Genomic DNA, 72089 nt, shown 5'->3' with positions numbered 1-72089 from the left:
ACCGTGCATATATGCATGGTCAATTGTGCATATATGCACAATTTTACACCCATTGATGTGAGTGTTTTTTTAGTCAAAATGTGTAAAATGGATACCTTTTTCTATTTTAGAAGACTTTACGCATATTGATGTAGTTGCTCTAATATCTCAAATAATTTTTTTTTTTAAAAATGACACTTGTACGATTTGAAAGGGACATCCTACGTTCCACAAACAATGATGTACAGAAAGAACCAAAATTTACAATAAATCAATCACCTCTACCTTCATAAGGTATTGGTGATTGATTTATTAAGTTACTTAGTGTGCACCATCATCAGTTTGCTGCCAAATTGCCAGCAAGAAGCCGAAGCGAGGATGCAACTTGAGGTCTGTGGTTTCTTTCATTTAAAAAGACATTATGCAAGCACTGGTTTTCTGAGAAACCATTCTTTGTCCCTCCTCTTACGGTGACTGGGACTCAAAGAAACTGCCAGAGACAGAACCAACATGGTCACCTAGGATAGAAAGAAATTTCGGAGATAGTAGCAATTGAAGTAGAATATCCAGCTCTAAGAGGGTCACATGGGTCTTCACACATGTCAGTCAGTTCCATCGTTCTTTCATCTATAAAAGGAGGATTTGTAGGTGCAGGGAGTTCATAATCCTTATTTGTTAACATTTTTAGTGCCTTTGACATTGTTGGTCGCAATGACCGAATCTCTTGGGTGCACAGAAGTCCGATATGCAGCACTCTTAAAATCTCATTCTTAACATTTACGTTGTAATGATTATGCAACATTAGATTTGGATCATATAATTGTTCAACTGTCCCTGATCGAAAATGCTTCCATGTCTGTTTTGTCCAAAAAAAGAAAACATAGTACAGGTGAGAAAAGGATAGAAGAACTCAGTTAATTAATCTTTCTTGTCAGGAAAATTGGAGTATAAGAAAACTATTTTTGGAAGATGAAGTTTTCAAGCTTACAATTGTGATTAGGCTGTCAGTGTATTCTGAGGTTTTGCTCCTGTTGTTCATTCTTCCCGTAACAATCTCTAACAAAAGCACTCCAAAGCTGTAGACATCGGCCTTTTCTGTTAACTGACCATGGGCTAGGTATTCTGGAGCCATATATCCTCTATATAGACATAAATAAATTAGTATTGTTCTGAACACATGGGAAAATAAACTTCTAAAATTATTATCTCTTATCACTAATATTTGTTCTTATACAACAACAACCAAATCTTAGTCACAAATTTTTTAGTGTTGGCTATGGATCCTCCATAGAGTGGTCATGCTCAATCACATGTTCTTATATTGGGCTTTAATGTTAGTTACAAAATTTTCAGATATGGATTTGCAGAAATTTGATATTTACAACCTATCAATGATTCAAATAATCAATAAAGAAATGTGATACTTACAGTGTTCCTGCAATGGCAGTGCTGATGTGACTCTGATCTTCTTCGAAAGATCTAGCTAACCCAAAATCAGCAATTTTAGCACGAAGTCTTGAGTCCAACAAGATGTTACTAGCTTTTATATCTCTATGAATGATTCTGTTCTTGGAGTTCTCATGAAGGTACACCAAACCTTCTGCTGTCCCCACAATAATCTCATATCTTTTCGCCCAGTTCAGTGCTTTACCTCTGTTTGCATCTGTCATTTTTTTTTCAAAACAATATAGAGTAAATAAATTGTTAGTATGTGTAATCATCTTTTATCTGAATAGTAACTTAATGAGACATGACTATAAGTAGTAGGCAATAGCTATGGATCTTTTGCTTTTTATGGTGCCTAATTGCTAAAACCCATCTTCTTCTTCTTTTTCATAAGTATTCGCCATTAATCCAAGGACAAGTGTGCATGCTAATGTCGACTCCAAACCAACAGACCACGCATTCCCAACCAATTTTTCTAGAATCTTAGCTAATCATTTTTCACACATGAATGTAAAACTTCAATAATTACCAAAGATGAATCGGTCAAGGCTTTTGTTAGGCAGGAATTCATAGACAAGTAGGCTTTCAGGTCCAGAACAACTGCATCCTAATAACCTGACCAAATTTTTGTGTTCCACGCTGCTTATAATGTTAACTTCATTGTAGAAATCCCCTGCTCTATGTCTATTGTTAAAGAACAGCCTCTTGACAGCAATCTCCCTTCCATCAGGCAAAACCCCCTGTGACAGAGAAAACTGTTAAATCTCTGACAAAATTTGATAAAGTGGATTTGGTAAGGGAAATTTATGGGGGCATGAGAAAGAAGAGAAACTACCTTATAAACTGTTCCAAATCCTCCTTGCCCAAGTTTGTTGGCATTGTGAAACGATCCTGTAGCCTTCTCAAGTGTGGAATACTTGAAGTTTGAGCTACTGTCATTAAGTGTTTTCACCAGCTTTTCTGTATCATTTGAACCTTGGGAGCCAGAATTGAATAGTAATGAGGTGTTGGAAATAAAACAAAATACTGATGGGCCTTTTCTCACTTACTCTCACAAATATCCACACGCTACTTAGTGTGTAGAAGAGACTCACACTCACAAATTAAATAAAGGGAGAGAGAGTGGAGAGGGAAGAGTTAGAACTCTTTAAGGTTTTGTATTTCTCTTCAACTCTTGCTTAGAACTTGACGGATGAATGGGTTTATATAGTACACCATCCAACCTTTAACTCTCACTATATTTATTTTCTAACTCTTATATTCATAAATCCCACACATAACTTCAATAAACTTCCCACTACATTAACTTATGAAACTCACTTATTTATGAAAGATTAATTAAAACAGGTTTAACTTCTAACATGAGGAACTAGGGTAGCAATTTGTAATCAAAGGAAGCAATTTGTAATCAAAGGAGGCAATCAATCATGCATTATATAGCAGATTGAGCTGCCTAAATTTTTTCCTTCTTTTTAAAAGTATATTTAACACATTTGGAGGCTTTGTGAAGTACAAGCATCTAGATTCCTACAACTTTGATATAATATTTTACCTCTTCGTTTCTTTTGTATATATCTGTGCTTCCAGATATAAATTCCAATTGCTACTCCAACTACCAGCAGAACCACCGAACTGGCAACTGAAACTGCTATCACTATGGTTGTACCTGCAAAAATCATCAATCGAAACTCATAATCAGGTCAAATTTACTATCATAAAAAGGTCCCTAAACCTACAAGTTGGGTCACCAAACATAATGATACGCGTTTGACCAACTCCTAGTTCATTTACCTTTTGAATTTCCATTTCCCAGTTTCTTGTTGAGGAAATCTTTGTCTGAGTACCTCATGAAGCAGCCAGTGTTCAATGCTCGCCCCTCTGACCAAGGCAAGCATTCCAATATTGAAGCAGATGCATTCTCTAAACATGCTTTGCAGGAGTTTGCATTTAAAGTCCTCCAACAATCAGCCAGCACATAAACTGCCTCATTCACTGCCCCAGGTACAGTCTTTGGTGCTGTTGCAGAGCCATTTTGGTTTGGTGCCGCCAGAACTGCACTGCTCACAGCCTGTCTAACTGATTCTTCATACGTTGAGTTCTTCCTAGTTGTATTCCCACATATGGCCCTGTCACCATGTCCAGTATACTCCTGAAAGAAGCTATAATTGTCTGACCTCATGAAGCAACCATCTAGGTAAATACGACCTGAAGTGAAACTAATGCACTGGGAAAGAACCATGCGAGCCTGAGCATAGCATAATACACAATCAGTTAAAGAGAGATCCCCATAGCACTGGGCAAGGCCATAGCTAGTATTAGGGTCTGAACCTGAAACTGCTAATCCAAAACCTGAAACTTCCATTTGGTTGCCGATGTTGTTCATTGTAGCAACAGAATTTGGAACAAAAGAAGGGGCATTGTACTCCGGTTGGTTGCTACATGTTATATTTACTGTTTGAGATCTTGGATCTCCCATTGCTGTTTCTAGGATTAATAAAGTCTTGATAACAAGGAAGATAAGATATAGGGAAGGGACAAACGGGAATTCTTTCTTCATTTTTGGTATGAATTAGTATTTTTATTACTGTATCTGATATTAATTTTAAGGCTGTTGAACAATGAGTTCAGTACTATCTGTGGCAAGAAGAAATACAAAGTTGTTGGGTACCTATAAAGAGAAGAGAACAGGTAAGAAAATTTGTTGAGAATAAAGAATGGCAATTACAGTTGACAATTCAAATAAGAAAGCGTTTATAATCCTCATTATAATGTATTTAAATGCTTGTTCCTTCATTTTTTTTTTTTTTTTTTCTCTTTTCTTTTCAAACTAGGACATACTGATGTCAAACTCATGCTTGCAGCCATCATTAGCAGTTAGCAAAAGTCCTCTCACCGTAATTGTGGGATCCAACGGCCTTCATTCTTGACATATCAGCATCTTTTTAAAGTTAAATATGGAGCAAATTTCAAGCTATATATGCTTAGAATTTCAGGAAGATGGCAGTGGAACCTGTAATATTGTTGCTTGCTATTGTTCTAATGCTTAGTGTTTTTTTTTTTTTTTTTTTAATAAAAATATATATAAAAAAGTAAAAAAATTATTCATCCCAACCCATATGAGTTGGGTTGGACTCATGTGACGGGTTAAGTTGGGTTGAGTGTTGTTGTTGTTGTTGTTGTTGTTTTTTTTTTTTTTTTTTTTTTTTTTTTTTTTCTCGATTGTGGTGAGTTGGATTGAAATAACCTCAACCCCACCTATGCACACCCCCTAGTATTTCTACTTCCTGAAACTATAATCTCATAGTAGATAAGATCCACACATGTAAGATTCACACATACTTTGAGAAAAATATCTCAATCTCATGAGATTGTTAATATACTTTTTTGGGGAAAATTGTACTTATCTCCCTTGAGATTTTTCATTATTACAATCACCTCTCACCTCCCATCTAGTTTGAAATAAAGACACTCACCTCCACTAAAATGCAAATTATTTACATTAACCTTTCTTAGATGACTAAAAAAAGTTTCTAAAAATCTTTAGTGTCCTATTTTTACCCTTTACTTAAATTGTCATCCTCATACCCTCTAATTGGAATTTTGGTATTTTTTTTTTAGTTTTTTTTTTCCGGGATTTTCAAAACCTTTTTTCAACTATTCAAGGGAGGTGAAAATATATAGTTTACTTGTTAGGAAAGGTGAGTGTCCATTTTAAATTAGAGAGAAGCTAAATATAATAACAAAAAGTTTTTGCTACTATCTTGTGCAGGTAAGACTCTTTTAAAGAATCCTTAACGAGGGCATAAGATCACACTTTAATAAACATTAAAAAAATGGTGTTTGATAAGTCTCACTGAATCCTACAAAACTCTTTTTGTAGTTTTTTAGTGGGGAAAAAAAAAGAAATTAGGAGATTTTAGAATCTGTAGGTGTGACGACCATGATACTAACCACTATTTCCAAAATCTTAAGGTGTTAGAGCATCCACATCAGCTCGTTTAAATTTTTTGTCTATTTTACACTAAAATACCTACTTTTAAGGTTTTACACATTTACTTATACAAAACACCCACATCAGTCTATCTATCCTACCACCTCTATTAATTAAATAATCAATTTCCTCACTTTTTTTATTAATTCTCTCAACTACCTATACGCGCCTCTTCATTTCTTCTCTTCTTCATTTCTGATTAATTTCTCTCTCTCTCTCTCTCTCTCTCTCTCTCTCTCTCTCTCTCTCTCTCTCTTCATTTCTTCTCTTCATTTCTCTCTCTCTCTCACTCTCTCTCTACCCAGATCAACGCTCCGAGCACGATCCGAGCTCCGATCCAGTGCTCCGAGCACCGATCCAGTCGCTTCGAGCACGATCCGAGCTCCGATCTAGTGCTCTGAGCACGATTCGAGCTCCGATCCAGTGCTCCGAGCACGATCCGAGCTCCGATCCAGTCGCTCCAAGCAAGATCCGAGCTCCGATCCAGTGCTCCGAGCACGATCCAAGCTCCGATCCAGTCGCTCCGAGCACAATCTGATCTCCAATCCACTCTGATCTAGTCGCTCCGAGCACCGATCCACTCCGATACGCTCCGATCCAGTCGCTCTGAGCACCGATCCGAGTTCCGATCCACTCCGATCCAAGCTCCGACCGCTCCGATCAAGCGTCGATCTGTATTTGTGTATCTATGTTTTTTTTTTTTTTTTTGAGCAAGTGTCTGTGTTGAGTTTTAGTTGGGTTGGTTGAGAACGGAAAGGAGAGAGAAAAAAAAGGAGCGAACGAAAATGATAAAATAATGGTATAAATGAGCTATAGTAACCGTGTTAACTTACACAGTTACTGTAGCTCGGGGATGGGTTTACAAAATTTTAGACATTTTTAAACCCACTGATGTGGGTGTTTTTTTGCTCAAAATGTGTAAAATTGGTAGTTATGTTTATTTTCGAAACTTTTACATCCACTGATGTGGATGCTCTTAGGAAGAAGCACATCAAAGTCTTTATCTAATGATTGCGCCTATACATGCCGTGGGTGAGCATGAGGGGCTTTGCAGTGCATTGGTAGACTTGCACAGGTTGACTAGGCTAACAATTATCGATGTCACAAGACCCCATAAGGCCACCTGACAACAAATCATTAGGCTGATTGCTGAACCTGAACATTCCAACAGTAGGGAAAAAAACAACTCTTTAATTCATTGTTCATCTTGTTAAATCCACTCTTCTCAAACCAAAAATATAAATCTTGTTAATTCCATTACTTTAGAGCAACCACATCAGCTCTTTTAAAAATTTCCTCTATTTTACACAAAAAATCTACCTTTTCTATTTTACACTATCACTTTTACAAAATACCTACATCAGTTCATCTATTCTAACCTATCTTTTAATTAAATAATCAACTTTATCAAATTTTTTATTATTTCTCTTTTAACTACCACTATACATACGCTCCTCATTCTCTCTCTACCCATTCTGAAATTGCTCTCTCTCTCTCTCTCTCTCTCTCTCTCTCTCTCTCTCTGTACCCATTTTCCAGATCACCTCTCCGATTCGAGCTCTGACCAACAATCCACCACAGCTCCGACGAGCTCCGATCCGACGATCCACCACAGCTCCGACGAGCTTCGATCCGACGATCCACCACAGCTCCGAGCCACGAGCTCCGATCCGACGATCCACCACAGATCCGAGCCACGAGCTTCGATCTGAGCTCCAATCCACCATCCACAGCTCCAATCCGAGCTCCGACCCACGATCCACACTCCGATCCACGATCCACAGCTCCGATCCGAGCTCCGACCCACGATCCACACTCCGATCCACCATCAACACTCCGACCCGAGCTCCGATCCACCATCCACGATCCACGAGCTTCGTGTTTGTGTATCTCTGTCTTTTTTTCTTTTTTTTTTTAGCAAGTGTATTTGTGTGGATGTGTTTGTGCGTGGGGATGAGCAGTTAACTGGGAGAAGAGAGAGAAAAAAACGAGCGAACTGGAAATTATTAAAAAATTGGATAAACGAGCTACAGTACCCGTGTAAATTTACACGGTACTGTAGCAATTTGAAGGAGCATGTAAAATATAGACAGTTATGCACGAGCTGAAGTGGGCTGTTTTTGATAAAAAATGTGTAAATTTGAGCATTTCTTTTATTATACACACTTATACACCAACTGATGCAATTGCTCTTAGAATGCTATTCATTGTAATTGGCCAAATACTAAATAGGTTTTCAAAACTTTACTACTAAAATTCTACCGTTACAACTCTACTGCTTATTGCGATGCCAAAGTGTTATTGAAATTCTAATTTGTTTGAGCATATGTTCAAATTCCAACGTTACCGTTTTTAAACTTGGATCCTTATTATTATACTGATGATGAGTGATGCTTACCTCTTAATATTTTTATAATTCTTAATTTTTATAGAAATCCTTATTAGGTAATTGGTTTTTCAAGTCTCATCGTTAGATAAAAATGGTTTTAAGGATGCTTATTATTTGTCTTTAATTGATATGGAATGAAACCACATCTATTATTATATTTTTGATAGGTATAAAAGTATTTTGGAAAATTCTTAGGTATCTTGTAATAAAAAGAAATTATGCTCTCTCCACTCACATTAATGGTAGACCTCATCAAGAATTTAATAAGTAGACTCTACTATAAATGTGAGAGAATGTAGCACAATTTTCCATATTCTAGGAATACTTAAGAATTACTTAAAGTATTTCTATTTCATATTTTATGTATATAACATAGTAAAGAGTACTACGTAATGATTTTTTTTATAGAAAGTTTCAAATTATGACGCCAGTTTCAGATGATAGCTTTTTATCATCAGACCAAGATACCAATCAGATTTTGGTATAAGCGAGGATTAACCCTCAGATCTCTTATTCAACAATCAGAGACTTTACCGATTGAACTAACTAGAACCCATAGTAACACGTAATGATTCAATGGAATAGAAAGAGATATCATAATATTTTGTTCTAATGGAAAAAGAAAAATGATGATTTGAATACCCTCACATTTTTTTTCTTTATTAATCATTAAATTTAATAAATCCTATGTCTCCTAGTGAAAACATATTTTACATTTTCTTCGCTTGGCCCACACAATACTCAAATTAATTAAAGGGTAATACTTCATCTAATTGTGCAATGCTCTAAATCAAATAAAGAATTCAATACATGGCTCATAGCAGTAATACCCTTAATCATAATGGATTATAACTAGTATGCTCTTCACATGAGTACTTTATGAGCCATTTATTTCTTAACAGAGTACCCAATAATCATTCGGGTCTTCCTTAATATATCTAAATGGATAAAACTAATGTTATATATACTTTGTCCATAAAAATAAATATCATGTATTTTATTCTATAAGAATAATAAGATATACATGTCCATAATATAAAACTACTACAGAGATATTAAACACTAAAACATTAATGAGTGACATGTTTAAATGACTTCTATGTTGGGTGGTTTGATTCAACACCCCCCTCCCCCCTCTCTCTCTCTCTCATTAAATACGGGTTTGGTTTGATTTGGTCCTTGATTATAGGGTGTATAAAAAATAAAAAAAGATTTCATTAATCACATAAAACAAAAACATAGACTGGGGGGATTAAATTGTTACATTTAAAATTTTTTGAGGTACTAAAATCAAACAAACGCCATATTTGAGGACAATAAATGCAATTTACTCTACATATTTTGTACAAATAAATTACAATTTTCTCCAAAACCCTAATTTGTTTTAGTATAAATGTTAGGGTGTCAGCGATAACAATTAAAAAGTTTGTGAATTAAAATCAGTCAATGTGCATTAGACAAAATTATGTATCACCCTTCAATAAATAAATAACAATATAACATAGACTAGGTCATTTATTTACTCAAAAAAAAAGACTAGGTCTCATTTCAAATATTATATAAAAAACTATTATTAGTTACTTAGAAAATAGAAGGATTGTTAATTTGTTATGGTTACATCACATGGAGGCAGGATCGTCACATTTAAATCCCCTTGTCCAGGTGGCGGGGGCAGCATCTCCCTTTCCATAAATTTTTTTTTCCCTTTAAATAAATTAAGATGACTTTGAATTCCAAATTTCACATGTTAGCTTACAATTGTCTTTCCAATTTTTAGTAGCTAATTACGACAATTGTGGCTATAATCATGCCACACTTATGTCATTATATACTCATAATTACAGCAAGTTGGTGCCTCAATCTTTTTTTTTTTTCTTTTTTTTGGAGATTGCTGCGACTCACATTGCATGTTAGTATTATTCTAAACCTTCAACCTTGTAGCAATAATAAACAATCTTAAAAGTTGCTTCAACCAACCGATATTAACTTCAACGGTTCTGAATTCTGATGGTCTTAAATAGCATTGCAATTGTCAATTGAGTTTAACAGTAAATACAAATCCTCCATCTCACTTTTTGTATTTTAATTTATGTTCTATCAATGTCATGGTTGAATAAGAGATATGAGGTTAAATCACTGTCTACACCAAAAGCCGATTGATGTCTTAGTCTGATGATACAAAAGTACAAACCACAAAAACTGAGGTTGAATAAGAAATATGAGGTTCAATTATTGCCTACATCAAAAACTGATTGGTGTCTTGGTCTGATGGTGTAATAATAAAAGAGCAAAAATCATGGAAACAGACGTCATAAGTTGAAACGCTATATATATATATAAAATGTTTGTGACGTGTTTGACTTTTGATTTCTTTCATTTTAAACTTTGGTCAATTTACAAAGAAAGTCAAATAAATACATAACAAGTTGTGATTGATATAACACAAAAAATGGGATGACTGTTTTAGCATAATAACAGTCAGGGGCGGAGGAGGGTGGGTGGGGCTAAGGGGGCCATTGATTTTTCAAAAATGTCTCCCCCCTCTTATATTTTAGGTTTAAAAAAAAATTGAACTTTAGATATAAATTTAAATAATGATCCCTAGATTTTTACTAAAAACATGTAACCATTTATTTAGACGACTAATGCATCATTTTTTGTTTCCTCTAATTAATCTTATACCATAAATAACTCATTGATTCAAAGTGTATTTAATGTATTTCATACAAATAGAAACATTTATATATTATTAATGCACTGCTTCTTTCCTCTAATTAATCTTATACCATAATAGCATATCATAGAAATATATAAGTAAAATAACATTTGTGAAATAATGTTACAAACATATTTTATGCGTGTAGGTTATTTTTCAAAGGGTTTGGCTTACCTCTAGTACTTTTTTAATTGGACATGTCCTTTTATTTTAAATATACAATAACAAGTGGTAGTGAGTTTTAATCTCCACTTTTTATTTAGTTAGTGGTGACGTGACAATCTCTCATTAAAACAAAAGGAGATTCTAGTTAAAAAAGTACTGAAACTAATGACAGCTGTGCAAGGGTAATTGCTAATCACAACTGTGCATACTCCATCAAAAAGTCTTATAATTTAATTAGCATCTCATGGTGTTTGCTAGCCCCAGTTAGGCGGAGATCAAGGGATGCGCGGAGCTCAATCCTTTTTGTTAAGGTTCGGGAATCATATATCTCTTATATGTAAGTTGAAAAAGATTTCCATCGTTGGCGAACTTGAAGCAAAAAGCTAAATTCAAAGAGAGGGAAGCATCCGCCCAAGGGCGGCTCTACAGCCACCCCAAGGGGTTCAAATGAACCACCTGACTTGGGCAAAAAAAAAAAATTATATATAAAATTTTTATATTTTTTGTTTTGACCCCCTAAAATAAAATTTTGAACATCTTGAGTATAAATTTTGTTTAAATCTAGTTGAAATAAGCTTGAATATACTCAACTTAGTGCTACTTTCAGAATATTTTCATAATAATTTTAAAATAAAGGTTAAGTGGCAATCTTAGATACTCAACTGATTTTATCTAGACCCACAATTAACATCACTTTTTTACAATCTTTTAACAACTTGTCACTTAGATTTTGTTGTGAATGTATTGTGTAGTAACACTACTCTTAAAATTGCTCATTCATTTTAAAATAAATAAACCTTATCTAACTCTGGCTTACTTTACTATTGATAGTGGAATGAAACTATTTTTCCTTGCACTTTTCTTCTTCATCAGCAAAAAATTACACCACTTTTAGCAATAAAAAAAAAATTACACAACCTCTCAACAAACCTATTTATATCTACATCTGTGATTTTTTCCTCATTTTCTCTATCTTTCTTTCTCCCTTCTATGTTTTCTTCCTGTCTAATCAAGTAGGTTGATAAGTACTTTATAGATTTCCAAGTCCAAGAAGTCTTTCAGCGTTTTCTCCAATTCCAGGAGAATGACCATGTGTATGGTTAAAAAGTCATACACTTCAAATGCAAAAACTTATATCAATTACTATTTTTTTCTTAGTTCCACATTTACTCCCAAACCAAATCTTATGTGTGTTACTATTCTTATTTATCATTTTTTAATTGTTAGTACCTATAAATATAATAAAATTATTTTTAATTTTACAAAAATTTTTAATTAGTTATTTAATTATATTTATTTATGCATTCAATGATTTTTGTTTTATCAATCTTTAAACTATTTTAGATTATTGTATAATACAGTTTGTATACTAAATTGTATTTAGAATACTATTTTAGATTATTTTATATAATATGAAAGTTGTATATACAAAATAATAATAATCATTTTACTTTTTACTCCTCCCATAACAAATTTCTAGCTTCGATACTATTGACCCCCCCTAAAAAAATCCTGGAGCCGCCACTGCATACGCCACTTTCTTCAACATAGTGACTAAATTGATATAGATATATATACTTCACCAACCAAGACAGAAAATTCAACTCCATGTGATTTGCAAAGCAAAAACACAAGGGAGCTAAAGCCTATATTCATCAATGCAAATTGGGTCTGTAGGGAATAGGGATCCAATTTTCTAAAGCAGTTTATATAAACAAAAAAAAGTATCAGAGGACGATATAGCAGAATAAACAAATCAAATGGATCTCAGTGGATGTAGGATTTCTTAGCCAAATCACTTTCAAATTCTTGTCTTTATATTATTTTTTTTCATGCTCAATTGAGTTTTACTATTGTGGGGGGTAAAAGTGTTTGAACAAACGTTTGGACTTTGGACCTGATTGGTTGATACAAGTCTGTTTGATCAGGGTCTCTAGGCCCACAGGTCAGTCTGCACTATAGTGGTCCGAGGAGTTGTCCAATGAGGAGTATTTCCTCGGATAGGCCCAGCAAAAGCCCTGGGACTTGCTAAATGGGTTAGAGGCAGAATTCTGGAAGAACTGGTGGGTAAAAGTGTGATCCAAGCACCCTTTAGAAGCAGGAATGTGTGAGAAATATCTGAGGAAAAAGCTGCTACCACCACATTAAAGGCCCTGCATCTACCTCCCTGGCAGCATTAATGAAGAAATGACCTCTGAACAGTAGAATTCAGCCTTCCTGCTATTATTTGAAGACTTCAAGAAGGTGGTGGATGGGACAAGTATCTAATAGGAAGATTTGTGCGACACGTGGATGAAACAGAGAAGAAGAAGAAGTATATAAGAAGACGAGAGAGGAGAGAAAAGGGGGACCTTCTTCTTAGCTAAAAAACTAAGAATTGTAATCTTTTGCTTAGAAAAGGAAATACTATATAAATTGTCCTCGGCTTACGTCCGAGGAGCTTCTTTTTTGTTATGTCCATCTACTACTTGCATAGACAGCGGCATTCTAGCCTGCCGATCAACTTTCCAATATCCCAAACCTAGGTTTCAAACCCATACTCTACAAATTTCATTGTATAAGGCTCTTTGAGCCTGAGCCCATCACTTGTTTTTGGGTCTAGGTACAAATTGTGCACTTACAACTATGTTTTCAATAGATTATGTTAGGTTTTTAAATATTTAGGAATAAGTGTTTTAAGTTCTAATTTTATGTAGGTTGGCAAGCTGAGAATTTAAACATGTCTAATTTAAGATTTTTAAGTCTTAGAACAATGTTAGACATTGCTCATGTTGGTTCAAGTCAAGATTCAAGAATAGTTAAGCTGCAGAAAGAAGAATTCAAAATCTGCAAGGTTTGACCGATCGAGAATCCTATTCTGCAGAATTTAAATCAGGCCCAAAGCCTACAAAAACGTTTAGAGTTTGTGTCCAACACTACCATGTATAAAAGAGAAACCCTAAATACATTTAAGAAGTTCTTGGAAGACTTGTAAGTTATTCCTGTGAGAATTGTGAGGTTTTGTAACCTTCTAACTCAACAAGCCTCTACTGAGAAAAAGATCCATATTCAAGAACTAGTGGAGATAACAACTGTTGATGATCTAAAACTTTGAGTGGGATCTCAATGTCACAAACGTGAGTGTTTGTGTGCGACACATACAAATAGAAGAGTTTGTGGATTCAGAGTTGCGTGTGGTCATGTGATAAAGGTAATGGGGCAAGGATGAAGTGAGATTTTAACCCCGTACTACAGGGAGGGGTAGAGATGGGTTTAAGACTTTTTAGACTCATTTCCTCACTCTGCCTCGCATTGATAAATGTTATAATTGTAAAATTTTCATATCCTAAAACCCTGCTTATTAAACAAACATATCAATATTAGCTTATTTTATTCTTTACGTAGCTTTCTGTCTCTATTTTGTTATTTTTAATATTATGAGATTTTTGTTTTTGCTATGATATTGTCTTGTTAAACACTTGGATAATATTATTCAGTTTTGCTAAAAAATATTTTTATTTGATGTGATAAATTTAGCTTTAAATTTCAAGTATATTTTTAATAATGAAATAGGTTTTATTAAAAAAAATTGTAATAGTTGTAGAGTAAATTAACAAAAAGTAGAGTTTTACGTGGTGAGGCAAGGCTTCGCAGGGCCCCAAGGGGTAGGGATGGGACAAAAACAATTTTCCTATCATGCGGGATGGGGCAGGGATGAAGTCAAACAAAACCATGTGGGGCGGGGGTGAAGACCCTTTCCTTCGGCCCAAACTTGCCCCATTGTCATCCCTATATGAGATTAGTTTAGGGTTTCTTTTTAATTAGTAGTAGTTGATTTAGTTTGATAATTAGTGTAGTTGATTAAAAGAGTACGCAGGGTTGACTCTACTACATAAGCGAATGAGGCAGTCGCCTAAGGCCCCCATGTAGAAAAAGGCTCTTAAATTTTAACCAATAGAGACATTTTAGCCAATAAATAAAATAATATATTTCATCAATTGAAAAACAAGAAAAAAGAGGGAGAAAAATGTTACATCCACAACATTTTTCACAACAAATTCTAAGTGATAAGTTGTTATTAGCTGTTATTGGGGAGAGGGGGGGGAAGTAATTTTAGTGGTAGGTTCAAATTAGAACCAATTACAACTTAATACTTAAGATTTGTTATGAAAATACTGTGAATGTAGCACTTAATTTTCACAAAACAAAGAGCAATACACAAAGAATGTCATAATATTTTCCACAACAGTTGAGTTGACAAACTTTTACTAGTTTTCATCTACATCCACCATTAACATCACATTTTCACTTATCACCATCAATCTACCACATTAACAACTGTGAAAAGTTTTGTCAATTTTTTTATCAATAGATTTTTTGAAGAAAAAAAAATTCTACATGGTTAATTAGTAATTTTGCATTTAATACTAGATAATAGAATTTAAGTAATATTAAAATTTATTTTTCAAAAAATAGTCATATTTAAATATATAAAAGTCTTAAATTAGCTTTCGCCTAAGGCCCCCATATGCATTAAGCCACCTCCAAGAGTACACATCAATGGTATAAAATCTCCAAGAACTTCCATTTATTTTTTAAAAAAATATTTATATTTTTATCCATTTAAATATTTTTTTTAAACAACTTCTGGTCCACATGGCAAATTGGCATTTTTTGGTGATAAACTACCAAATGTCTAGCAGATATGACAAAATTGCACTTTATCACCCTAAACTATACACTAGATTACATTTTACATAATAAACTATTCTTATGCACATAGTTTTGTCAATTTTTTTTATCAATAGATTTTTTGAAGAAATTTTTTTTTACATGGTTAATTAGTAATTTTGTATCTAAAATAAGATAATAGAATTTAAGTAATATTAAAAAAAAAATTTCTCAAAAAAAGCCATATTTAAATATATAAAAAGTCTCAAATTAGCTTTCGCCTAAGGCCCCCATTTGCATCAAGCCACCTCTAAGAGTACACATCAATGGTTTAAAATCTCCAAGAACTTCCATTTATTCTTTTTAAAAATATTTATATTTTTTTATCTATTTAAATCTTTTTTTTTTAACAACTTCTGGTCCGTATGGAAAATTGGCATTTTTTGGTGATAAACTGCCAAATTTCCAACAGATATGGAAAATTACACTTTATCACCCTAAACTATACACTAGGTTACATTTTACATAATAAACTATTCTTATGCACACATTGCACCCTAAACTATCACACTTATAACACGTTGAACCCCAATGTTTGTTTCATTGTTAAGTTAGAAGGAAATTAATAGCACAATACTTGCATATAATTTTATACTAGAAAATGTAGATAACATTTTTTTTTTTGGTCAAAACAAATTGAGCATCATGGTTTTGAAACCCGGATCGAACTGTATGGTCTGACCAGGAAAACCTCAAACCGGCCATTTTTGCGGTCTGTTTAACATGAAGAACCATTCCATGCAAAAAAAGCAGTGACCCGTACGGACTACGGTCCGACTGCTTGGTTCTGTGAACCGTGACCGGTTTAGGCAGTTCACACGGGTCTAGTTTTTCAAGCCTTAAACAACACTGTTTTGGACTTCTTCTTTTTTTCCTATACGGCTACAACGTCATTTTGGCAAGGATCACTCTCTCAAACAAAACACAAACCTCGCCTCACTCTCTCACGCTCTGAGCTCTCTGCCTTTCTTTCACTTTCATCATATCTCTCATCTCTGCCTTTCTCCCTCATTGCCATCGGCCACCACATCCTCAGCCTAGATCGCCCTCGCCTCACTCTCTCAATCACTCTCATTACATCTCTGCCTCTCTCCCTCGTCGTCGTCGGGCCACCGCGGACCTCAGCCTCAGATCTTTAAGCACCTCCATCAACAAAGGGTTCTAGTAAGCTTCTGTGTGTGTGTGTGTGTGTGTGTGTGTGTGTGTGTGTGTGTGTGTATATATATTGTCTTTTGATAGTGAAGATTCGCTTTAATGCTCTGTTTGGTTGAGTAGAAAATTAATGAGAATTTTTTAAAAAATGTAATTTATTTTTCAGTCTGTGTTTCTATCAATGTTGTGTGCTTATTATGTAAACTTCATTTCATTGAAAACAAAATAATTTTGTTTATGAAACATGCCTAAACTTTATAAAAGAAAAGGGTTTTCTTTGGTTTTGGTTTTTGGTGGAGAATTGTTGAATTTTAGTGAGGAATTGTTGGATTGAGCAAGGTTTTATAGACTTATTTCGTGAGGAGTTTCTGGTTTTATAGACTGATTTCAATTCTAGGAGCTGTTTTTTCTCTAACACATTTTGTGAATGATTCATAGCATAGTTCATGTGTAAATTTAGGGGTTTGAAGCTCTGTTGTGTTCCTTTTTGTTTGGTTGCTGTGAAAATGTAATAGCAAAAAAAAGATTCTTAGGAGCTGTTTGATTTTGCATTTTTGATTTATGGCATACATTTGTGGATTTTATTGGTTAATGTGAGAAAAATACCGAAGGTAAGTTTATAACCTGAAGGTTAATTTTTCTATTTTTATTAATTTAATATTTTTACATATATTTAAAATAATTATTAAATTAATTATGACGTCATCATGGTTTGACCTCAAAAACCTTAAACCTCTCCCTATCACGGTTCAATGAACGGTCTGGGTTTCAAAACCATGTTGAGCATACCAAAATAACAATAATAAAGCAAGGCTAACTAAATTTTAGAGAAAAAATAATTTGACTCTAGTCACATTTACGCTATAAAGTATAAACAACAAGGACTAATTTGGTCACAATTGATGCTCTTCCTTGTAATATATATATATATATACACACACACACACACACACACACATAAAAGCTAAAGCGTTATATTTATTGTTATTAAACTCTTGTTGCGCCACTTCATTCGCCACATTATTGGTCACATAATCATTATTTTTAAAATACAAGAGCTTGTTCAGACCCCAATTAAAAATTATTGCTAGATTGCTTTTACTCTAACTTAGACTAAGTGCGGAACAAGAGTAAATAAGCGCAATGAACCGATAACACTACCCTAAGCCATATTCATCTATCATTAACAATAAAATGAACGCTTAAAGAGTAGGGAATAGAGATGCAAACACAAGATAACACCGAGACGTGTTATTGAAGAGGAAATTGAAGAACTTGGTGAAAAACCTCTCCTCGACCCTCTAAGTCGAAATTGATCTACTAGAGAATAAAGTTGGAGTACATGAATAACAAATGATCATCCAAGCCTAGTCTACCGCATGTACTTGAGCCCTCCAAGCTCCTGCTACCAACTGACTTCTTGGAGTCTTATCTTCTCTATCTTTCCAGATCCCGCAATTCAGCCCGATTGCATCCGCCAATGAATGGCTCCTTCTAATACTTCCTAGCAACACTAAAATCTCACTTTACACTCAAAATGGGTGTGGTAAGTGTTTGGGCTAGCAACCTCTCAAAGATCTAGAGATGGAGAGGTAGGAGTTAAGGAAAACCACATGGAAATGTGTAGATGATTGTGGGTATAACAATCTCTGACTCTCAAGTGTATTTTCTAGGGTTTTCTCTCTGAAAAGCAATCTTTATAATTTGTGGGTAATGAGGGTATATATAGTGTGGGTAAAAACTTGGTAAAATAAACACAAATTTTTTCCAAACAGAGACTTTCGCTAGTTTTTCGCTAGTTGGCCCTTCTCACGAGGCAGCCGCGAAAATGACATTCTAGCACGACTCTTCGTCTTCTAGTCATGTGCTCCACATGTGGCCTTTTTGCGAGTTGCTTTTCACGAGTTACTCGCGAATCAGTCGCGAAAACCATAGACTCAACTCTTGAAGCTTGATTCTTCACCGATCTCTCACACTCATCCCTTACATATAAACCCACATACATAAAGGGAAAAATGATTAAAGAAATTACACTTAAATTTGGCACGGAATTAAAGCGAACACAATATAGTTGGAAATCGCAAAATTACACATTTATCGTGGGCGGTTTTAACTTTACACATAACCCTACCTTTACATATTCATCTACTTTAGTTTAGATGTTTATAAGTAAATAATGAAATCAATGTAGAACCAAAAACCCAAAAAAAAATATATCTATACATATCTATACTATATATAATAATGGAAGTTTTGCAATAAATTTTACAAAACTCTTTTTGCACCACATCTTTAGCATCCTATCTTATTTTATTGTTTTTTTGTAATTTTTTATTTGTTCAACTTTTCATCTTCTTACTTTTCATCTTCTTCAATCATTGTCTTTTTAATTCAATCTCTCATCTCCTCCAATCATTGTCTTTTTAAAAATTTCATTTGACTCCCTTAATAGAGTTTTAAACATTTTCTTTAGCATCCTTTCTTATTCTATTTTGTTTTCTTCTTTTTTGTAATTTCTTATTCGTTCAACTTTTCATCTTCTTCAATCATCGTATTTTTAGTTCAATCTTTCATCTCCTCTAATTATTGTCTTTTTAAAAATTTCATTTGATTCCCTTAATAGATTTTTAAACCTTTTCCTTTATACCTTTTTAAATTCTACAAATTCACTTTGTGCAACCTGTCATCTAGCTCAACCATTCCTCTTCCATTCTAATTTTCATATAAATTTTTTCTTACTTCATTTCCACCTCTCCCTTATTCCTTCCAAGTTGTCCACGACAAAAAAAAGCTCAATACACTCTCTCTCTCTCTCTTTCTCTCTCTCCAATTTAGCTTCTCTTTTGGTGGATTTTTAAATTTTTTTTCAACCACTTTTTTATATATTTTTTCAACTAATGATTCTTCTTGTTATTGTCCATTTAATTGTCAAATTCTATTTGTTTATTTTTTTGGTATATTTATATCGATTTTTATGAATATTTAGATATTTTAGTATTCCAATTCCCGATCATAAATTCTTTTTCTTTATCCCATTAGTTTGATTTGATTTGGGTTAATAATTAGTTGTTTTGCAAGTTAAAATTTAATTTTTTCAGTGATCCATTAGTTGTTTTGCAAGTTAATAATTAGTTGTTTATTTTTTAATCCTTTTAGGTGGAAAAAAAACAAAGGTTAGTATGAGTGACATATTTAAGCTGTTGCAATTATTATTATTATTATTATTATTATTATTATTATTATTATTATTATTATTATTATTATTATTATATAACAATGCATATATAGAAACTTAATTCAAAGATTTTGCTAATAATTTTTTATTTGATATTCTTTTTGGTGTCGAAATCGAAATTTCTGTAAATAAAATAACCTCAATAGATTATCAATAACAAATTTATTTCGTAATTGGTCCAATTGTATTGTTAAGTTTTATTAATTTTTTAGTTGCGTTTGTTGGTGTTTTGGATTTTAGAGTAGAACAAAATAGGTTTGAGAAAGTTTCTTTAAAACTAAAAGAATATTTTCCAAATTTTATATACTTTTAAATGATACTCAAAATGTTATAAATAAATTTTATTAAAAGATGAACATTTTTGCTTACTTGCCTTTTGAATTTGTGAGAAAAATTGTACTGTTTTAATTTTGGTACTACATAAATAATATACATATATATATATATATATTACATTTTTTTACTGTTCCTATAATACATGAAAATACGATTATGAAATACATTACTTTTTATTAAATTAATCCAAATTGCAAAAAATAAATTTAACGAGACGACCCTAAAAAATTGTCACGCGCAACATGCAGTTTCAGGACTTGTTATTTATAAATTTCAGTGGAAATTACACTTTATAACTATAAACTATACCCTATATTACACTTTGCACAATAAGCTTTTTGAATGCATGTATTGCACCATAAACTATGACCATTGTTACACTTTACATCCTGACATTAAGTTTGCTGTTAACTTGGACGAAAATTCAAAGTTTTGGGTGCAAAGTGTAATCAAGATTATAGTTTAAAGTGAAAAAATGTAATTTATCTTTTGTCTTTAAATAATTAAGAAGATGAAAAATTAGGTCTTTTCACATGGTGCCATATTTTTCCATCCAGGTTAACAGGAAACTTGATGTCTGGGTGCAAAGTGTAATAACGATTATAGTTTATGGTGCAAAACATGCATTTGAAAAGTTTAGGATGCAAAATGTAATCAGGGTATAAAATGTAATTTCTCCTGAATTTCATATCAACTAGATATATGTCAAATTTGGGACTAAATACACACCCACAAAACATATAGTCAACTAATTCAATGTCAATTTGGGGCATCATAATTACACTATGTAATGGTGGAATTGAGAAACGGTGGATGTGTTGGCTGAGGAATTTCATGATTATCAGATAACATTTTCACTACCGTTGACATTAATGGTCGCAGCTCTGCAGAGGCTTGTACACATAGTAGCCCAATTTGAAGTAATCAAGATGCCTTCGCTTCTTGGAACTGACCCTCTAAGGCTGGATCAATAGCTTCACATACCCTACCTATTCCATAAAGGTTCCAGACCTTTAAAAAATATAAAAAGTAAGAAGGTTTTGTTAGGTTTCCTGGCATGAAATTAGTGCAGGATTACTTGTCATTGAAGCCTAAATTAGCAGAAATGCCAAAGGAAAAAGATTTACCATTTGTAGGATGGTATATGAATATTGAGAGAAGGTATTGTTCCTCTTTCTAGATACAACTTCAATTACAAGAACCCCAAAACTGTAAACAACTGCTTTCTCAGTCAATTTGCCGCGAAGAACATACTCTGGAGCCAGGTAACCTCTACAAATGCAAATATGGTTAATGCCAGATAAGAGATGTATATGTAAGCAGAGATATTACACTATATACTGTAAAGCTGTAAGCGTGGAATGTCAATGTGTGAATAGAACAAAAGGAAAAGGAATTGATACTTTACTAGTATTGTCTTTTTCCCTGTGGTGATAATTTCCAATTAACAAAAAGAACTTGAAAATAATACTAAAATTTATCCTAGAAATACTAATGTTTCTTAGTATGTACCTAACATATAATTAAATAACACAATCAACAATTACATGTTTATCATGAGAATATCAACTTTGGATCAATTTTCCCCTGGTTCAATACATTATATGAAACACTTCGTAACAATGGCACCAAGAGAGTAGTTAGCTAACACAGATTGGAGGTGTTCATCTAAACATCCTTTAAAATGCACTGAGACATAGTGTAATGATGAAATATCTGTTAATGTTACATAAAAGAAATAACTAGGATAAACCTTGAACTTGAAGTACCAAGACACAAGAATTTTTCCCACATGAAGAGGACATTAATCACAGGAATGATAAAGGATATTATGGACCAAGAAAGATAACCAAAGATTGTCTTGCACTTACAGTGTGCCAGCAATGCCAGTGCTGAGGTGTGTCTTATCTTCTGGAAATAATCTAGCAAGTCCAAAATTTGCAATCTTTGCTGTGAAGTCCTCTTCAAGCAGTATATTGCTTAATTTAACGTCTCTATGAGTGATTCTCGTTTCTAGTTCCTCGTGGAGATAGGCCAAGCCCTCAGCCATACCCAATATGATCTTATACCTCACCTCCCACCTTAGTATCTGAAACTTTCTTTTAGCTGAACCAAATGAAGAGACATATAAATTAAATGAGAGTTATCTTCTTACATAAATAGTAATTCAAGATTAAATTACAACCAGAAAAGTAATCATGGAGGCTTCGATTTGGCACATATTCATAAACAAGAAGGCTTTCAGGGCCTGCAATACTGCATCCCAACAACTTTACAAGATTTTTGTGATGGATGTCGCTGATCAAATTGACTTCATTGAAGAAATGATCCACCCATTGTGTGGTATTGAAGAAAAGCCTCTTAATGGCAACAACCTGCCCATCTGGCAAAACTCCCTACTTTGACCCAAAGAAATGTACCTAGTTAATTTCATTTGCAAAAATTAAAAATGTCAAAAAAGTAGACTTGAAATAACCTTATAAACAGAACCAGATCCTCCTTGTCCCAGCTTATTGGAATTGTGAAAGTAATTTGTGGCCTTTTCTAGAACTTCATACTTATAATTGAGTTTGGACTTGTTCACAGTGGCCAACATAGCGCCTAGTTGCTTTCTCTCTGAAAGAAATATCAAGTCAAGCTATATATTAGGTCCAGAGTCTAGACAAAGTCTTTCAAAATCTAAGATATCAAAATAGGTACCTCTCCTCCTCCTTAGGACATTCTTCCTCACAATGAAGACAACCATTGCAATAACCAGCAAAAGAGTCAAAGCAGACGATGTTGCAGTCAAAGCTATAGCTAACTTACTTCCTAACATTGATTAACATGTTACTCCGTGACCATCTTTAATCAAAATAGAAGTCAAGCAATTAGTACACCAAATTATCTAATTAAGTAATCATTAATGTTGCTGAGATTTTTAGTACTGTGGAGATTTTTTACACAAAAAACAAAGCATTAGTACAATTTATCCTTTGATGGCATAAAATTAGCCAACATGGGCAAATTCAAATCCCACTTTTTAGTCACTTTGTGCTGCATTGGAAATGGAATAGAATCTTAATTGAAATTTATAAACAACTAAAAAGGACAGTAATTGGATTCGATTCGATGGAGGAAAGACAGAACAAAAAAAATGAAAAAATTCATTGGAGCCAAACTCACCTTGATTACTGTTTCTAACAGGCTGAGTCGAATTGGAATAGAACTTTTTTGTTGAATACCTCAAATAACAACCAGCGTTCAAGACCCTTCCTTCTTCTTTTGGAGTACATGAACTAATTTTAGAAACCGCATTGGCCAAGCAGTCCTCACAAGCAGTACCATTCACAAATTCCCAACACTGAGCCAATCCATAAACCGTGACATTTTCATTGGTCACAAACCCCACTGAAAACCCATCAGACTTAGGTGCTTCTACGCTTAGATTCATCACTAACTGATTAACATTAGCGCTAAAAACAGAACCATTCCCAATAAACTTTTGGGCTCCACACACGGTCTTGTCTTCCACACTCAAAGTCTCATTGAAGAAATAGTAATCATCGTACCTTAGATAACACCCATCATTGAAAAGCCTGGCACCACGAGTGGCTTTCGGAAGTGGTAAACACTTGAAGATCTGACTCTGGCACTGAGCAAAGCAAAGATCACAGTCTATATTAGTTAGATCTTTCATGCACTCACCAAAAGCATAAACTGTGGTATTACCAGTCCCGTTCACAACAGCTGCGTATCTTTTTGTGGCAATCAAAGGGGTTATTGTTTCATGGCCGCGAAAAAGTTGCTTTTGAAGGTATCGCGCTGTGGTAAGGAAGTTTTGTTAGAGCATATGAGAGCAGCCTCTGTGGCTCTTGGGTCGGAAAGACAAGGATTTACAAACAAACATAAGGCTAGGAGGAGGAGTAGATAAGACATTGAAGATGGATACAAAGATGAACTACAGACTTGAATGAAAGCTCTAAAAATATTAATTGGTAGTTGTGATGCAAGACACAATGTAATTGAGTTCTTCATATCAGAATTTTAAAACTATAGCACTATGAGGCTAACGCTGATGGTGTTGCTGTTGTGTTCATTGAGTTCTTCTAGGTGATAACAGAATTTTAAAATATTTTCCCAAAATTCACCATAACTTAAAATAAGAATTCTATAAAAATGGTTAAATCTTGTTATATACTCGTCAATGCACATGTAAAATTCGTGCACACAATTCTTTAAAAATACAAATTCAAGAAGTGCATGTGTGCAAATTGTGAACAACAAGTCATGTGTGATAATCATTAATTAAAGAGAAATGTTACGTTTATAATATGATTTTCACAACAAATCATAAGTAGTTATTTGCTATTTGGTTATAATTTGAATCAACCACTATATGAACTTTTTGCCCTACTAATAACAACCCATAGCAATCTAACACTTAAGATTGTTTTGAAAATATTATAGACAAAACATTTCTTTTACCAAAATTGTGAAATCATGTAATTAATTGAAATTGTATTTTCAATACACAATTTCAAAGGAATGTATGTTGATTGTGTTAATATACCATTTTAAGAAATATTTTATACTACTTTTATGAAAAGTAGAAAAAATTATCAAAAAATCAATTTTTTTGTTCTTTTCCTATAAAAAATTTCTTAAAATGATTCTCTTATAAATTTCTAGGCAAGATATTTCAAACTTAGGATCTCTCATGAAACCTCAGAATCCACTTAACTATCCTTTGGGAAGTCGAAAGGTTTTTTTTTTTTACGCTTTGCTTGTTTCAATCGAAACTTAGTGTACAGATGGTTTTTGATATTTTTCAATGTTTAGTAACATCATAAAAAATTAGTCAGAGGAAAACTATCTTTAGTTAAATGAAAAAAAAGTACGACTTATTTTTAGAAATTATTTTTCACTAAATTTTTTTGGAAAATAATTATATCTTACCGTGAGTTAAATAAGAAAAGTTACTGGACTATTTTTCAATTCATTTAAGGTTACTATCAAATATAGGAAAATGTGATTATTTTATAAATAAATACGTTTCGAAAAATGACACATTTTCAAAAAATTTTAAATATTAGTGCTGAAATTAAGAGAGCATTAACATTGAAAAGAGTGGGTGTACTTTTTTTGAAGTCAAATGGAATGCAAAAGATAGGTCCCTATTGTAAGGAACAAGAAGGCCACCATTAGTCATGACGTAAATTATTGTTGGCGGGCAGGGTTGGCCCTAGACATTTTGGGGCCTAAGGCGGGAACTAAAAATTGGGCCTTTTTTATACCTATATATTAATTAAATTAATGTTTATTTAATATTTTTATATTATAATATATATATATTTTTTTTTTTTTTGAGAATCAATATTTTTCATTTAAAATCTATTTTTCTTGCCTTTTGAGATGCAAATTGACTAATTAAATTTTTGTATTCAAATTTTTGTGTTATAATATATGTCATTATTATTTTCATTTTCTTCTATTTGAACATCATCATGGTGAACTTGTTCATTTGTGACATTTTCATGATTATTTTCATTTTCTTCTAAATTATTTTGAAGTCCATTATCAAGATTTGTTGTATTGCAAAATTGAACATCATTGTTATCTTGCAATTGTATCATTTCATTATCTTCTAACTATTTTGGTGAATTTCTTGCTCATCATTTGTGATATTTTCATCTAAATTTTGTGTTATATTTTGTTTATTACTAATAACAAATTTATCCATTGATCCTTTTTCAGACTCAATTAATTTTTCTTCTTTTTTTCTTTTTTTAAGTTTTTCATATCCAGATGCATATTTTTTAGTAGACATTTCTAATCAAACAATATATTTATAAAAACTCAAATAAAAAAATAACTTTCAAGTGTAGAGCAAATAAGAAATGGAACCTGATTTATATAGAAAGTATTGTTGTAGTTTCACCGAGCAATAATAAGTTTTTAGCAATCTCAACTTGCATAAATAAAGATTTATTTAATATATTACTACTAACTTTTATATATATATATATATATATATATATATATATATATATATATAAACACAAGATTAATTTTTTTTTTTTTAAAAGCACAAACATAACAAAAATTTAAGCACAACTATAATATTAGGCTTATTAAGTTATAATACCCACCCACAAAAAAACACAAAACAAATCCTATCTATAACCAAAAAAAAAAAGAGGCTGAATCAGAGTCATTACAAATAGTCAAATACGGCAGAATCATTAGATAAAAAGGGCTGAATCATTATAAAAAAACAAAAACTTGAAGGCCCAAAAATTGAAGGCCCAAACCGGACCCCAAATCCAAATATTTATACTTAATAATTTATACCTGAAGGCTGAAGATCAGAAGATGAAGTGAATGAGAACGGCTGTACTGATGAGGGAGGCGGAGAGTAGAGCAGCTTTAGAGAGGCGCCAAGGCGGACTATACTGATGAGGGAGGCACCGTCGCACCGAGGCGGAGGCGGTCTAGTCTTGCAACCTTGCTTCAGTTGCTTAAGCTGTTGCCTATTGAGTTTGAGCAGATGAGAAGTGATTTAAGTAAAGTAGTGAACAGTGGAGTGAAGAATCAGAGAGAATGAGAGATAGAGTACAGAGGCGGAGAGCAGAGAGAAACTGAGAAAGGTAAAATTTGTAGGGTTTGAATTGTTTTATTTGTTTTGATTTGTGATTGTTTGATGGTTAATCTCTTAGATTGAATTTGTAGTTTATCTGGATGATTTTTGGTTTGTCCAGAGGATAACAATGTTTAGCCAGATTTTGTAATTAATCTGATACTATTTTTTTTTTTTTTTGGGTTTAAATCTGATACTATTTTATTTTAATTTTTTGGGGTTTAAATCTGATACTATTTTTTTATTTTTTTGTTTAAATCTGATACTACTACCCCATATTTTTTTAAAATTTGGGGGCCTCCCTTCCCTTGGGGGCCTTAGGCGATTGCCTAACTCGCCTAAGGGAAGGGCCGGCCCTGTTTGAGGGCTATCATTAAAGAGCGTTGAACAATTTAATTTAATATTAGGGTCATTAGTCATGACTTACTTTCTTGTTGGGGACTACCTTAAATCGTTGAATAATTTTATTTTATTTTATTGCTTTTGTTAATGTAAATGAGACAAAAGATAATATTTCCAATTTAGTTTTCTCTTTTTTAATGTAATCAATTTTTTAGCTTTGAAAAAGATTGCTGTGTTTTGTTTTTAATATAAATATTTTACTATTTTAGTATGGATCGAGGTGCGTTCCATGCAATTTGGAGATGCGTTAACTAAAATCCTCGTATTTAAAAAATGAAGTCAAAACTTGGGAGATCAGTATTTTGTAGAGACAGCATAGAATCCCTCAAAATGAAACCTTAAAACTCGTGCTTTTCTTAAATAAAATATATAAATAAATAAAACCTCATACTTCGTCCAAATTTTGTATACTTTTAATGATACTCAAAATGTTATAAATAAATTTTATTAAAAGATGAACATTTTTGCTAATTTGCCTTTTGAATTCGTGAGAAAAATTGTATTGTTTTCATTTTGGTACTACATAAGTAATATATATATATATATATATATATATATAACATTTTTTATTTTTCTTATAATATATGAAAATACGATTATAAAATACATTAATTTTTATTAAATTAATCCAAATTGCAAAAAATAGATTTAATGAGATGACCTTAAAAAAATTATCACGCGCAACGAGCGGTTTCAGGGCTTATTATTTATAAATTTCTACGGAAATTGCACTTTATAACTTTAAACTATACCTTATATTACATTCTGCACCATTAACTTTTTGAATGCACGTATTGCACTCTAAACTATGACCATTGTAACACTTTGCACCTTGACACTAAGTTTGCTGTTAACTTGAATGGAAATTCAAAGTTTTGGGTGCATAGTGTAATCAAGATTATAGTTTAAGATGGAAAAATGTAATTTATCTTCTGTTTTTGACTGATTAAGAAGATGGAAAATTAGGTCTTTTCATATGATGCCATATTTTTCCATCTAGGTTAACAGGAAAGTAGATGTCTGGGTGCAAAGTTTAATAACGATCATAGTTTATGGTGCAAAACGTGCATTTGAAAAGTTTATGGTGCAAAATATAATCGGAGTGTAGTTTAGGATGGCAAAGTATAATTTTCTTTAAATTTCATATCAACTGAATATATGCCAAATGTGGGACTAAATACACACCCACAAAACATACAGTCAACTAATTCAATGTCAATTTGGGGCATCATAATTACACTATGTATCTCTAGCAAAAATGACCATTGAGGATACTAAAATTGACAATATTAAACATTTTAAATAGATATAGTTATAGAATGTGTAAAATGCATTTTAGAGTGATTGCCAGACACAAGCTGAGAATTGTAAGTTCTAGATGGTATATATTGACGGATTTCTGCACTACTGGAATTGAGAAATGGTGGATGTGTTGGCTGAGGAATTTCATGATTATCAGATAACATTTTCACTACCGTTGACATTGATGGCCGCAGTTCTGCAGAGGCTTGTACACATAGTAGCCCAATTTGAAGTAATCGAGATGCCTCCTCTTCTTGGAACATACCCTCTAAGTCTGGATCAACAGCTTCACATATCCTACCTATTCCATAAAGGTTCCAGACCTTTAAAAAAGATAAAAGTAAGAAGGTTTTGTTAGGTTTCCTAGCATGAAATTAGAGGAGGATTAGGATTACTTGTCTTTGAAGCCTAAATTGGCAGAAATGCCAAAGGAAAAAAGATTTACCATTTGTAGGATGGTATATGAACATTGGGAGAAGGTATAGATCCTCTTTCCAGATACAACTTCAATTACAAGAACCCCAAAACTATAAACGTCTACTTTCTCAGTCAATTTGCCGCGAAGAACATACTCTGGGGCCATGTAACCTCTACAAATGCAAATATGGTTAATGCCAGATAAGAGATGTATATGTAAGCAGAGATATTACACTGTATACTGTAAAGCTGTAAGCGTGGAATGTCAATGTGTGAATAGAACAAAAGGAAAAGGAATTGATACTTTACTAGTATTGTCTTTTTCCCTGTGGTGATAATTTCCAATTAACAAAAAGAACTTGAAAATAATACTAAAATTTATCCTAGAAATACTAATGTTTCTTAGTATGTACCTAACATATAATTAAATAACACAATGAACAATTACATGTTTATCATGAGAATATCAACTTTGGATCAATTTTCCCCTGGTTCAATACATTATATGAAACACTTCGTAACAATGGCACCAAGAGAGTAGTTAGCTAACACAGATTGGAGGTGTTCATCTAAACATCCTTTAAAATGCACTGAGACATAGTGTAATGATGAAATATCTGTTAATGTTACATAAAAGAAATAACTAGGATAAACCTTGAACTTGAAGTACCAAGACACAAGAATTTTTCCCACATGAAGAGGACATTAATCACAGGAATGATAAAGGATATTATGGACCAAGGAAGATAACCAAAGATTGTCTTGCACTTACAGTGTGCCAGCAATGCCAGTGCTGAGGTGTGTCTTATCTTCTGGAAATAATCTAGCAAGTCCAAAATCTGCAATCTTTGCTGTGAAGTCCTCTTCAAGCAGAATATTGCTTAATTTAATGTCTCTATGAATGATTCTCGTTTCTAGTTCCTCGTGGAGATAGGCCAAGCCCTCAGCCGTACCCAATATGATCTTATACCTCACCTCCCACCTTAGCAGCTGAAACTTCTTTTTAGCTGAACCAAATGAAGGGACATGTGTAAGTATTTAAGTAAAATGAGAAAGGGTTATCTTCTAACATAAATAGTAATTCAAGATTAGGTTACAACCAGAAAAGTAATCATGGACACTTCGATTTGGCACATAGTCATAAACAAGAAGGCTTTCAGGCCCTGCAATACTGCATCCCAACAACTTTACAAGATTTTTGTGATGGATGTTGCTGATCAAATTGACTTCATTGAAGAAATGCTCCACCCATTGTGTGGTATTGAAGAAAAGCTTCTTAATGGCAACAACCTGCCCATCTGGCAAAACTCCCTACTTTGACACAAAGAAATGTATTAAGTTAATTTCATTTTCAAAAATTAAAAATGTCAAAAAAGTAGACTTGAAATTACCTTGTAAACAGAACCGGATCCTCCCTGTCCCAGCTTATTGGAATTGTGAAAGTAATTTGTGGCCTTCTCTAGAACTTCATACTTATAATTGAGTTTTGACTTGTTCACAGGGGCCAACATAGCGCCTAGTTGCTTTCTCTCTGAAACAAATATCAAGTCAAGCTATATATTAAGTCCAGAGTACCTTCAAAAAAATAAAATGTCCAGAGTCTAGACAAAGTCTTTCAAAATCTAAGATATCAAAATAGGTACCTCTCGTCCTCTTTAGTACATTCTTCCTCACAATGAAGACAACCATTGCAATAACCAGCAAAAGAGCCAAAGCAGACGATGTTGCGGTCAAAGCTATAGCTAACTTGCTTCCTAACATTGATTAACATGTTACTCCGTGACCATCATTAATCAAAATAGAAATTGAGCAATTAGTAGACCAAATTATCTAATTAAGAAATCATTATTGTTGCTGAGATTTTTAGTACTATGAAGAATTTTTACACAAGAAACAAAGCATTACAATTTATCCTTTGATGGCATAAAATTAGACAATATGGGCTAATTCAAATCCCACTTTTTAGTCACTTTGTGCTGCAGTGGAAATGGAATAGAATCTTAATTGAAATTTATAAACAGCTAAAAAGGACAGTAATTCAAGGCTTCCACGAGGGAAAACACTAATTTCCCATTTGATTCGATGGAGGAAAGACTGAACAAAAAAAATGAAAAAAATTCATTGGAGCCAGACCCACCTTGATTACTGTTTATAACAGGCTGAGTCGAATTGGAACAGAACTTTTTTGTTGAATATTTCAAATAACAACCAGCGTTCAAGACCTTTCCTTCTTCTTTTGGAGTACATGATCTAATTTTAGAAACCGCATTGGCCAAGCAGTCCTCACAAGCAGTACCATTCACAAATTCCCAACACTGAGCCAATCCATAAACCGTGACATTTTCATTGGTCACAAACCCCACTGAAAACCCATCAGACTTAGGTGATTCTACTCTTAGATTCATCACTAACTGATTAACATTAGCGCTAAAAACAGAACCATTCCCGACAAACTTTTGGGCTCCACACACGGTCTTGTCTTCCACACTCAAGGTCTCATTGAAGAAAGAGTAATCATCGTACCTTAGATAACACCCATCATAGAAAAGCCTGCCACCACGAGTGGCTTTTCGAACTGGAAAACACCCGAAGATCTTAGTCTGGCACTGAGCAAAGCAAAGATCACACTCTGTATTAGTTAGATCTTTCATGCACTCACCAAAAGCATAAACTGTGGTATTACCAGTCCCGTTCACAACAGCTGCGTATCCTTTTGTGGCAATCAAAGGGGTCATTGTTTCCATGGCCGCAAAAAAGTTTCTTTTGAAGGTATCGCGCTGTGGTAAGGAAGTTTTGTTAGAGCATACGAGAGCAGCGTCTGTGGCTCTTGGGTCGGAAGGACAAGGATTTACAAACAAACATAAGGCTAGGAGGAGGAGGAGGAGGAGTAGATAAGACATTGAAGATGGATACAAAGATGAACTACAGACTTCAATGAAAGTTCTAAAAATCTTAAAATGGTAGTTGTGATGCAAGACACAATGTTATTGTAGGTGATAACAGAATTTTAAGACTATAGCACTGTGACGCTAATGCTGATGGTGTTGCGCGCTGTGGTGTTTTATTGAGTTCTTCTAGGTGATAACAGAGTTTTAAAACATTTTCCCAAAATTCACCATAATTTAAAATAAAAATGCTATAAAAATGGTTAAATCTTGTTATATACTCGCCAATGCACACAATTCGTGCACACAATTCTTAAAAAATACAATTTCAAGAAGTGCATATGTGCAAATTGTGAACAGTAGTAAATGTGCGATAATCATTAATTAAAGAGAAATATTACCTTCATTACATGATTTTTACAATAAATTATAAGTAGTTAGTTGTTATTTGCTTATAATTTGAATCGAATATTGTAATAACTTTTTTCCCTTTTAATAACAACCTGTAATAACTTGATACTTAATATTTTTTTTGAAAATATTATAGACAAAACATTTCTCATATCGAAATTGTAAAATCGTGTACTTAACTGAAATTGTATTTTCAAAACACAATTTCAAAGGAATGTATGTTGATTGTGTTAATAAACCATTTTAAGAAATATTTTATACTACTTTTATGAAAAATAGAAAAAAATTGTTAAAAAATCATTTGTTTTTTTTTTCTTTTCCCATAAAAAATTTCTTATGATTCTCTTATAAATTTGTAGACAAGATATTTCAAAATTAAGATCTCTCATGAAACCTCAGAATCCACTTAACTATCCTTTGGGAAGTCAAAAGGGTTTTTTTTTTTTTTTACACTTTGTTTGTTTCGATGGAAAACTTTGTGTACAGATAATTTTTCATGTTTTTCATTTTTTAGTAGAATCATAAAAAATTAGTCAAATGAAAACTATCTTTTGTCAATAGAAAAAAGTACAACTTATTTTTAAAAATTAATTTTTACTAAATTTTTTTGGAAAATAATTATATCTTACCACAAGCTAAATAAAAAATTTAAGAAATTATTTTTCAACTTATTTAAAGTTACTATCAAACATAAGAAAATGTAATGTGGCGTTTGGTACGGGATAATGTTTTAGGATTCCCAGGAATATTTAAAGATTCTCATGTTTGGTTGCAAATCACGGTAAGGAATCAGATGCCAGGGGAATGTGGATTCCCCTCTCAGTAGGAATGTGGATTCCCTTTAAAACGGGTGAGAATCCAGATTCCCAAGTTTAAACGAAATTGTATTTTTTATAAATTGACAATTTTAACCATTTTTTCATTATCATTTAAGCAATTAAGATCAAATATAAAACAAATTATTATGGATTAAATTCTTTTAAAATTATTATTAAGAATAACAGCATTTAAGAATTTAAATAGTTATTTTTGTATTATACCTGTCATTTTGAAATGTTTAGACTATAATTTTAATGAATTTTTCATAATTAATAGTTTATATTTGGTTTTTCATAATTTATTTAGATGAAGATTTTTTTTTTAAGGACTTGATAGTTCACATTCAAATCTAAGGATAGAATAGGAAATATAAATAATTCATTTAAGATTCCTGGGAATAAATCAAATATTATCATCTCACATTCCTAGGAATCTTAAGATATTCCCAATGAAACCAAACACAGGAATAACTACATTCTTAGAAATGTGATTCCTAGGAATCTGGATGCCGAGAGTAATGTAGATTCCCCGTACCAGACGTCACATAATAGTTTTATAGATAAATTTTTTTGAAAAGTGATACATTTTCAACTTTAAAAAAAAATATAATTGCTGAAATAAAGAGAGCATTAACATCAAAAGGAGTGGGTGTATGTTTTTCAAAGTCAAATGTAATGGAAAAGATAGGTCCCCATTGTTGGGAACAAGAAGGCCACCCTGACGTAAATTATTGTTGGAGGGTTGCCATTAAAGAGCGTTGAACAATTTAGTTTAATATTAGGGTCACTCGTCATGACTTAGTTTCTAGAAGATCTTGTTGGGGGCTACCTTAAAGCGCTGAACAGTTTTATTTTACTTTATTGCTTTTGTTAATGTAAATGAGACAAAGGCCAATAAAACCTCGTACTTGGTGCTTGTCGGAGGCATCATCCGTGACTTTGCTTCAGTGACGATTATTCGAGAGCTATTATATCCGGGGTGGCGCGACGTTCAATTCAGGGCAAGGTGTTTCTAGGAGTATCTGACTTGAAAAAAAAAAAATTATATATAATAATTAAAAAAATTTATTTGTTTACCTTTAAAAAAAACTAGGAACACCCTCAACCAAAATTAGGAATGCCTTCAAATAAATAAATAAATAAATAAATAAAATTATTTGTTCTACTTTCAAGCAAAAAAAAAAAAAAAAAAGCCCAAAAAAATTTTTGATAAAAATTTGAAAAAAAAAATTATATATATATATAAAACAGAGCAAGCTCACCAGGGAAAAAAAACCCAACATCAATCCTAAACAATGGATTACAAACCCAATCTAAAGAAAAAAAAATAAGGTAAAGCAAACCCAACATGGTAGCAAACCCATAGATTCTCAAAAAAAAAAAAAAACAAAAAACAAAACCCAATATACGCGATTACAACCTAACCTAAAGAAACCAGAGCAACAAAATTATCAAGTAAAGCAAAACCAGAACAGAGCACATCAACGACAACAACCAACGGACGGCGCCTCCGCCTCGAGCAACGCTGCAACAAAGCACATCGGTCATCACATCGGGCCTCAAACTTGAGCTCTAGAACCAAACACATCATGCATTGAAGATTGATCCGATCGGATCGGAGATCGGTCTTCCTCGCATTGACGTGCTGCCTGACGGCACCGTCCCTCAGCCTCAGGCATCCCTGCTCCCTCAAGTCCTTAACCTCAAGGTATTTCTCTCTTCTCCCTCTTTTTCTCTCTTACATATACGGATTATTGGGTATTTGGGTTAATGGGTTTCTCTCTACTCTTAGTCTCAGTCTCTTTCTCTTTATCTGAAGAATGAAAGTGAAATGAAAATTATGAAATGAAATGAAAGTCTTTCTCTCTCTAGAGACTTTATCTAATATTTTGATTATCTTTGAACAATTGATTGGCTGATTGCTTAGCTTTATATAACTTTATTAATATTTATTGCCCTTGTTTTTGGATTTATTGCCCTTGTTTTTGGCTTTATTCGTTGGTGTTCGTTGGTGTTGGTGTTGGTGAGATTCCATTAATTGTCTTTTAGTGTATTGTGATATGTGAATACCATTAATTGTCTTTTAGTGTATTGTGATATGTGATTATGAATTTATCTGATTGGCTCTTGTGATTGCGGGTCATGGGACTTATCTGTTGAGTGGGGTGGATGGGGGTATGGGGCCAAGGTGGGATATTCGAATTGGGGGAAGTTAATGCACATGAGATGTATGCTAGTGCAACTAATAAACTGTAAGTACACAATTGCACCTAGACCCAAAGAAGGTTATGGGCTCAGGCCCAATGAGCCTTAAACAATGAAATTTGTAGAGTGTGGGTTTGAAATCTAGATTAAAGGTACTGAGAACTTAATAACAGACTTTTATAAGTAAACACTGGTAAATAACGAATGATAATTGCAAATGGGTCTCCTCGGACTTGAGCCGAGGACTACTTCTTTACTATTTCTCTTTCTTCCTTAAAGATTACAATTCTTAATTTCTTTCTTAATTCCAGACCCCCCTCCCTCTTTGGCCTTTACCCCTCTTAAATACTTCTTTCCATCATACTTTTTGGACAGTGACTATAAGTTTCAGCCCTACTGTTCAGGGGTCACTTCCCCATTAATGCGGCTAGGGAGGTAGGTGCAGAGCCTTTAATGCGGAGGTGGCAGCCTTTGCTCTTGATATTTTCTTTAACGTTGGTGCATCTAGAAGGTTCAGGGTGTCCCCCTTTAACCATCGGGCCTTTCCTGCAGTCGTGCCTTGACCTTCATAATGAAGTTTTGAGTTCTCTTGGATCTGTCCGAGGAAAAGCTCCCCCTCGGCTGTATCCTCGGATCCTCGTCGTATGGGCCAATTCGTAGAGTTTAATTCTGGAGCAGGTCGGCCCTCCATGCTGTAGTCCAAAGGCCCACATGCCTACTTGGGTCCTTTTACTCCCCACAATAGCCCCTCAAAACTCTATTTTTCATCATCCGAGGAGAAAAAATAGGGTTTTGATTAAACGAGGACTTATCCCACACGTTTTGTAAATAACTGCACGTGTGGAAATCGTTTCACGTTCCAGAGGATGCCACTTGGCGGTTTTATTTTAAAAAACGCGCGCATTTATTACCGTAAGTTACACCTTGTCCTCCACGTTCAACAGTGAGATGAGCATCCAACGACCCCTGTTACTCCATGAAAATTTGGGCGGGACAAATGCAATTTCGAGGCCGCTTCCCGCACGTCGTGACGCTTCGGGAACCTGTGCCCTCATTTATTTCCTCAGAGGCTAATCCCATCAAAACATCAGTAATCACCTTTTGTCGCGTAAAATCCGTGGAAATTCGCACAACTTGAAATTTGTAAGTTCTTATTCCTTTTCCTTAACCCTTTCTCCTCGGATCCTGTCCTCGGCCCCCCTTTTAACTGTTCCATCTCTTAGAACTTAGTCTTTCGTTTCTTTCTAATGGGAAAGTTTAAGTGTCTAGTAGATACCGCTGCTGGGATGGAGGGTTTTAGAGCTAAGTACCTCATTTCCAGCGATGTAGGTTTAAGATACTGCCCGGCGGAAGCCGTGGCCGGTTCTAGGAAAGCCGGAGAGGTCATCATCCCAATGGTTGCCTTCGTAGAAGGTGGGATGACCCTCCCAATGAAACATGTTACCAGGGAGTATCTCCGCAACCACCGATTGTGCCCCGATCAGTGCGCTCCCAACGTTTTTAGGGTCTTAGGAAGCGTTGATGCTCTAAACGAGCAAATGGGTCTGAACCTCACGTGGCACGATGTCGTCTTTATGTATGAATGCCACAAACTCACTGAAGTAGGTTATTACATCAAATCCCGCTCTAGCGTAGTTAGGTTGATCTCCTGTTTGCCCAAGTACAATAAAGGCATGAAGGATGACTACCTCATCATCTCTGGCAACTGGCACGACGACCTCCACTGCCCAGTTGAGTGGGGAGATCCAGGTGCGACACCTTAGGATTTAACTTCCCACTCCATAACTCCCTAAATTATCTAGACATGTGCATTCGCATTTACTTGAGCGTCTAACTTTAATTTATTATATGTTCAACGAATCTGACCATGTTTGTTTATTTGGATGTTTTTCTTTGCAGATAAGCAAAACGTGCACCCACGCTTAAGCCACTGCAACGTTGCAGATTTGAATAGAGTGCTACGCTCCGAGGTGTTCGTCAGCGAAGACTTACAACTTAGGGCGGCTCATTTGATTCTAGGGTACAAACCTGTCTCCTCGGACTTTCGGGAGATCGAGAACGCAATAATTGCGGGTGACTGGAGGCGAAGAAGGATTCATGTGGCCAGGCCGCACTTCTTAGCTGACCAAGACCTTCCCGACGACCCCAACACCATTCTATACAACCGTCCTATCGCGGCAACCCCCCTCTCAACACACTCCCAAGCGACTGCTATCCCGGAGGAGCAGGTGTCCTCTTCACATACACTAGACGACAAAATAGATAACTTCCATCTCGAGGACATCGAAAGACCCCGAGGAAACCAATTCATCGTACTTTCTGACGAAGACGAAGAGCCCACCGAGGCCTCCGGAGTTGAAGGGTTCGTTGTTGCCCACCCCCCAGTCAAATCCGAGGAGGACATGGACAGACTTCACGGCCTTCTGACCAAGAGAGGCGAAAAAGTCGCCCAAGAAGACATGTGAGGGTCCCAAGCTCTTCCATCCTTGCCACCTCCCCCTCCTCCAGCCGAACCCAAGCTTCCACTCGAAGAGCCAAAAAAGAAAAGAAAGGGGGAGGCCGAGGAGACCGCCGGCGAAAACAAAAAGACCAAAACAACGGCCGCAGCCTAACTCGTAGCCAGAAGCTAGATAAGGGCAAAGGCAGGTGGCTCGTTCGCCGAGAGTGGGGAGATCCGAGATGTGGCCGAAGTGCGCCGAGCACCGGCCACCCGGTCTCCCGACCTAAGACCGGACGCGTGCACCAATTTCCTCGCGCCCGCATCGTGGCAATCCAACAAGGCCACGCCCACCACCTGGCCGATGCGTTGGAGCGCCCACTTCTGCTGCCCAAGGACATGGAAACCTTGGAGAGAATGAGCCAACCCCAACTATTCCTGTCTTTAAAAAGGAATTAGCCCTGGTAAGTTTAATTTTTTATGAACATTTCCTTCTTCATAATACTGGATTAATAAGGAGTGTCCTGCTACATCTAATTCTTTAACACTTTATGTAGGCCGTTCAAGAAGTCTTTGTAGCCGAGAAGTTTGTAGAAGACTCTCGGAAGAAGGCCAGACTGGAGCTTGACATTCGGATGGAGACTGAGAAGTCCCTAGGCCAAGCCCTCGTAGAAAATGAGAAACTCGTCTCTTAGGTGGCTGATCTCAAAAGAGAAAGAGATGGTGCCGAGGCCAGCCTGAAGACTATGAAGACTCAAATAGAAGGGCAGCGCAAGCTTCTCTGTCAAAAAGATGACAAGCTAGCCCAAGCTGAGAGGGAGCGCTCGGAATTGGAGAGGGAGCTTGCGCGAATGAAGGAGGAAGTCGGCGCATTCAAACGCTCTCTAGAGGCCGCCAAGCAGGCGAGTTATGAAGAAGGGGTAGCTACAACAGAGGAACAGCTGACAGAGGCTTTCGCGGCCTTGTGCTGGGAGTACTGTCAGCAAGTCTGGGGGGAAGCTCTAAATGTAGCAGGTGTTCCTTCAGCCTCGGAGCTGAGGAAGTCCGAGAGCGTTTGGCTTCCCCTGGAAATACAGGAGATAGAAGAGACTCCTGTTGTTGATCCTGCCCCTGAGGCAACTCTTCCTACTCTTCCCCCTACGGCCCCAAAGCTCGTTCTAGATCCTACAGAACCTTCAGGTTCCAACAAAGAGATGGAAGGGGGTGGGGATGCCGAGAAAGGCTTAAGCCAGACTGTGGAGCCCAATGTCCCTCCAACAAATGCAGCAGACAAAGGGAAACAAGTTATGTCTCCCTTTGAGTTAGAGCTAAGAAACACCGAGGCAACCAGCACTTCTCAGCAAAACCCCCCTCCAAGAGTTTAGGGACCAACCTAGGACTTCTTTTTCTTTGTAATAAGAACTTAGCATGTAATGTATGCCAAAATTATTAATGAAAGACAATTTTTGTACAACTTTCTTTTATTTTATATTTGTTTTACTTTATTATTTTTGGGCTTGTCGTAAGAGTTCTCATGAAGACATAGTTAAAGGTAGGTCAGAACAAACAAATCTAACTCCAGGGATTGCACAATTATAACCCCCACACAGCCATGCGCATATTTGCTTGGCAAAGTAAAATACTTAAGAACCTGACAGAGAGTGACTTAGTTTGGATATCAAACAATGCCTTAGTTAAACAATGCCTTATAATCTGTGGTATTGCTTTTAGTAGGATGTAAGGTCCGAGGACCATTCCTTACAAAAACTTGCTTAACACCTAAAGATATAGAATTTAAAATCCGAATTAATGAATGGTAAGATACTGATTTCCACAAAACGTGTAATAGAAATAAGAACAGTGACAAGATATTAAGAATAATAACTTTAACTGTTAAATTTCCCAAAGTAGGAGGTTCTAGGACCCGGCATAACTAAGGTTCCGTTTAACAAATGATAAGATATCAATTTCTACAAGGTTTGTGGTCCGAGGACTACACTTAACCAAGTTTCTGTTTGATTCTTAAGAATAGTAACTCCAAATGTTAATTTCCCCAAAGTAGGAGGTCCGAGGACCCGTCATAACTAAGGTTTTGTTTAACAAATGATAAGATATCAATTTCCACAAGGTTTGTGGTCCGAGGACTACACTTAACCAAGTTTCTGTTTGATTCTTAAGAATAGTAACTCCAAATGTTAATTTCCCCAAAGTAGGAGGTCCGAGGACTCGTCATAACTAAGGTTCTGTTTAACAAATGATAAGATATCAATTTCCAAAAGGTTTGTGGTCCGAGGACTACACTTAACCAAGTTTCTATTTGATTCTTAAGAATAGTAACTCCAAATGTTAATTTCCCCAAAGTAGAAGGTCCGAGGACCCGTCATAACTAAGGTTCTGTTTAACAAATGATAAGATATCAATTTCCACAAGTTTTGTGGTCCGAGGACTACACTTAACCAAGTTTCTGTTTGATTCTTAAGAATAGTAACTCCAAATGCCAGAGGTACTTATAACTTTGAAATGTTAGCTAACAAAAGCACGTTTTATTAATAATAATACCTTCTAAGGTTATTTACATTTCACGGGCGTGGTACAATTCTTTCATCTAGGTCAGTTAGCCATATGACCCTATGCCAGCTACTGAAATAATGCGATAGGGGCCTTCCCAGTTTGGTCCTAGCTTACCCCAAGCAGGGTTCTTAGAAGTGCCCACTACTTTTCTTAGTACAAGATCTCCAGGTGCGAGTGGCCTTAGCTTCATGTGAGCATCATATCCCCGTTTTAGCTTCTGTTGATAATAAGCCATTTGGACCATAGCTGCCTCGCGTCGTTCCTCAAGTAAATCGAGGCCTTTCTCCAGGTGTCCATTGTTATTCTCTGGGCTAAAAGAACTTGTCTTCAGGGTGGGAAAACGAGATTCCAGGGGTATAACCGCCTCGGCTCCATAAGTCATAGAGAATGGTGTTTCTCCCGTGGACCTGGGTGGCGTAGTCCGATACGTCCACAGAACATGTGGAAGTTCCTCTACCCATCTGCCTTTCGCATCGTCCAACCTTTTCTTGAGCCCACTAACTATGACCTTGTTAACAGCCTCGGCTTGCCCATTTCCCTGAGGATAAGCTGGGGTTGAATATCTATTTATGATGCCCATATTACCACAGTATTTCCTAAAAGCCTTGCTGTCGAATTGAACGCCATTGTCTGAGATAAGTGTGTGTGGAATACCAAATCTAGTGACGATGTTTTTTCAGACAAATTTCTTGGAGTCAACGTCTCTGATATTTGCTAAGGGCTCGGCCTCAACCCATTTAGTGAAATAGTCTGTCCCCATGAGAAGCCATCTTTTGTTTCCTGCAGCTCTCGAAAATGGCCCCACTATGTCCAATTCCCATTGTGCAAAAGGCCAAGGACTGGAGAGAGGGTTAAGAACCCCTCCAGGTTGATGAATATTAGGGGCGAACCTCTGGCATTGATCACATTTTCTGGCATAGTCCTGAGCCTCTCTCTGCATATTGGGCCACCAATAACCCTGAGTCAGAGCTCTATGGGCTAAGGACCTTCCCCTAGTGTGGCTTCCACAAATTCCCTCATGCAGTTCCTCTAGTAGTGCCTCCGTTGACTCAGGGGGCACACACAACAAGTACGGTCCTGAGAAGGATCGTTTGTACAGTTTTTGGTCCTCGAACAACTAGAAACGTGGCGCCTTTCGACGTATCTTATCTGCTTTAGATTTGTCCTCAGGAAGGGTATCATTCTTAAGAAAAGATATAACCGGGTTGATCCAACTAGGTCCAGGCCTTATCAGATGAATGTGAACTGTGCTGACAATGGTAAGAGTTGGCTCTAACAAATCCTCCACGAGGATAATCCTAGGCAAACCCTGAGCCGAAGACGTTGCCAACGTAGCCAAAGAATCTGCGTGAGTATTTCCACTCCTAGGAATGTGGGCTAAGACGAAGGAGTCAAATTCGGCTTGCTGACGCTTGACCTGGGCCAAATATTCCTGCATTCTGGGGTCTCTAGCCTCCATGGTGCCCGTGACTTGGCTGACCACTAACTGAGAATCCGAGAACGCCTGGACTACCTTTCCACCCATCCTATGCACCATCTTCATGCCCACCAAGATTGCTTCATACTCGGCCTCATTATTGGTAGCCGAGAACGCCAATCTCAAAGATTTTTTGAAGACAATTCCCTCAGGGGACATTAGGACAAGTCCAACACCAGATCCTCTCTGATTAGCTGCCCCATCCACATACACTTTCCAGGTCGAAAATACTGCAGCTGTGATCACACCAACTGGTTTTTCATCCATGTGTGCCTCTTTCAGGGTTTCTTCTAGCAATGGTTCGGTAAACTCTGCCACCAAATCAGCGAGGACCTGGCCCTTCACCGAGGTGCGAGGCTTGTATTTAACATCAAAGGCTCCCAAAATGGTTCCCCATTTTGCCACCCTGCCAGAGTAATCGGCACTGCGTAACACCACCTTAAGAGGCAACTGGGTCAGGACCACCACAGTGTGAGACTGGAAATAAAGAGGAAGCTTGCGCGTGGCGTGAACTATGGCCAGAAGCGCTTTCTCCAGGAGCAGATAGCGCACCTCGGCCTCATTTAAAGACTTACTAATGTAGTAGACCGGTCTTTGCACCCCGCTATCATTCCTTATAAGAACCAGGCTGACCGCGTGGATGGCCACCGCCAGATAAGCGAACAAGACCTCATCCGCCTCGGGGCGAGACAAAATGGGTGGCCGAGAAAGATATTGTTTAAGCTGTTGGAAAGCTAACACGCATTCCTCAGTCCATTGAAACCCTTTCCATTTATTCAACAATTGGAAGAAAGGACGGCATCGGTCAGCTGACCGAGAGATAAACCTATTCAATGCAGCAATCATTCCGGTCAATTTCTGGATCTCTTATGGGTTCCGAGGCGGCTGCAAATCCTGAATAGCCTTGACTGCCGGGTTCACCACCTCTATGCCTCTGTGAGTAATCATGTATCCCAAAAACTTTCCGGACCCCACGCCAAAAGAGCACTTTGAGGCGTTGAGGCGCAGCTTGTACTTTCTTAGCACTTGAAAGGTGTCGGCCAGATCTTTCACGTGTGAAGGTATTGTTTTACTCTTCACCACCATATCATCCACATATACCTCAATTGTCTTCCCTAGTTGCTGTTCAAACATTCTGGTCATCATTCTTTGGTAAGCAGCCCCAACATTCTTCAACCCAAATGGCATGACCGTATAGTGGTAGTTCCCTGTTGGAGTAATAAAAGCAGTCTTCTATTGATCCTCCAATGCTAACGGAATCTGATGGTAACCCTAGAAGGCATCCAAAAAACTCATTTGAGGATGTCCAACAGTGGTATCCATCAGTTGATCAATACGTGGCATTGGGAACGAATCCTTGGGGCAGGCCTTGTTCAAATCCGTGAAGTCCACACATACTCTCCACGTTCCATTCTTCTTTTTAACCACAACCGTATGCGCCAACCATTCGGGGTAGAAAACTTCTTTAATAGCCCCAGCCCTCTTAAGTTTGAACACCTCTTCCTTTACAGCCTCGGCATGCTCTTTGGAAGAGCGCCGAGGTGGCTGCCTTCTCGGCATAATGGCAGGGTTGACGTTTAAACGATGACAAATGAAGCTCGGATCAACGCCTGGGGCCTCATAAGGGTCCCACGCAAAGACATCAATATTGTCTTTCAGAAATTCCAACAACTCCATCTTCTCTTGGTGTGGCAAACGTATGCCAACTTGGAAGAACCTCTTCGGGTCATCTGCTATTAAAAACTTCTCTAACTCCTCACAAACAGCCTCATCTCCTGTCACCGCCCCAGGTGCATCCGGAGCTGTTAATTGCTATGACTCTCGGATGGGCAAAGCTGATGACTCGGCTTCTAATTGATGAAGCACTGCGGCCGATATGCATTGCCTGGCCACTGATTGGCTGCCGAGGATTTCCTCAACATACTCCCCCGAGGGAAACTTAACCTTAACATGCAAGGTAGAGGAGGCAGCTCCCAGAGCGTGCAGCCATGGCCTGGCGAGGATGGCTGTATATGGGGAGTACGCATCGACCACAATGAAATCCACCTCAACCGTTTCTGAGCCGGATTGGACGGGCAAACGAATCTGTCCCTTCGGCACAACGGCCCTTCCTTCAAAGCTTATGAGTGGCGAGTCATAAGGAGTAAGATCTTCCAACTTCAGCCTTAACCCTTTAAATAAATCAGGGTACATGATATCTGCACCGCTGCCCTGATCAATCATAACTCCCTATCCTGAGAGTGACCACAAGAGCATCGTCATGGGGTTGAATGGTACCAACCTTATCTTCCTCCGAAAATCCCAAGACGGGTAAGGTCACCTTCAACCTCTTCGGCCTGCAGCCTGGTTCCTCGGCCTAAGAATGGGAAACCGCCATCACCCTAGTGGGGCTCGAGCGTCCCGCTAAAGTAGCCGAAAATAACATTAATCGTTCCCAATGCGGGCCGAGATGGATTATTCTTCTGATTGTTCTAGCCAGATTGATTGCCCTGTCCACCAGGTTGACACAAATGCTGCTTTAGTTTCCCTTCACTGACCAGCTGCTCCAAGTGGTTCCAAAGGGTCTGACAGTTCTCTGTAGTGTGGCCCACATCCTGGTGGTACTGACAAAAGAGGTTCTGATTCCTCTTCGCAGGTCTCCGCCATCTTACTGTGCCATCCGAAGAAGGGCTCCTTACGAACTTTCTCCAACAACCGATGTACCGGTTCTCGAACACAGTTGTTCCGCCCGAGGTGCCGCCGAGCCGACCGCCCAACATAATCTCTCCTCGGCTTGTTGTTATGGTACCCGTCCGACCCGAAATCCCTTCTCTCCTCGCGAGATAACCTTCTCCTTACCCTTTCCTTGCTGCTGGTCTTCCTCCACTCTCTTGTACTCGTCAATGCGGTCCATGAGGCGACGTACGCTGCGGACGGGCTTTTTAGTCAAAGACTTTCTCAAGTCATGATCAGTAGGAAGGCCTACCTTAAAAGTATTGAGCGCCACCTCATCAAAGTCACCATCTATTTCATTAAACATTTTCCAGTACCGGTCAGAATATGCTTTCAACGTCTCCCCTTCCCTCATGGTCATGGATAGCAGCGAGTCCAATGGCCAAGGTACTCTGCTACACGTAATGAACCGCGAAGCGAATGCTCTAGTGAGCTCCCCAAACGAACCTATAGACCCCGATTTAAGGTCGTTGAACCACCTCATAGCAACAGGTCCCAAGCTAGAGGGGAAAACTTTACACATCAGGGTCTCATTGTGAGAGTGCACTGCCATCCTCTAGTTAAAGTGACTCACGTGCTCCACCGGATTAGTCCGGCCATTGTAAATGGTAAAGGTGGGCTGGGTAAACCTCTTGGGAAGCCTCCCCTTCTTAATCCTCCGTGAAAACAGAGATTTAGAGAGTTGGTGCAATGCCCGACTCATAGCATTGTTCCCCAAGCCCCTTGAAGGAAGCTTCTTGCGTCTGCGAGCTGGCTGGTCGTCCTCCTCACCAGAGGACATTGCACTAGGGGGTGAGCATGACCTTGAGCTGTAGCTAGCTCCCCGTACCTCCTCTGAGGAAGGACTAGATGAGGACGGTGAAGACTTGCGTCTGGCGCAGCGTAACTTCCTCTTCAAACGATTAATCTCCTTCTGCATGGCTTTAGCACCATCCTCATGGGTGGTACTACCCCCACCATGAGTATGGCTAGCCCCGGGGTATTCTGTATGGACACTTCCCTCACGATCCCTTCGACGCTCAAGACGCTCGAAAAGATCCTCCGATTGCGATCCCTGTGACTCTGCATGGTGAGAATCCAGGCCTGCCATAGTATCCCAACTCCTTCTAGACTAGATTCCCCACAGACGGCGCCAATTGTAAGTACGCAATTGCACCTAGACCCAAAGAAGGTTATGGGCTCAGGCCCAATGAGTCTTAAACAATGAAATTTGTAGAGTGTGGGTTTGAAATCTAGATTAAAGGTACTGAGAACTTAATAACAAGCTTTTATAAATAAACATTGGTAAATAACGAATGATAATTGCAAGTGTGTCTCCTCGGACTTGAGCCGAGGACTACTTCTTTATTATTTATCTTTCTTCCTTAAAGATTACAATTCTTAATTTCTTTCATAATTCCAGACCCCCTCCCTCTTTGGCCTTTACCCCCCTTAAATACTTCCTTCCATCATACTTTTTGGACAGTGACTAGAAGTTTCAGCCCTACTGTTCAGGGGTCACTTCCCCATTAATGCGGCCAGGGAGGTAGGTGCAAAGCCTTTAATGGGGAGGTGGCAGCCTTTGCTCTTGATATTTTCTTTAACATTGGTGCATCTAGAAGGTTCAGGGTGTCCCCCTTTAACCATCGCCTGCAGTTGTGCCTTGACCTTCATAATGAAGTTTTGAGTTCTCTTGGATCTGTCCGAGGAGAAGCTCCCCCTCGGCTGTATCCTCGGATCCTCGGCGTATGGGCCAATTCGTAGAGTTTAATTCTGGAGCAGGTCGGCCCTCCATGCTGTAGTCCAAAGGCCTATATGCCCACTTGGGTCCTTTTACTCCCCACATAAACAATAATTAATAATTTAATTAACCAATACATTATAAAAGACAAATTAAATTATGTTAGGCTAAACAACAATTAATAATTTTATAATTAATAAAACAATAATATAACAAATTATAGTTTACAAAAGACAAAAAAATTAATGAAACAACTAAACAACAATAATTAATAATTTTATTAATATTTCAAATGAACTTATAGTTTATTGTTTATTCTTTTGCTAGAATTATGGACAAATATTTGATAAGAAAACCACGTAGAAGGTAATTGTAAACTTTATGTATTTGCTTGTTTTTTTTATTGTTGTTGTTGTCAATATACAAAATTTTCTTTTTATTAGATTGTGTAATTTATACTTGTTGAGGAACACTATGAAAAAAAATTCCTGAAGCCGCCACTGTATTATATCATGTGATTTCTCCTAAATTTCTCTTAAAAAATTTTAATTTTTTTAATCTTTTACCTCATTCTAATTTTTAACTTTTTTTTTAAAATTTTTTTTAAACCACTTTGATCCAATGGTTGATATTAAAAATAACCTTCCTAACTTTTGATCACAACCATTAAAAATGAATTACATTGTGCAATAGCTCTAGTTCAAGGAATTGCACCTAATCCTAATTCATACAAAGCCCAAACTCAAGGTCTGGCATGATAGCATATTTGTTCAACTGAGCGCAACTCAATACTATCAAGGTCTGTGAGTAGTCCACTCTAATCAGTGGATTGGGTGATGGGCTGATTTCCTGTCCATAGACACCTATTAGGCTATCTCATTGACTAATCAACAACCCGCTAAACTTAGCCCCCCACCCCATGGGTCAAGTAAAATTGGGGGGTTTTTTTTTTTTTTTTTTTGAGAGTTTCAACCTATGGCATTCGCTCCTAATTATAGTTCTTTTATCATCAGACTAAGACACCAATCGGTTGTTGGAATAGGCGGGGATTGAACCCTAGATCTCTTATTCAACTATCAGAGACTTTAACAGTAAAGCTAACTGGAAAATGACTTTACTAGATCTCTTATTCAAGTAAAAATGAGTTGACTCTTAACTTTATTCGGATTTGAATTGTATAAGTATAACTATTATCTGAAATCTATAATTATATAGAACCAAAGCAATTTGAATTTCGGTTGAAATGTCAATATTTTAAATTTTATTATTTCAATATATATATATATATATAGTTTTAATTGAATTTAAATTTTATTCTATACTTAAATCTTCCATTAAAATCTCGACATGTGAAGAAAAAGAAATATTGACACGTGAGATCTATTTTAAATAGTAGAATATATAGCTTCATATACAAATACAATCACAATAAATGTCTTATTAATTACCATAATGATCAAATTTCATATTTAAACAAAACTTATATAATAAAAAAAAAAGGAAAAATCATATTATGTAAAATTTCTTGTGCATTATTATGTGAAATTTGTGCCACATCTTTTAAAAAAATTTAGACGTGATAGTCTATAAATTGCCACATCTTTAAAATAAAATCTCAATCATAAGATGAACTTTTTTCATTTCAAGTGAAATTGAGAGGAATGATGTGGCAATATAAAAGTTGTTAGATAAATAAAATCTAAGCCATGAAATTAACAAAATGGACATAATTTTAAGGCGAAACTACATTGTTGGTCCCTAAAATTTACCTACTAAGTGTTTTTGGTCTCTAAAGTTTGAAATGAGCACTATTGGTCCTTAGAGTTTAAAAAATAAGCCTTATTAGTCCTTCAATTAACTTCTATTGGTTTTCATATTTATGTGTCTAACAGAAGGAAAATTATTAAATACTCCGAGAATACCATAAATGCGTACTCCCTCCTCCCTAGGAATAACAATTCATGTTTGCGTGTCGGGTTCGTGTCATGTCAACTCATGAGTATTCGACTATATAGGTCAACCCTAACTCGACATGTTTATTAAACAGGTCAAGATTCCTCAACCCTAACACAACTCATTTATTAAACGGGTTAATCGTGTCTACCTGTTTATCAAATTCTATAAAAAAAAAAAAACTAATTTTAGTGTCAACCAAATTGATATGAACTATGAAAAACCAAACAAATAAATATTTTTAATATAAAATTCAGAACTAACGAGTAACTGCATCATAAATAATCATTCAAAACTAAAACATATCTCAATATTACAAATAATCAATCATAATATGTTAAAAAAAATAAACCACAACAACTAATAAATTTATATACCTAGGGTATGAAGGTATATTGGTAAAATGTCATTTAACTAAACGGGTCAGACAAGTCAAATGGGTTCCATGTAATGGACACTAATCTAACCCGTTTATTAAACAGGTCAGTCGTGTTAACCCGAATATGACACAAACCCATTAAGTCCAAACCATAACCTACTAATTTTCGTGTCTTGTTGTGTCGAGTTCGCGGGTCGTGTCCAATTTTGCCACCCTTACTCCTCTCACATGAATTGTGGGTTCCACCATAAATTTAATTAGTGAAACCCACAATTATGAAAGAGAAGAGATTACACATTTATAATAATGACATGATTTTTTATTTAATTGTGTAGCAGTATTTTTATTATTAAAAAAAATTACACAGCCAACTCAAACTCCAACTCAATTCCACCATAAATTTAATTAGTGGAACTCATAGTTATGTGAGAGAGGGAAGCATGCATTTATGATAATAACATGATATTTTTATTTAATTATGTGGCAGTATTTTTATTATTAAAAAAAATTACACAGCCAACTCAAACTCCAACTCAATAAATCTACCAAAATTACAACCTCTGCCCTCGTCCACCATTACCTTCTTCCTACTGACGGTGTCCAAGTTAGATTAGATTTGCTAATTGCTCGCACAAATCTGTTTCGAATTCATTGATCTCCTCTCTCTGTTTAAGCTTAATTGGCCAAGCTTTTGTATGTTAAAAAAAAAAATCTACCAAAAAAAAAAAAAAACCAAGAATTAAACCGCAGCTTACGTGCCACCTCTAACGTGGGTCTTTACTGCCATCTCCCAAAAAAAATCAATCGAAAATGTTCATTCAACTTCAAATAGCTTCCCCAGCAGTTTCCCATCTCCAAATTCACCCTCCAAAACCCCCTTATTTACTTCGATGCCACTCATTTCACCATTGATTTCATAGTGGTTAGTATATAATAGTATCAATAAACACCATCAGATTGCATACTTTGACAATTTATTTTGAAGATTTGCATTCTATTGTTAGTTTTGAGCGTGGTATCTAACACCTAGACTTCATACTTATGGCTGAGTGTTTCGTAAAAGGGTAGAAATAAAATGTTTTGCTTTAAAATAGGTTAATAGCATTGGGGAAATCCAAGATCACAAACCTGGTCGTTCCGGCCTTGGACGGTGTATAGGAACTAGGAAGGGGTAATGGAGGGCAGAGGCAAAAGTTGTAATATTGGTATATTTGTTGAGTTGGAGTTTTAAATGTTGAGTTGGAGTTTTAAAAGTTGAGTTGGTTTATGTGTAATTTTTTAAATGTTATGTCATTGTTTTGTTAGACACATAAGTAAAAAAACTAACAGAAGTCAAATGAGGGACCAATAAAGCTTATTTTTTAAACTCAAGGGACCAATAACGCTCATTTCAAACTTTAGAGACCCAAAGAGCTTGGTAGGTAAACTTTAGAGACCAACAATGAAAAATTATTAGTTCTATTTGGAAGACTGCTGACGTGGTCCTCTTTAACCTCCCAACCAATAAAATGCGGTTATTTATGCAAATCTGACATTATCTGGTATTTTTTATTTTTTATTCCTTGTGCTGATCAGGAATCTTACATATACATTTATATAGATGGCTTCATCTCATTAATCAAGAAGGATCACATCAATAGTTCTCTCGATGTAAATAATAATTTTTCGTAATTTCGCCTAATTTTAAATGGAGAGAATATTTATAATTAATAGGCAAAGCATCTTTTTGGCCCTATATTTTGGGAGTATTTGTTCCTTGAGTTTTTCAACAACATTTCATCTTGTATAGTGTCATTATCATAATGATGAAAGTTGTTGACATGATTGACGGAATGCTCACTGACACACATGTAGCTAAAAAAAAATAATAAATAAAAAGTCTAATTATTATAAAAAAAAAAAAGTCATACAAGAGCATTCTCAGCAAAGCTGTGAAATACTAAAAAAGTTATTTTTTAACAACTTGCACCATAAAATAAGGTTACATCAATGATGCTATTGCTATAATATTTAGCATCCAAGCTACAATAGAGTGTTATCTTTGACACCCTATTGTAGCTTCAAAGTTATAAATAATAATAATATTTTATATCATTCTCTCTCTCCTTTTCATTAAAATAATATTTCTCTCTCTTTCACCATATCTTTGTCACTCCTCTTTCTTTTTCTATTTAGTCTTCACCATTTCTATCACTCCAATTTCTGTCACTCCTTCTTTCTCCATTTCTTCTCTTCTTCTTCTTTTCTTCTTTTATTTTTTCTTCTTTTTTTGTGGGTTGACTTCATGGTTCATGAGTAGCTCAGCTCATGGGTCTTGAAATGGGTTTTGGTGGGTTTTTAATTAGAGTTGTGGTGGTTTCCGACGGGTGTGGATGGTTTCCAGCAGATGTTGCTGGGTTTTCCAGAGATGATTATGAGCTTAAGGAGGGAGAGGATTACGGGTTTGTGATTTTGGTGGGTTGTTTTTCTTCTTCTTTTTCGATTGTTTGTGGTGATGAGGTCGTGGGTTTGGGGTTTGTGATTTCGGTGGGTTGTTTTTCTTTTTCTGCTTGTTGGTGGTGATGAGGTTCTGGGTTTTGGTTTGTGATTTTGGTGGTTGGGGATTATGGTTGTGGGAGGTGGTGGTAGTGGTAGTTGTTGTAGCTATGGTGGCTATTGGATGGTGGTTTTTTTTTTTTTTTTTTTTGTGTGTTTGGTGGTGGTGGCTAGCAGTGGCTAGCCGTGGGTGTGGTTATGGCTGTGGGTTTGCTAGGATAGAGAAGAAAGTGGTAGGTTTGTCCAAGGAAAGGGAGAGACATAGATAAGAAGAGAGAGAAAGAAATATAGTGAGAAAATAAAAATAATAATATTTAAATGAAGTTGTAAAAAAAAAAATAGAACCTTTGATGTTTAGTATATTGTAAAATGATGTGTAAAAATAGATAAATTAGTGCTTTGAGATGTTAAGTGCTAAAAATTCGCCTCCCTTGATACCAATGTTCTAAGCGTCACACGAAAAATCATATCACACCATAAAATAAATACACAAAACAAAAACAAAAAAATCTGTATTCCTCAATTTTAAAAAATAGAACAAAAAATTAATTTTTTGTTCTTTAAAAAAAAATCTGGTGCAACTTTTTTTTTCTTTCTTCCAGTGTCTTGGAAACCACACACTCACACTATATATTTCTCAGTACAAAACTAATTTTCTGTGTCTATTAGCATTTTCTTCTTTCCACTAGCATTCACCAAAAAACAGACCCAACCAAAATTGTCCCTGAAAAACAAGAGGGTTAAAAACGCCAAAAAATTGCAACGACATGGTAATTGAATTTCAAAGTGTCCCCAAAAGAAAACAGAGGAGTGAAATGTGCCACCAAAAATTACTGTTTTTTTAATAATCCACAAAAAATTACTATTTAGCTTCAAATATCAAATATAATCCCACAACTACCTTTGCACAAAATGAACTATAAATTGATAATCAAAGCTGCAAAGGGTAGTGTTAATTATAGTTGTAGTATTTAGTTTTTTGAGCAAGATATTAATCCTTTTGGGAGTTTTAATTAGAGCTTTGTTATTTTTATTAGTATTACTTAACCTATCGCTGCATCGCACCACTTAAACAAGAATATTTCAATGTTTTTCTAATTTATTTTAAGTCACTATCTCAATTTGAGATAGTAGTTTGTATGCATCAAGAGTCTGAAATATATATATATATATATATATATATATATATATATATATATATATATATATATATATATATATATATATATCTATATTTATATATATATATATTTATGCGGCAATATAATTGACTTGATTTGTTGTTCAATCACGCTTGATTTTAAATTGGATTTGACTTTAGATGTAGATAAATATATTTTTTTGTACGTTTTTAGACCCTTTTAACACAAGTTGTTTAACTTAGTTATTTAGCCAAGTAAATACTTAGATAAATTATTCAGTTTTAAATTAATACAATAAAATCATATTATGTAAATAATGCAGAAAAATAAAGAACACAATAATATGATAACCTAGGAAAACCTAACCGGTAAAAAATCTGGAGATGATTTAACCTAATTATCCTAAAAGTAAAACAGAAACATTATGAAAGAATTGAAGTTTGTACAATAGAACTTAGACCACTAACATTCTATTGCTACGTCGAGTAGAAAACTTACTACCACGACCACGTGATAGCTCTGAGTCCACGGACTACTTCTTTCCTTGATCTACTGCAACCGCAAGTTCTCCTACTTGTGACTTTGAGATTCCACTCAAAAGTTTCAGATCTTCTTTGATGTTCTTTATGCAGCAACTGAAGCAATCATCAAGTTCTTGGCGCGAATCTTGATCTTGACAACTCTATGTGTGTGTATGAAGGTAAACATCTCTAGATCTCACAGAAGATTCAACATACAACTCTCAAAAGACCTCTAAAACGTAGCTAGAGTTTTTCCTTTTATACTTGGAGTGAAACACAAAATCCTACATGTCATATGGGCTTGGACTGAATTGGAAATTCTGCAGAAAATTAAATCTACACAAGTTTTGATCGATTGAGTCTAATTTTCGATCGATTGAGCCTTGCAGATTTTGTCCAACAAATCTTGCAATCACTCAATTCCAATTTTACAATTAAACACACTTTGAGCAAGCCTAAACCTAGACTCTATGTTTTGATCATAATTTTCCAACATAATACATATTGAATCTTAAAACCTAACATTTTTAGTACGTTAAAAATTTCTAGCTAAAACTTGGCTTGAGTCCATATCAGGAAGATTAATAAATACTAGAGTAGCATAAAATGAGAACATATGGCTCATACTTGCAATTCATTGGTTTGGATAAAGTGGTGAGATTTGAATGAAAATGATAGCTTATAATTTAAGTTGAGGTTGACCATTGAACTCCTTTAACTTTTCAAGCATTGTTCATTTTGTTGGGTCTCGGGTGCGCTTAAGACAATTTTAATAAACCATTTTAAAAATGTTTTGATAACATTTTTATTAAAAATGTAAGAAGTTGTCAAAACAATTAATTCTTTTTTTCTTTTCTCATAAAAAATTTCTAAAAATACTTTTAAATCAATACTCTTAGGGCATCATTTTCCATGTATTTAGTTTTCTCTTTGCTGAATTTTATTATTATTATTATTATTATTATTATTATTATTTTAGCTTTGAAAAAGATTGCTATGTTTTTTTTTAAAATTTTTTTTATTAATCATATACTATATAATAAAAGTTAGGCTTAGAAGCCAAGGTACACTAAGTGGCTTCACCAAATTGTAGAAATTGTTTTAGATTTAAAAAAAAAAGATATAAATCTTTTTGTTCTTATCTTCTTCAAGTTGGTAAAATTTTTAATTTGATTACAATCCAAATTCTTCATCTAATCATTTTCTTATTATAATTTATAAGTTGATAAATAATATCAATTTTATTACAATCTAAAATCTTCAACTAATCCTTATTTTTATTATTTAAATTATATTACTACACTTAAAAAAAAAACTACTTTTAGTGTTTAAATAAAACACTAATCCTACTTACCCGCCACTTTTTTTAAGATTTAGACTTTAGCTTCACACTTCCACAAATTAGACTAACATTAGATTTTTTTTTTTATATATCAACTTCTTCAATGTGGAGTGTATATATATATATCAAATAATTCATAATGAATACTTACCATTTGATTCTTTTTCTCTGTTCTTCTCTTCTTCTACCTTCAACCTTACATGTATGTATTTGTTTACTCTAATTTTTTTCCATTAAATTGAATAGGTTTGTGTATTTTTTGTCTTTTGTTTAATCTAATGCTTAAGTTTTATCCAATATATGTGATTATGGTTTGAGAATGAATCATATTAAATATGCTTAGACATGATTTTTTTAAATTATTTTGTGTTTATGACATGAGTTCCGATGGTGACATGTTGCTTTCATCTTCTCAATTTGATTTAGAGAACAATCTTTTTTTTTTAAAGCTTATTATTAAGTATGTCTTGTTATAAATTTGATGATAAATTATTCATAACAATTTGATTTTTTTTTTTTTAGGTGAAATAGTTTTGGCTAACTATTAAGAGTTGTACACTTTGACCTATAAAAGAAGGCAGTCAATCCATTTAGTGTTTTTTTTTTAAATCTCTTTATCAATCATTAAATATAGTTTGACATGATTTTTATCAATCATTAAATTTTCTAATGAAAAACAATAACAAATAAGACAAGGATACACTAAAAATATAGTTTATAAAGAGGAATTCAACAATCTCCCAAGGATACAAAATTCTCATTAGAGCACAATTGGTATGTTACAAAACAAGAATTTTTTATTTAGGAGTTATCATTTTATATTTGATAGTTATTATATCAATACAATTTATTCCTATTATTATTATTATAATAATTATTTATCAAATAAAAAATATATATTATAAGTTCATGATAAAAGGTATTATTATTTTATATTTGATAGTTATTGTACCGATACAATTTATTTATTTTATTATTATAATAATTATTTATTTTCATTATTTTTTATTAGATAAAATATATATTGAATATATTATATAATTTTATGTTCTATAATTTTATGATAAATTCGCGCAACACGCAAGCCTTTAACTAGTTTTTAACTATTTTAGTATCAATCAAGGTGAGTTTCATGCAATTTAGAGATGCATAGCAGCATTGGCTGAAATGCTCATATTTAAAAATTAAGTCAAAATATCATTTTCTAGTACTTTAACGGTATAAGTAACCTACCACAAATGGCCACAGGCACAGCTAAACAAAACTTGGGAGGAGGTTAGCATTTAAACTGCAAAGAATCCTGAAAGCGAAATCTTTAAAACGCATTCTTAGTTTGTGGAGGCATCTTTTGTGACTTTACACAAGTCCTACTTAAGGCCTGGCATAGTAGCCTACTTGTTCACTTGGGCCCAATTCAATACTATTGAGGTCAGTGAATAGTCCACTAACCCAGTACATTGGGTTTTCTGCCCATGAACATCTATTAGGCCAGCTCGTTAACTAAAATTTGTCCAACTTTAATTTTATTGGGGCTAATAATAATAATATCTATAATCCTGAATCTATAATTATATAGAATCGAAGCAATTTGATTTTTTGGTCGATACCATCATATTATGTCACATAAAATTTTGTGATTTTACAATTTTAAATGTTAATTCTTATAAAGAGAAAAAGAAATAGCGACATGTGATATTTACTTTGAACAATAGAATATATAGTTATATATATAAATGCGATCATAATAAATGTCTTATTAAATACTACAATGATCAAATTTCAAATTTGAAAAATAAATAAAAAGGGAGGAAAAATCATATTATGTTAAATTTCTTGTGCATTACATGGGTTTCCAACTAATTACAAATATTAAGGTGAATCTTTTGTCACATCTTTAAAAAAAATTAAACATGCTAGTCTGTGAATTGTCAAATATTGGAAATAAAATCTCAATCATAAAGTGAAGTCTTTTCATTTCAAGTGAAATTGAGAGGAATGATGCAGCAATCTAAATGCTGTTAGATTCACACTAAAAAAAAAAAAATCTAAACCATAAAATTAACAAAATGAACATAATTTTAGATGGAGAGGATATTTATAATTAATAGGTAAAAAGCATTTTTGGCCCTATATTTTGGGAGTACTTTTGTTTTGGTCCTGGAGTTTTTCAAAAACGTTTTATCTTGGTTAGTGTCATCATCTCAATGATGGAAGTTGTTAACATAGTTAATGGAATACTCATCTGGCACATACGTGGTCAATAAAATAATAAATAAAGATGTCATAGTACTATGATACGAAAAAAATCACATAATAAAATAAAAATTTAAAACAAAATAAATCTTTATTCCTCAATTTCAAAGATATAGAAAAAAAAAATGATTTAAAAAAATCTCAATCTGCTACATTTTTTTTTTTCCCCTTTCAGCCTCTTGGAAATTACACACTCATACTCTATATTTCTCAGTACAAAACTAATTTTCTCTTTATCTATTAGCATTTTCTTCTTTCCACTAGCATCCACCAAAAATGAAACCCAACAAAAATTGTCCCTGAAAAGCAAGAGTTATAAACCCCAAAAAATTGCATCAACATGGTAATTGAATTTTAAAGTTTCCCCAAAAGAAATAAGTTGAGTGAAATGTGCCAGTACAAAAAATTACCTTTTTTTTTTTTCACATATCAAATATAATCCCACAACAACCTTTGCACAAAATAAACTATAAATAGATAATCAAAGCTGTAACGGGTAGTATTAATTATAGTTGTAGTATTTAGTTTTTTGAGCAAGATATTAATCCTTTTAGGAGCTATAATTAGAGCTTTGTAATTGTTTTTTAGTATTACTTAACCTATCACACCATGTATTTATGATTTATTTTAAGTCGCTATCTCAATTTGAGATAGTAGTTTGTATGTATCAAGAGTTTGAAATATATCTCCGCGGCAATATAATTGATTTGAGTTTGTTGTTCAATCATGCTTGATTTTAAATTGGATATGATTTTTTTTAAAGAGTTTTAACTTATTGCGGCCGCATTGAACTCCAGATCTCTTATTTAACAATAAAAATTTTACCAGTTGAGCTAATTAGAACCCATAATTGGACATGACTTTAGATGTAGATATATTTTTATTTTTTTAGTGCATTGAAAATCTCTAGCTAAAACTTGGCTTGAGTCCATATCATGAAGATTAATAAATACTAGAGTAGTATAAAATGAGAGCATATAGCTCATACTTGTTATTTGTTGGTTAAAATCTATAGTGGTGTGGTGGGATTTGAATGAAATGATAGCTTAAGAAGCGTCTTTGAAAATGAAAATTTTTCATGCATTGTTCATTCTAGTTATTGGGTTCTATTAATACGGCGTAACTGTCCTTAAAACAATTATTTATAAACTATTTTAGAAAAAATTTAATATACTTTTATTGAAAAATATAAAAAGTTATGATGTAGAGCAAACAACTAATGCCTTAATACTCCCCTACAAGCTGATGAGTAATGATGACATGACTCTCAGGGTGAGGAGCTTGAACACTAGGTGCACTGACAACCGTAGAAAGTGATGTAGAGCAGGCCTGCAGGTTAGGAATAATGGCAATGTCTGAAATAATAGTCGAAGAAGGTGGTGATGCCAAATAGAAACAACTAATGTAGTGGGTCTGAGATCATGAGCCCTATAAAAACCAATAGCACTAGGAGTTGTTGGAATAGCAAAAGCTTTGAAACCATTTTGTTGGCATTGCAAAGCCTTAATAGGAAGAATAACAAAATAAACACTCACAATAAAGAAAGGAATGAATATTTTATTAGACACAACTTCAAACTCACAAACAAAGAGAAATCAAGCTGATACCTTGTATAGAACTCTAAAAAACAAAGGCTACGGCCTTGTACAACTTCCACAAATAAGGCTACGGCCTTTTACAAAACTCTCACAAAGAAGACTACTACCTTGAAGTGAACAAAATGGACCGAATAGGATCAATGTGGACCAAATAGAACTAAAGTGGACTAAATGGGACCTAAGTGGACCAAATAAGACTTGAATATTTATAATTTTTATTGCATTTTTAGGGCTTATATTTCTAATTTCTAATGTCTATTTTGTTTGTATTTTTTAACTCAAAATTAAAGAGTTTAGCCCAAATATAACAAAATCCCATACTTTTCAACCCAAAAATTAAGAAAAATTGAAATTTTGAGCTAAACTTGAAAATGCAACCCATAAAAAGAATCAATTTAAAGCCCAATTAGTCCAAAATAAACCGAAATTGATCAAGTGTATCAAATTGGATCGAAGTAGATTGAAGTAGACCTAATTGAACCGAATGGGACCAAAGTAGATCTAATTGGACCGGATAGCAATTGTTTAATTTTTAGAGAGAAGAAATTATCTTCAAAAAATTTTAGAGAAAATAAATTATAAATTATATTACAATTACAAAATAATCATTTACTCCCACGCATCGCGTGAGTTTGCGACTAATTATTTATAAATTTCGTATCAACTGAGTATATGCCAAATGTAAGACTCAATACACACCCGTAAAACACATACTCAACTAATTAAATATCAATTTGAGGCATTACACGTGGATTTTAGTTAGTTTAACTGGTAAAATCTTTTGTTATCAAATAAGAAATTTAGGGTTCGATCCCCTCCTACATTAAAAAATCAATTAGAGTCTTGGTTTGAAGATTAAGAACAATTATCAGAAACGACGAAAATATCTCTAAAATAATATTTTTTGACCTCTAAAGCAATATTTTGGGCATCGCACTTACACTATGTATCTCTAGTGAAAATGAGCTGGGCAATATTACACATTTTAGGTAAATTTAGTAAAATACATTTTAGAAATAAGTTTATTAGTCATTACTATGACAATTGTGATTTGTGGAAAAACATGTATGAGTGCAAAACGTGAGTTTCAATTAACTCAACTAGTAAAATTTCTAATGGCTACATAAGATATCTAGAGTTCAATCCCTATTTACACCAAAAACTGATTAGTATCTTAGTGTGATAATAAATAGCTATCATTAGGAGTGAGAGCTATAGATTAAAACTCTCTCAAAAAAAAAAAAAAAAAAAAAAAAAAAGGGTATTGAGTGCAAAACTTATAACCATAAAATTTCCTTGTGCATCTATCTAAAAAAATAAAAAAAATCCTTGTGCAATGTAACTTACATATACTTTGTAAAAGGTTTACGGAAGGCATTCAGCTCTATCCAAATTGTCAAAACATCGTGAAACTATACAAGATTCTAATTCTAACTTAGTATTTTAGCAGAGGGTAGGCGCAGGCTGGAGTGGTACATGACTCTGTATCCTATGATATTCACAAGGGCCACCAAGGACTATTACAAACAGCTCCCTGAGTCACTCAAACCATTTCAGCTTGTATTGTAGTATATTTGAGCAAACAAACTCCAATGTGCTACCAAATCAAGTAGCAAATACTTGAGATAGAAAATCCTGGAAGCAGAGAACCTTCAAGTTGGCAACAGCCAAACCCAGTGGAACGGATCGAATGAAATAATTTAAAGCAAGGGAATAAGGTAAAAAATGTTTAAGAAAGTTAAGTGTTCATCTAGGCTCAATCCCACTTTCTGTTGGGTTGTTCCCTGAAGAGTGAGTGTAGGACTCAGGCTGAGAATTGTATGTTCTAGATGGTCTAGATTGACTGATTTCTGCACTACTGGAATTGAGAAATGGTGGATGTGTTGGCTGAGGAATTTCATGATTATCAGATAACATTTTCACTACCGTTGACATTGATGGCCGCAGCTCTGCAGAGGCTTGTACACATAGTAGCCCAATTTGAAGTAATCGAGATGCCTCCTCTTCTTGGAACTGACCCTCTAAGGCTGGATCAACAGCTTCACATACCCTACCTATTCCATAAAGGTTCCAGGCCTTTAAAAAAGATAAAAAGTAAGAAGGTTTTGTTAGGTTTCCTGGCATGAAATTAGAGGAGGATTATTTGTCATCGAAGCCTAAATTAGCAGAAATGCCAAAGGAAAAAAAGATTTACCATTTGTAGGATGGAATATGAATATTGAGAGAAGTTATTGTTCCTCTTTCCAGATACAACTTCAATTACAAGAACACCAAAACTGTAAACGTCTGCTTTCTCAGTCAACATGCCGCGAATAACATACTCCGGGGCCATGTAACCCCTACAGATGCAAATATGGTTAATGTCAGATAAAAGATGTATTTGTAAGCAGAGATATTACACTGCATACTGCAAATAAGGGTGGAATGTCAATCTGTGAATAGAACAAAAGGAAGAGGAATTGATGCTTTACTAAAATTGTCTTTTTCCCTGTGGTGATAATACTAAAAATTTGATCCTAGAAAAACTAATGCTTTCTTAGTATGTACCTAACATATAATTATATAACACAATGAACAATTACATGTTTACAATGAGAAAATCAACTTTGGATCAACCTTCCCCTGAATCAATACATTATACGAAACACTTCGTAACAATGGCACCAAGAGAGTAGTTGACAGACACAGATTGGAGGTCTTCATCTAAACATCCTTTAAAATGCACTGAGACAAGCATGGCATTGCCTGAATTGCATATGTAATGTAATGATGAAATATTTGTTCATGTTACAAAAAGAAATAACTAGGATAAACCTTGAAGGACCAAGACACAAGAAATTTTCCCACATGAAGAGGACATTAAACACAGGAATGATAAGGCTATTCCGGATCAAGAAAGAAAACCAAAGATGGTCTTGCACTTACAGTGTGCCAGCAATGCCAGTGCTGATGTGTGTCTTATCTTCTGGAAACAATCTTGCAAGTCCAAAATCTGCAATCTTTGCCGTGAAGTCCTCTTCAAGCAGTATATTGCTTAATTTAATGTCTCTATGAATGATTCTCATTTCTAATTCCTCGTGGAGATAGGCCAAGCCCTTAGCCGTACCTAATATGATCTTATACCTCACCTCCCATTTTAGCAGCTGAAACTTCCTTTTCGCTGAACCAAATGAGGAGACACTTGTAAGTATATAAATTAAACGAGAAAGTGTTTTATTCTTACATAAATAGTAATTCAAGATTAAATTACAACCAGAAAAGTAATCATGGAGGCTTTGATTTGGCACATATTCATAAACAAGAAGGCTTTCAGGGCCTGCAATACTGCATCCCAACAACTTTACAAGATTTTTGTGATGGATGTCGCTGATCAAATTGACTTCATTGAAGAAATGATCCACCCATTGTCTGGTATTGAAGAAAAGCCTCTTAATGGCAACAACCTTCCCATCTGGCAAAACTCCCTATTTTGACACAAAGAAATGTACCTAGTTAATTTCATTTGCAAAAATGAAAAGTCTCAAAAAAGTAGACCTAAAATTACCTTGTAAACAGAACCAGATCCTCCTTGTCCCAGCTTATTGGAATGGTGAAAGTAATTTGTGGCCTTTTCAAGAACTTCGTACGAATAATTGAGTTTGGAGTTGTTCACAGTGGCCAACAAAGCGCCTAGTTGCTCTCTCTCTAAAACAAATGCCAGATCAAGTAAGCTATATATTAATTCCAGAGTCCAGACAAAGTCTTTTAAAATCTCAGATATCAAAATAGGTACCTCCCCTCCTCTTTAGTACATTCTTCCTCACAATGAAGACAACCGTTGCAATAACCAGCAAAAGAGCCAAAGCAGATGAAGTTGCAGCCAAAGCTATAGCTAACTTGCTTTCTGACATAGATTAGCATGTTACTCCATGACCATCATTAATCAAAATAGAAGTCAAGCAATTAGCACACCATATTATCTAATTAAGTAATCATTGATGTTACTGAGATTTTTAGTACTATGAAGAATTTTTACTCTTAACACTGCTTTTAAAAGATGTTAATGTTAACTCTAATGAGGAAGTAATATTCTATCCAATTTACAATTGGTGAATCTGACCCAAAATGGAAAATTTAGAATTCGTTATTGTACTAAAAACAAAAGGGACCAGAAACAAAGCATCACAAGTTATCCTTTGATGGCATAAAATTAGACAATATGGGCTAATTCAAATCCCACTTTTTTAGTCACTTTGTGCCGCAGCGGAAATGGAATAGAATCTTAATTGAAATTTATAAACGACTAAGAAGGACAGTAAACATTAACATCCCATTTGATTCGATGACAGAACAAGAAATGAAAAAAAAAAAAACACTGGAACCAAACTCACCTTGATTACTTTTTCTAACAGGCTGAGTCGAATTGTAATAGAACTTTTCTGTTGAATACCTCAAATAGCAACCAGTGTTCAAGACCCTTCCTTCTTGTTTTGGAGTACATGAACTAATGTTAGAAACCGCATTGGCCAAGCAGTCCTCACAAGCAGTACCATTCACAAATTCCCAACACTGAGCCAATCCATAAACAGTGACATTTCCATTGTTCACAGACCCCACAGAAAACCCATCAAACTTAGGCGCTTCCACGCTTAGATTCATCACCAACTGATTAACATTAGCGCTAAAAACAGAACCATTCCCAACAAAATCTTGGGCTCCACACACGGTCCGGTCTTGCGCACTCAAAGCCTCATTGAAGAAATTGTAATCATCGTACCTTAGATAACACCCATCATAGAAAAGCCTGCCACCACGAGTGGCTCTTTGATATGGTAAACACCTGAGGATCTGAGTCTTGCACTGAGCAAAGCAAAGATCACAGTCTATATTATCTAGATCTTTCATGCACTCACCAAAAGCATAAACTGTGGTATTACCAGTCCCGTTCACAACAGCTGCGTATCTTTGTGTGGCAATCAAAGGGGTCACCGTGTCCATGGCTGCCAAGAAGTTGGTTATGAAGGTTTGGCGCTGTGGCATTGGGGAGGTTTTGTTGGTGCATATGAGAGCAGCCTCTGTGGCTCTTGGGTCGGAAAGACAAGGATTTACAAACAAACATAAGAATAGGATTAAGAGGAAGAGTGAATTAGACATTGAAGATCGATACAAAGATGTACAGACCTTGAATGAAAGATCTTTAAAAACTCACACGGTTAGTTGGGATGCAAGACACAATGTGTATGTTACTTGCACAAATTGTTTTTGACTATAGCACTGTGAAGCTAATGCTGACGGTATTGCTGAGGTGTTTCATTGGGTGCTTCTAGGTGATAAAATGAAATAAAAATAATAAAAAATACCGAAATTCACGGTACTTAAAATAAATCAGCGTGTAACCCGTGGTAAAACAATTTAAATTATACTTGTTTTTTACTATTTTATTGAATTTAAATTTTTCAGTTTTTATATTTAATAATTTACTTGTCAGAAATATTAAAAAAAATTATATGAACATATAATACAAAATTGGACTCTATTTTAAAAAATAATTTAAATTTCAACTAAAATTCAATTTTACACTCAATAATTTACTTCACACAAAAATTAAAAATTAAATAAAATACGTAACAAAAAAAAAATACTAAACACAATATGATTCGAATAAATATCTATTTTTATACACAGGTGATCCGACACAATACAAGACGTATCAATCTTTCTTAACATCCAAGCGGTGGGTTTTTTTTTTTTTTTTTTCTACGGTCAAATGGGAATGGAGAGGATAGGTTCCCATTGTAAAGAAACAAGTGGACCACCATTAGTCATGACGTAGATTCTACGGGGAGTGATACAGAAACAGTAAGGTCACGATGAAGGGACTAAGGTGGAGGGCCACCTTTAAAACGCGTGGAACAATTTTTAATTTAATATTGGTACTGCTTTTGTCAATATGAATGAGAGACAAAGGAGACCGATATAGTTTCCAATTTAGCTTTCTCTTTATTGAATGTTACCAATTTTTTTAGCTTTGAAAAAGATTGCTGTGTTTTTTTTTTAATAAATATTTTACTATTTTAGTATCCATCGAGGTGAGTGTACCATGCAATTTAAAATGCTACAAAAATGAAGTCAAAATATCCTTTTTTTCGTATAAACCTAACCCAAATCCCACACAGCTAAAAAAAACTTTGGAGGTCGGTGAGACAGCAGAGAATCCCTGAAAGCGAAACCTTGAAATGCGAACCTAGTGGAGGCATCATCTGTGACTTAATAAGTACAAAGCCCAAGCTCAAGACCTGCCATGGTATTGGTAGCCCACTTGTTCACTTGGGATGGGCTGATTTTCTGCCCATGGGTCAAGTAAAATTGGATTTGTGGAAAATATGAATGAATGTCCTGAGGACATTGTCTTATGACACCAGAATAAAGTGGTAGCAAATATGGCTATTATTTTGAATGAATTTCTCCACAATTTCAAAAGTTATTTAAAGATTAATAGCTTATTTTGTTCAAGAAGTCAAATAACATATAATTGAAGTTTTCCTAGGGAATATTTTGCTTTTATATTTTAGTTCTTCTAGACAAACAAGTCATTTATTTTGTTTATAGTTCCTATTAGTCATGGTCTTGAAAATGTAATATTTAGCTTTGGGTGGTGAGTTTCGGTTTCTATATATATTTTTTTTGGTAGTGATATTTTGTATCCCATTTAGTGGTAAGCTAATTTAGTTCTACATCCTTATTTAAATTTTTTTGGGTGGTGATACTTATATCCCTTTGGGTTTTACTTTGATGGTGAGCTTATCTATTATTTTAATTTATGAGTGTTTTCTTATTCCATATAACCAAAAAATATAAAAATATATACATCCACTCTGCCTCTTATTTATCATATCAGATAAGTTTGGATTGCCCCATACAATTCCGGTATTAGTTTATGATATATTTTTAGAAACCTTTTATGAAAAAATAAAATAAAAATTTTTTTTTACAGCTTTTTATATTTCTTTTAAAACTTGTGTCAAGACTTTTCTAAAATAGTTTATTAAAAATTTCTCTAAGAGCACCAGTTAACATGACCCTAACTTTATTAGGGCTGAGATTATATATCTATATGATCTCGAATCTATAATCTATAAACATGTAAAAACGGAAGCAATTTGATTTTTGGTTGATCTTATAATATTAGAACAAAGTTTAGCTAGAAAATTAGCTGTAGCCTTAGGCTACAACCTTACTCAATAAATAAATTTTACTACATATTTTGAAAATCTAAATGTTGAATTACATGTTCTTTACACCCCTAATACAAATGTCAAATTTTGTGTCAGTCGAATATTATTTACAATATGATCTATGAATTTATATTTTATGCATAATTTTAAACTACGAAAACTTGCAATTTAAATAATTTATTGATGCTATTGATCTTTAATTTTCTTGAAATTTTGCAATCATGGAGGATATAAAAAGAAGATGTAATCTAATGGTAGATTTGTCAAAATTCACATCTAATAAAAAAAACATTGTGTAAGATTATAGTTTAAGGCTACAACCAATTTTGTAACTAAACTTTGTCCATAATATTATGACATAAGATTTTGAGATTTCACAATTTTAAATGTTATTATTTTAATATATACATTTTTAATTGAATTTCAATTTTATTCTATACTTAAACCCTCCATTAAAATATCTACACATGATTCTTGTAAAAGAAATCTTGATACATGATATTTGCTTTAAATGGTAGAATATATATTTTTATATGCAAACACAGTCATAATAAATGTCTTATTAATTACCATAATAATCAAATTTCATATTTAAACTTCTTTTAAAAAAAAAGAGAAAAAAAAAATCATATTATGTTGTGCCACATATTTACAAATGTTAAAACAGTGATAGTTTATAAACTGATAGATTTTGAAAGTAAAATCTCAAAGGTAAAAAGAACTCTTCTCATTTCAAGTGAAATTGAGAGGAATGATGTAGAAATCTAAACGCTGTGTTAAATCCAAAAAATATTTAATTGGAAGATTCTAAACCATGAAATAACAAAATAGATTGAATTTTAAATGGTTAGGATCTATTATAATTAATAGGCAAAACACCTTTTTGGTCTTATATTTTGGGGGTTTTTTTTTTTTTTGGGTCTTTGAGTTTTTCAAAAATATTTCATCTTGGTTAGTGTCATCATCTCTCGGTGATGGAAGTTGTTGATATGGTTGATGGAATGCTCACCTAGCACACATGTGGCTAGTAAGATTAAAAAAACAAAAAAACAAAAATTCTAATTGCTATTGAAAACGCCATATCCGCATCATAAGAAAAGAAAAAAAGCCACATTAAAAAATAAACAAATAATAATAAAAAATTGAAAATTTAATCCTATAGCAGCAGTTTAGAAAGGGTTGTCTTTAAACTACCGTAATAGGTTAACCTATATCAGCGGTTTCTAAAAGCGCTGCTATAGGTTGACCTATTATGGTGGTTTTGAAAAGCACTGAAACAAAAAAGGCTAGTGTAGGATGAATTTTTTGTAGTGCCAACAACTTTAAAGAATAAATTAAAAAAAAAAAAAAAAAACTCAATCTGCAGCTCTTTTTTATTATTATTTTTAGTCTCTTGGAAGCCACACTCGCACTATATTTCTTAGTACATAACTACTTTTCTCTCTCTATTACAATTTTCTTCTTTCCACTAGCATCCATCAAAAATCAAACCCAACAAAAATTGTCCCTAAAAAGCAACAGAGTTATAAACCCCAAAAAATTGCATCGACATGATAATTGAATTTTAAAGTGTCCCTAAAAGAAAACAGTGGAGTGAAACGCCACAAAAATTTACTTTTTTTAATCCACAAAATCTTACTATTTAGCTTCAAATATCAAATTCAATCCCACAACTACCTTTGCACCAAACAAACTAGAAATAGTTGTAATATTTAGTTTTTTTAGCAAGATATTAATCATTTTCGGAGCTCTAAGAGCTTTGTTATTTTTCAGAGTCTAAGAGGTTTGTTATAATCAATCACCCCACTTAAACGTGAATAGTTCAATGTCTTTTTGATTTATTTTAAGTCACTATCTCAAATTAAGATAGTAGCTTGTATGCATCAATAGTTTGAAAATATATATTTTCGTGGCAATATAATTGACTTGAGCTTGTTGACTTATGTTTTAGAATGATTTTAACTTCAAGCTAAAACTTGGCTTGAGTTCATATAATGAAGATTAATAAATACTAGATAAACATGAAAGGAAAATGATAGGGAAAAAAAAAAGAAAAAGTCAATAGCTTTTGCTACAACTTGTTATGTGGTAAGCTATGAGTGGTGGTGGTAGAATAGTGGATCCAAACCTTTACTATTCACAACTTACCAACATGGCAAGTTGTGGCAAAATTTATAGACTTTTTCTGATTCTAGCATTGCTCTAGCATAAAATGAGAACATGTGACTCAAACTTGTTATTTATTGGTTAGAATCTATAGTGGTGAGATTTAAATAAAAATGATAGCTTAAGAAGCAATTTTTTTTCTCCAAAGGAATGTGTGTGTACTACAGTACTAGAATGTTTGTAACTTGTGGTTGAACATTGAACTTTGTGTACCATTTGTAGCTTAGATTAGCATGGCTTGTGCATATACTAAGCTTAGTGAACCACGTGATCATTCATTATGTGATTAGTGACTAAGAGTCTTGCATGTGATCTCTAACTCTATGTCCATCACTTGTTTTGATAGGTGTTGATGCCCACTTTTGTAAGAGGGCCTAATAGCCAGAAGAAGGCCAACAATATGGGAGGGAATAAGGAAGAAGAATTAACAAAGTGATAAGAAAACTATTAAGCCCAAATGGCAAGAATAATGGTCTATGGGCCTGTAGAATATTAAAAGAGCCCCAAAGAAAGCAAGCGGACTCAAGGGAGCCCAAAGAAAGAAGTAGTAAGCCCATGGGAACTATAAAAAATGGAAAGCAAGCAAAAGGGGCCGAAGGATCCCAAAGGAAGGAGTTAGTAAATAAGGTTGGTACAAAGGCCAATAAACCCCGAAAGTGAAAGAAATGGTAATTGGGCTGGGGAAGTCCGAAAGATTTAGCAAAAGCCCATGGGAATGAGGAATTGGAATGGGCTAAGGATGCCCAAAAGAATGAAGCGGGCCGAAGATGCCCAAAGGAATAAGATAGGCCAAGGAAGCCTAAGATAGTGTGAAAATTAACTCAGCAGAAGTACTAGGCAATGCAAATTGAGAAAATGAAAAGTATATGGTAAGCCCAAAGGAGGCCCAGCAAGCATAAGTTGAGTTGAAAAAAACATGGCAGAAGCAATGAGACAGCGTGGCAGAAGTGTCAGCTGACCCAAAACTAAAAGTAAGAGAAGGTAAGGGTTGGATTGAAGAAGGAAAGGCACATGCCCAAGCAAAACCCAGCCTAGGGAGGAAGCAAGATACAAAGAATGAAGACCTAGTGACTCATCCACATCACAAGAGGTTAAGGATGAGTAGCAAAACATGTAGCAAAGACCAGACAAGCCCTAGACCATGGCAAATGAATGAACATCAGACATGCCATGGACTCACATGGAAGTGGAGCATGCACAAGACTCAAACACCACCCACTTGTACCCAATCAATATAGGAGTAGTGGGCCATGGGTTAGAGGTAAGAGAAGGTATAGTCTGGCAATGGGGAGAAGATGGAAGTCTATTCTGGGGTTCCCGCTCAAACTCTTTTGGGAGAAATATCCTACTGGGATGACATACTACCTAAAAGAGGGAAGGGTAAGCTGAAATCACTAGGTGCATGCCATTGGAGTTAGTAAGAGATAATACCCAACCCTTATCCTAATGGAAATGCCACGGAAAGCAAGAAAACAAAACAAAAACTCTTTTGTTTGGGATCGGAACATGGCACGGCCAGCACAGGGAAGTAGTGATGGTTGGGAAGCCGATAGACCAGTGGGTGGTCTGGGAAGGACACCCACACCAGGACAAAAGTAGTTGAGGGGTAAAATAATAAAACTTATCATGACAAGCAGTATAACAAGGCCTTGGCTGTGCATAGCAAAAAGGAGGCAAGCAAAGAAAGCAAGAAGAGTAGGAAAAACAACGAGAGACAAACAAAGAAAAGCAAGTGAGAAAATAGCAAGAAAGAAAAGAAACGAAAGATAAGAAATAAAAGAGGGAACATAGGAAAAAGAAAGAAAATGGAGAATATAAAGAAAATAGAGAGTGAGGAAGCAAGAGTGTGATAGGGGCATGCACCAATAGGCTACTCCCTTCTCTCTCTCTCTCAATAGCCTACTCTCTAGTAAGGTTAAAGGATTCGAGGATAAGCCATTTAGACCCATTCCTTCAAAGTGAGCAATTTCTGTGGTAGGATTTCCCTATGATATTGCCCACGCTAAAGAGTGGTTCCCTTCTTGGACTTAAGACTCTTAAGGAGCCAAGCACGACAGACTAACCATTCTTTTTTTACTGAGCATGCATTAATATTATTTCTTTTTCTTTTATTGTTGTTACTAACCTATTTCTTCTATACTTATATAACTGTGTTTTTTTTTTCTCTTTACCAAGAAAGTGGTTTAATCATTTTCTTTGGCCGGCAACAAATATATTCTTCTTATTTTGTCATATTATACTCTTCTGCTATAACATTTTTGTAACAGCATCATCTGCTGTGGGCATGTAACCAAGGTCTTAACAAAGGGGTCCTAGCTTGCGCACAAGCTGACTTGAGGTGAGTTCTAGTCGAGCCAATCCCAACTCTCCTACCCCAAAACTATTGGGCCATAACGCGGCAGGAAGCAGTCCAACCTAGAAGTACAGAAAGGCCCACCACAATAGGAAGTACTAAAATCCTTTTAAGAAGACATAAATAATTATCTTACCACTAATGTTTGTTAATATTTGTTGTACATGGTACACATTTCCACAAGGAAATTAATTAATACATACATGGTCAACTGAACTTTTATTTAAATCCGGACACAATATGTCAGACAAACTCTTAATTCTTTTATTGGCATATGTAGATTGTACCAAAATTTGTATTGCTATTATTGTTGTCAAAATTTGTGGGATAGTTCAAAAATTAATTTGGAAAAAAACCTTATCCTTCTATCTATCTATCAAAAAATATATATATTTGAATTGTGTTCTAAATGCTCCAAAGTTTGTAGCAAGGATTGATAAAGTAACGAGCCAACAGCTAATTCCTTATTACTCCCCTACAAGCTAACGAGGGATGATGATATGATTGTTCGTATCACTGTGTCATACTCATACCTATATTTGCATCCGTGTCTGTGTGCGCGCATTATAGGGTTACATGTCCATTGTACCCCACAACAAATGTGGGTGTGAGATCATGAGCCTGAATATAAAAACCAATAGTTATTAGTTACACGTCCTTGCTGTCCGAAATTGAAAAATGATTTTCATTAAAAACAACATTCCTTTGATTTTAGTTTTTTTCTTTTAAGACACTCGAATCTGCTTTGTCTTTTCAGTTAAAAAAGAAAAAGTTTCATTGTATGTGTTTACAACTTTACATTAATAGTTAATAGTTGATAGTTTAGTAATAATTGATAGTTGAAGGAGTTGGAAAAAGATGGAAGTTGAGTTCTCCACACCAGCCTAGCGCACTAGCGAAGAAGAAAATGAGCTGCAGCGCAACATTAAAAAATTCAAGGAAAGTAGTGGTGCAAGAAGCTTCTTGCAACCTAGGAAATTAGTAAGCTATAAGGATAGCCTCGTGGGAGATATTTCGGGAGCATATGAGCAAGCTTTTAAGTTTGACAAAGATTGGGAGGAAGGTTACGATTCGAAAGCTGAAATGGAGCCTTTAACTGAAGGTATGGCTGAGGTGAAACTGTCCAAAGAAACCAAAGCCCGTATAAGAGCTCCTTGGTCGAAAGCTTTGATAGTAAAAGTGTATGGTAGATCTGTTGGGTTTCACTACCTCACTTTTAAAATCAATGCTTTATGGAAACCTACAGCAAAAATGGATTGCGTGACTCTAGGTAGAGGTTTTTTCCTGATTCGCTTAAGTTGTAGTGATGATTTTGATAAGGTGCTCCGGGGAGGTCCTTGGTTTATAGGGGAGCATTTTCTTGCAATCAAGCCTTGGGAACCTTATTTTAAAGCTTCTGAGGCTAAGTTTACATCAATGGCAGTCGGGGTTAGATTTCCTGAATTGCCAATTGAGTTCTATGATGCCTCTGTGCTGAAGGAATTGGGAGTGTCATTGGACCTGTTTTGTGCATTGACTCTTATACGGCATCAGAGACCAGAGGAGGTTACGCAAGGTTGTGCGTTCAGATTGATTTAGATAAACCTCTTATTAGCTCAATTTGGGTGGGAAAGTTAGTTCAAAAAGTTTTATATGAGGGAATTTCTTCTCTCTGTTTCTGCTGTGGTAAGCTTGGACATAAAGAGGAAAACTGTGGACTGAAAGTTAGGAAACCAAGTGGAGATGATGACACTCAAGCCTCGTTGAAAACAACTGAAATGAGTGACGCAATTCAATCCGAGCCTAACTACGGGCCTTGGATGGTAGTCACGAGGAAGAGGGGATTGGCTAGGACGGGAAAACCAAGTGGACCAATTAAGTTGGATAACTCCTCCCAGGTGGGAAATAAGGGCAATTCGGACCTTGCGCAAGTTCTAGCACATGTAGTGTGTGGGGCCCGCCCTGTGTGAGACACCTGGCATATATGCCGGGTATAGGATATAATTTTCGGCAGGTAAAGGTCTTGACAAGTCAAATCCAAGTGATATACACTTAAGGGATCCAGTTGATTCTAGAGAAGTGTCCACACGTGCTGTGGCAGCCCAAATCTTGCAAAATGTTTCGGCAGAATCTAGTAAAGAGATTGCTCCTAAAGTGGCAGCCCAAAATCTGGAGATTACTCTTGAGATGAGAAACGATTGTGTGATGGAAGAGAGCTTCGCGAATCCACATGTTGAGTGCCAGCAAGACATGATACAAGCTTCAGGTAACAAAAGGAAAGCTGTAGTAAAAAATAAAGGTAAGGGTAGTGAAGGTTTGGGGATTAGAAGTTCTAAGAACCAAAAAAACTCCAAAAGCCATAAACGGTTGTCTCATAGCATTGAGGGTAAGAGTGATCTGGGTTTATCATTAAGAGGTTCAGGGAGTGGTATTCTAGTTAAATATGGAGCAGCTACTGATGGGGTTAACCCTTCTGCCTCAGTTCGGTTGGGCCATCTGGTACAAGAATCGTGTGGTGGCCATTCCAGACGAGATAATATTTCAGATAAGAGCGGCGCCAACGGAGACTCTAGGTTGGTT

At 34.9% G+C, this 72089-nt stretch overlaps 3 protein-coding genes and 1 pseudogene across 3 annotated transcripts; all 4 read right to left on the bottom strand.

Moving 5' to 3' along the window:
- Window positions 1–493: 493 nt before the first annotated feature.
- LOC142626673 (cysteine-rich receptor-like protein kinase 2) lies at window positions 494–3982 on the bottom strand. Its single transcript, XM_075800384.1, has 7 exons — window positions 3217–3982; window positions 2978–3091; window positions 2261–2400; window positions 1955–2165; window positions 1408–1642; window positions 968–1118; window positions 494–835 (listed from the first exon to the last, which is right to left on the bottom strand). Exons 1-7 carry the CDS (start codon window positions 3980–3982, stop codon window positions 494–496), a joined length of 1959 nt encoding a protein of 652 aa, XP_075656499.1.
- Window positions 3983–21986: 18004 nt separating this feature from the next.
- LOC142627674 (cysteine-rich receptor-like protein kinase 3) lies at window positions 21987–24080 on the bottom strand (annotated as a pseudogene).
- A 4358-nt stretch (window positions 24081–28438) lies between these two features.
- Window positions 28439–36565, bottom strand: LOC142629057 (cysteine-rich receptor-like protein kinase 3). The gene is made up of 8 exons (XM_075803051.1): window positions 36535–36565; window positions 30997–31731; window positions 30503–30613; window positions 30251–30390; window positions 29960–30170; window positions 29632–29866; window positions 28888–29032; window positions 28439–28765 (listed from the first exon to the last, which is right to left on the bottom strand). Exons 1-8 carry the CDS (start codon window positions 36563–36565, stop codon window positions 28439–28441), a joined length of 1935 nt encoding a protein of 644 aa, XP_075659166.1.
- A 22494-nt stretch (window positions 36566–59059) lies between these two features.
- On the bottom strand, window positions 59060–63020 carry LOC142626737 (cysteine-rich receptor-like protein kinase 3). Its single transcript, XM_075800446.1, has 7 exons — window positions 62168–63020; window positions 61570–61680; window positions 61342–61481; window positions 61051–61261; window positions 60723–60957; window positions 59992–60136; window positions 59060–59873 (listed from the first exon to the last, which is right to left on the bottom strand). The coding sequence occupies exons 1-7, from the start codon at window positions 62928–62930 to the stop codon at window positions 59544–59546; spliced, it is 1935 nt and encodes a 644-aa protein (XP_075656561.1). The 5' UTR covers window positions 62931–63020; the 3' UTR covers window positions 59060–59543.
- Between the last annotated feature and the right edge of the window lie 9069 nt (window positions 63021–72089).

The sequence above is a fragment of the Castanea sativa genome, chromosome 3, assembly GCF_040712315.1.
Source record: "Castanea sativa cultivar Marrone di Chiusa Pesio chromosome 3, ASM4071231v1".
Lineage (NCBI taxonomy): Eukaryota > Viridiplantae > Streptophyta > Magnoliopsida > Fagales > Fagaceae > Castanea > Castanea sativa.
This window is presented reverse-complemented; position numbering and strand designations above follow the sequence as displayed.

What these genes read in the sequence shown, in the direction of transcription:
- LOC142626673 (XM_075800384.1), bottom strand. Translation starts at nt 3,982, where the DNA reads ATGAAGAAAGAATTCCCGTTTGTCCCTTCCCTATATCTTATCTTCCTT. An exon ending in TATACAAAAGAAACGAAGAG is followed by an intron (nt 2,401 to 2,977) that starts GTAAAATATTAT and finishes CTGGCTCCCAAG; the next exon opens with GTTCAAATGATACAGAAAAG. An exon ending in GATTTGGAACAGTTTATAAG is followed by an intron (nt 2,166 to 2,260) that starts GTAGTTTCTCTT and finishes TCTCTGTCACAG; the next exon opens with GGGGTTTTGCCTGATGGAAG.
- LOC142629057 (XM_075803051.1), bottom strand. Translation starts at nt 36,565, where the DNA reads ATGACCTCTCCGGCTTTCCTAGAACCGGCCA. An exon ending in TGTTATAAACAGTAATCAAG is followed by an intron (nt 30,614 to 30,996) that starts GTGGGTCTGGCT and finishes AATCAATGTTAG; the next exon opens with GAAGCAAGTTAGCTATAGCT. An exon ending in TGTACTAAAGAGGACGAGAG is followed by an intron (nt 30,391 to 30,502) that starts GTACCTATTTTG and finishes TATTTGTTTCAG; the next exon opens with AGAGAAAGCAACTAGGCGCT.
- LOC142626737 (XM_075800446.1), bottom strand. Translation starts at nt 62,930, where the DNA reads ATGTCTAATTCACTCTTCCTCTTAATCCTATTCTTATGTTTGTTTGTA. An exon ending in TGTTAGAAAAAGTAATCAAG is followed by an intron (nt 61,681 to 62,167) that starts GTGAGTTTGGTT and finishes AATCTATGTCAG; the next exon opens with AAAGCAAGTTAGCTATAGCT. An exon ending in ACTGGCATTGCTGGCACACT is followed by an intron (nt 60,137 to 60,722) that starts GTAAGTGCAAGA and finishes TTGCATCTGTAG; the next exon opens with GGGTTACATGGCCCCGGAGT.